Source organism: Aedes aegypti, chromosome 1 (assembly GCF_002204515.2).
Source record: "Aedes aegypti strain LVP_AGWG chromosome 1, AaegL5.0 Primary Assembly, whole genome shotgun sequence".
Classification (NCBI taxonomy): domain Eukaryota; kingdom Metazoa; phylum Arthropoda; class Insecta; order Diptera; family Culicidae; genus Aedes; species Aedes aegypti.
The window spans coordinates 230,588,338-230,660,426 of record NC_035107.1 but is presented as its reverse complement, the minus strand read 5'-3'; the positions used below and the strand labels follow the sequence as shown (position 1 = coordinate 230,660,426).

The following is a 72,089-nucleotide window of genomic DNA, read 5'->3' as shown; positions in this document are numbered from 1 at the left end:
CTATGAAGGATCTGAAAAAATCTTCATTTGAAATTTTAAAAAAAGTTAAATTTAACTTAAATTATTACTTAAAAATTCACCTGCAAGAGGTTTGCTTCTCAATATTTTTGGCTTAAATTTGAAGCACACAAACTTTTGATTTTGAGGGCTTTCGAAAAAATAAGCTGCACCCTACTTAGCACATTCCCTGTTCCGATAATTCTGAGCCTGGACGGAGTCGATGTTTTCCAGAAGACACAAGCCGGAGATAATTTCATCTGCCAACACAAAGTGCGCTGACGAAGGTCAGTTTGCTTTCTTCCGTTCCGAGAGCTCACTTATTTTCGACCCGACTCAGCAGGGGCCAAAATTGGCCAGATTCCATCGTTGGCAGCGTAGCCAAATGGGTCGGTCTTGAGTGAGGGTATGCGATATTTAGAATTTTTTAATTCCTGTATAAGTATAATTTTGAACATTAGATTCATTTCTTACATCTAGGTGTTCTGTGCTAGAGAAAACTATAATCCTAATCATTTTCGACTTCCCTGAGGTAACTCAGGTAAGTCAGATGTGAAAATATTTTTATGCGCATGCTTTCTTCAAATAAATTTGTAAAATTTGAACTTTCTTCAAATAAATTTGTAAAATTTGAACTTTCTTCAAATAAATTTGTAAAAATTAACTCCCCGGAACAAAATAAAACTTCGTTATTAATCAATGCTGAAGATTCCATCTATGATTTTTTTTCGAATCGACATAATAAAAATGCATATCGCATACCCTCAGTTCTTGAGTTCGTGAGGCGTCTTCCAACCAGTGAGGGCCGCACGTCATGCTGATTTGGTTTTTATTTGCTTTGACGAAATTTCATCAAACAGAACGCCTCTATTTTGTTGCGACTGCAAAATGGTACATCCTCTATCCAGGGTCGGGGAGGGGGTGAGGTTTACCGACCTGAAAAGATAGAAACTGTGTGCCGCTGAAGTCGTCAGTTGTTAGATAATTACTTAACTGTTGTTTTCCTAAGAAGATCACCTTGGGTGGGGTCGAAAAAGATGTTCTCGGTTGTCGGCGTTGTAAACGGCATCTGGGTGGCTTGTATTGAGAATTTCGGTTATACTTTACAACAGTTCTATGAAGATGCCAAAGAGAGACATCTTTTGAGCAGTTCCGTGGGTTTGATGAATTGTTATCTTTTAGAACTTTTTCTATTATTTAAAACATGTTAGCTCACCGCTTATAAACTTCGGGAAAAAATCAAGGGAAGTTTGAATCGTAGGTGGGCATTTTAATGAGTTCTTGAATTCCTTCCAAAAAGTGGGATTTAGGACTCTAGCTCAATGTGGCAAAAATGTAAAGGAGGGCGTATCTGAAGAATGTGTGTTTTTTTTCCTTTGGAGAAATGAATAATGGTGGAAATTTAATTAAAATGAGTTATCAGTTCGATGCTTTTCACACATTTTGCATGCACCTCATCGGAATAGTCTCTAGCCCAAGCTTGTCTTTAATTCAAATAAAGAAGCAAAGGTTGCTGCCAATCGTGCACAGTGTTTTCTAAATTGGAGAATTTATATAGGAGATCTGGGAATTTATTAGGGGAATCATGATTTCATCTTAAATCGAAAAGGAAAGAGACTGTCGCGTTTTACTGGAATTCTTAAGGATCGCGAACTTTTTCTCGAACATCGTGAAGAGAAGAGAGACAAACTATTCACTTATAACCACAAAAAAAATGTTCGAGGTCGTTTTGAAAAGTCTCTCAGTAACTTGATGAGATCAAAATGGAATAAATGATTTATTTGAATTTTCCCCATTCATGATGAGAAAGTGAACTTTATCTGACTCTCGTTGGAAGAAGCGATAACATTTATTTAAAAAAAAAAAAAAATGTGTAACAAGGTACCTAGCAATGAAGAAAATTGTATGCATCTATAAGTTAAATTTTTGACAAAGTTGTTTTAACTATAATGAAGGTTCATTTCAACGAGATTCATTTTTTTTTTTTCAATAAACTTCGATATCCGCCATCTGGTTAAATCTCTAGAAGAATCACTAGAGAAATTCTTGCCGCAGTCATAGAAGGAATACGTGAGGAAATCTCTGGATGAATGCCTGAAACCATCACAGGACCAATGTTTAGAGGAACACATGAAGAAAGTTTTCTGGAGAAATCCCTGGAGAAATTCCTGACATTATTGCTGAATAAATCTCAGGAGGATTCCTCGTAGAGATAACCTCAAAGGATCCCCTGGAGGAGTCTCTGGGGCTGTCCACGTGATAATTCATTTAGAATTTCAGACCCCTGGATTTTATTCCAGGATAATTTGAGAAAAAAACTTTAAACACTCTGCACTCTTGAAAATAACAAAAAATACTGCGGACGTAATTCACATCATGACTGAATGACACTGACATCATGACTGAAAAATGTAATATTACATGATGAAGGACATGAAAACGATGCCACTATGATGGACATTTCTCAAATCAGACACAGGACACTTTGAAAAATTCTTTCAAAATCTTCCTTCCTGAAGAACTGAGTAAATTTTTCGTAAAGAATTCCTCCAGGATTTTTCCGGCTTTCCTTCTTCTTCTTCTTCTTTACATTAACGTCCCCACTGAGACAGAGCCTGCTTCTCAGCTTAGTGTTCTTATGAGCACTTCCACAGTTATTAACTGAGAGCTTTCTATGCCATTTTTGCATTCGTATATCGTGTGGCAGATACGATTATACTCTATGCCCAGGGAAGTCAAGGAAATTTCCATTACGAAAAGATCCTGGACCGACCGGGATTTGAACCCAGACACCTTCAGCATGGCTTTGCTCTGTAGCCGGGGCTCTAACCACTCGGCTAAGGAAGGCCCCTTTCCTTCAGGAACCCTTTTATTCAGAAATTTCACTCCAGTGAATTTTTTCTTCAATTCTTTGAGTAATTCATCCAAGTGTTGTTCAGAAGTTCTACCAGACTTTCTCTCTGGTTCATAAAGGATCCTTTCGAGAATTCTTCCAAATAATACCCCTTCCACCCCCGATTTCGTTTGGAAATTGTTTTAGGAATTTAAAAATATCTCTGCATTCCAGTTTGAACAAGCTTCATTTTGTGGAATTTCTTTCAAACATTTCTTCTAGAAAAAATCCAGATGTAGGAACACCTTACTTGTAAAAATCTTTCATAAATCTAATGTTTACGATCGATTAAAAAGCTTCCTTTATTAAATTTAATGGAAAAATAGTGACTCTTGGAAAAGCTATCTTTAGGTAGAATATCGCTACTAAAGGTGCAACGGAGCTTCAATTTCAATCTCATTCAATTACAGTAGTTTCTCGATTTTATCACTGCTCGTTTTAATATCGCTTCATTATATCACTCTCGATTTTAGCACGGTTTTCTGTTCGATTTTATCACGCATCAATAATTGTATGAAGTTCATACATTTTACATTGAAATATAATCCCAAAGAATCCACTTATATCAATTTGACCCACCTCTTGCTTGCTTTTCATGTCAATCGCTCTATTTTTTCAACAGAAAGCTGAATATTATATGGTAGAAAAATACATTTTCATTATATCACGTTTCGGTACATCACACCAAAAAAAATGGATCCGTCATATAATCGAGATATTACTGTATTTCAATATTTGTTGAGGTAGAGAATTGGGTAAACAACAAGCATTTGGCCATGGCAGCTGGATTCGGAACACGCCAAGTCCCCGGACACCCAAGTACCAAGTGGTGGTATGTTTCCGATTGTTTCTACCCAGACTGACATTTCCAATAAGTCCGTAGCAGCAACTGATCCGTACGACCGTAATAATATCGCTTAGTAGGGAATACGCCTACCTCACGCCATGCAAAACACCGTGAATTCGGTACCGAATCTTCCTTCATCGCAACCAACAACGACTAGCACGTATCTCCATCCCACATCGGTGAAAGATCTAGGGAGAATCTAGAGCGAGAAATTCAGGAACGTCAACAATTGGCCAACCTCAAGCGAAATTCATCCATTCAGCGTCATCAATACCCAGTTCCCGCCAGCAGAAACGTTTCGGAGGTCTCTTCAGTGCTAGTGCATACAGTGGGGTCTACTCATCCACATTCCTCGACCCGTATTTCTGTTTGGTTTTCTCAGCTATACCGCCAACTGCCAAGTCAAGCACTTTGGTAACAGGTCGTTGAAGAACTCCATTGACCGTCTGCACATCCACTCTTCCAACTCCGCCATCGTTGCCTCCACCACCTTTCCACGAGTCCAGCTGATTCGCATACCTTCGTCAACCACGAACACTAGGTCACCAACTGTAATGGGTTTGATATCATCGATCTATTTAGTACTAAGACCATCGCAACGGATCTTCTTCGCGAACGATAATCTACGCATCTTCGCGATCCAATATTCGCCAAAATTCATTTTTCATTTTTGCGTCACGAAGAGCATCGCAAAAAGCGAACAGATATGCCGAAGAAGTAAAATGAACACACCGATAAGTTGCTTGCGAAGCCCTTCCATTCGTAGGATTCATTTATCCACGCGCTGTTCATTCTCACGATTCATTGTAAGGTTGCTTCTTCTCGCAAAGTCAAGCAAACACTTTGCTGGTCGCATCGTGTACTGAGTACACGCAGTCCAACAAAGGCACGCTTGAAGTACACAGCACGAGCGTGGCTGGGTGCTGCTGGCTATGGCTTGGAGCACGAACGCTTTTGACGTAATTACGCAACAATAATCTGGCAATGCTTAGGTACTATTGCAACATAATATCGATGGCATGTATACAAATCGCAAAATGTACCAACTTCAACACATATTACAAGTTTAGTTTGCTCTTTCCTAAATGTTGTTGAAAAAACATAAGAGGTCTGGGACATTGCAGGTTTTCTACCATTTAAATAATTTAAATGACAACCACGTTTTTCATAGCGCACTAGCGCGCATGAAGTTGATCGAAGTGAATATTAAATCGTACCGTTCACAGTACCAAGCGATGAAAAATGACTGCTTTTGACGTAGGACTACGTATTTCTTCTCTATACAGGATTGAAATTGGAATTTCAAAACCAAGAGCGTTACGTTGGCATGAAATATTTCAACCGTTTATATCTGTTTGTTGGCTTAACGAAATTCCTTTATTAGCACCTTAATCGAAAGACAAGACATCAAAGACTCATGTCGTTTACTTACTGAACCCCACATACCTGACCAAATAGTTTAAAAACTGTTTTAAAAGAGAACGTTGATTTCAAGCAAATCTATAGATAGGGGTGATAGAGAAAAGTTGACGTCATTTGCTTTTCACTCTCCGTTTGGATCGCATCTCAGCAGGCAACAGGTCAGCTTGCTCTGTCTTGGCGTGCTTCTCAAGCAGACATCGATAGCGAAGGACCTGGCATTGTTGATGTTCCATATTTTATGGCAAATTATCACATGTAACTAAATTGCGACATATTTAGAATGCCTTCGAAAAGACATTCTCATTGAAAAATTGTAATAAAGTTGGCACCCATGGATCAGAAATTGACCCTCATAATGCAGAAAACTATTGATTATCAATAGTGCATATTGAATATTTAGTTGGTTGCAACCCTTCCAACAATTCATGTTCGACCAATTTCTCACGCATTAGCATTATCCGCAATTTTCAAGTAACTCTGAGCCCAACACATTGTTGGCAAATACCCATTTCCCATATTGGTCCATCAGAACGCGAAGAGCACAAAAGGGAGGAGCATCATCTGCTATTCTAAGGTTATAAAACATGCTCCCTTCGTCGGATTAAGTTTCATTCCATTTCCGCTTTCGATTTGGTAAGAGCTCCTCCGAACTTACTTAGCGAGAAGTACCTCGCTGCTAGAAACCTGCTGAGCTGTTAATCTTCAAGCTGCCAATCCAGCATCTGGTTTGTGAAATCGCTCAAGATTTCTAGGTTGGCTGAGACGCACTTCCAGATTTCGACTCGTGATAAACTCAGCATCGGTAGCGCAGTCAAGAAACAAGCCCGCTAGGCACCAATACCAGAGCCATCTGAGTAGCTGCATTTCGAGCGTATGGCTTGTGAAATCACTCAAGATTTCATGATTGAGCTACGTTTCCAGATTTCAACTAAATCCCTGTGATTCGCTACCCTGTTGCTGTTGTGCACCCATGAAATATTCAGCTGGCTAGTCGTATAAACAGAGAACTTACTCACATATACACTTTCATTGGGCTTTCCCTGTTTAACCAAGGCAATCAACTGATAACATCCTGTAGTGCTATTCATCTGTGACAGCATACAAGCTCAATCGGCCCTTTTCAGGGCCAACAAACGTTGTTTATAAGGGTTTATTGAATAATATTTCCTGACTTATTTATCATGATCTAAATCTAGCGGTATTGTACAAAATTTGATTTGGTTCACATAATTTATCCTTCATAATCTCATGAAATTAAAGAATTTACTTGCGGACTCTGCTGCAGCGCCGTCGGACCGTAATCATAGTACTCAGCATTGTTTGACATTCCTAACAGCATTGTTGAATTATCATATAATGAGGGAACACTTCCTAAATTCTCGAGTACGGAAAATTGCAACAGATTTTAAATACTGCTTACTAAACTATTTCTTGACTAGTTGTAATAGGCATCTATAGATCTATCTTAGTTTCAATGAAGAAATCCATTGCAAATGTCATATCATATAGAGCAGAGCATTTATATTAACGCTTGTATTGGGTTTCGAATTCCAAATTCAAAACATTCGTGTTTTTTCATTTATTGTAAACTATTGAAATAATGCTTTATTGTCCGTCCATGATTTTTCAAAGATATGTAAATCCCTAATCAAGTCATCAACTTTATATACCTTATGTCCCAGATTGGTCGATCAAAAGAAGGCGAAGAATACGAAAGTCTGCTATTCAAATTGTGTAAAACATACTACTTTCGACTGATTCGGTTCATTTCATTAAAACTTACAAGCTAGTAAGAGCTCCTCGTGATAATCGCAGCATCGGTACTGTCAAGATACAATCCCGTTAGGCACCACTACAAGAAGCCTCATGATCGGCTGATCCGAAAAGCTGCCAATCTTCGGGTCGGAATCACTTAAGATTGAGCTACGTTTCCAGATTTCGACTTAATCCTTGTGGTTGTCATATAGCCTATTTCTCAGATCAGCAAGCTCTGGGCTTGCTGAATAAAATAGGCTTATTAGGAAATAAGCCATATGAAATTGATGTCTTGGCAAGGGATGTACAAGATGAACATTATGCCGCATCACATTGCATCCTGACGGCACTGCAGCAGCGTCCTCGGAAACATCCTTAAATTATCGTATTGTCTATTATTCGTAAAAAATTAGATATTGTACGAGATGAATTAAGAGAGTATGTGGTAAGCACATTAGGAAATATTACACAAATAACTCTCTAGTACACATTTGTTGGCCCATGTCATTCATATAAAATTGAGTCCACGGTGACTTTGTGGTTTGAGCAAAACTAAGTTCAATGTTATGAAAAATTACGTCAATTGATCCTTTAAATTCGATCGTTTAAATATGTATTTGCTTGAGTTCAGAGGTGCGAGAGAAGAGGGTAAGAGTACAGAGAGGACCCACTTCTCGCACCTCTGAATTAAAGCAAATATTGCAATGAAATATTTGATTTGATGGAAAATTACATAGAACAAACTGCAAGTTAATTGCTTTAGTTCATGTTAATTGCAATAAGCTACAATATTGAAGTCAGCCTCACCTTAACTAGGACAAATGATTCGAAAACTACACTGATGCTCAGTCTAATAACAATGTCTAAGTGCAATAATTGCTGCAACAAACCACTGCCATTAAGCTGTTTCGCAATAAACGCCATACGAAAATTACACGGAGAAAAGTGCCACAATTACTTGTTCGAAACTGTTTTACCCCCGGTGCTGCGTAAAGTTTGCACCAAACATATACGTACTAGTACGAAGCTGCGGCAGCAAACGCAAAACCAAATTCGTCAGAAAGCTCTTTTGAGATTTCATTCTGGCCTTGCGTATTCATAGCTTGGTTTGCTCAGTCGGTCCGCACATATAGTATAAAGTGGATGTTTGCCAACAACTGTAACGAGTGGGAAATTTCTGTTATTACCGAGAATGCCGTTTGTAGCACCATATGCCCCATGATGTCGAAAGCTCAAATAATTTTCAACTTCTACCATCGTGATGCTGCGCTGCGATGCTCCGAAAGACAACTGTGCTGATAGTATCGCTCGCATTGCGTGGCATCAGTGGCTCCTGGAGACTACCGCCTTCATCCAGCGGCTTACGATTGTTGCTAGCGCTAGTCGTTCTCGCTGTCAGTCAGTGGAAAGGGATCTAACCACACATCGAGAAGACAGACGATGCTGGCTATGAATGATGCTACGTCTTTTCCCAGTTATAATGGTGTGCAGATGTATGGCACCACGTTAGCATTGGCATCTCTGTGCTGTCGGACAGTTTGCGCGATGCGATTGATCTAGTCTAGTGCGTATGGGACCGTCGTCGTTTTTAGTGATACTTCTCTGCTCTGCTGGTGGGAAGTAGTTTTTCAGTTGGCTTCGACGTGTGGGGGAAGTTGGTATAAAATACACCATCGAGGTAAAACGCATCATCGCAATGTCGAACTGAACTCGATAACCTCTGAGCACATGCTATCATCATTTTACAGTCTAAACCTTCTTCGGATGTATGATGCAGCCCACAGACGCTCAGACGGTTTGACCAACTTTCCAACTATTTTTGGGAAATAATCGTAGTAAGCAAGAGCAGAACTTTCAAAATTTAAGTACCGGAAAAAATGGCTACTAGTCAGGAATTACAGTTCAAATTCGCACGAAGTATTCCGGTGAAATTCTGAAATTATGAAGGGTTCATGTCGAGAATTATTCTGAACATTCATCGACATTCACCATTCCCATGCGAATTTCTCCAAATATTCCATCTAGATTTTTTTAAGTAGTTTCCTCTAGTGATTCTACATCGAAGTTTTTCCAGGAATCAATGGGTTATACTAGGGAATCCCCCAGAAATTCTTCCTGGGGTTCTACTAGAAATTTTATCAATAATTCCTCTAGAAATTTATCTACAGATTCAACCAGAAATTCCTCCGGGGAAAGTCTCTCAGGCATCCTGGTATTCTTCCAGAGTTTACTTCAGAGATCTTCTACAAAATAATCAGGATTTTCTCCACTGATTTCTTCCACGATCAATCCAAAAAAAATACTCAAATGATTTCTTCAGTGATTCTTCAGGACTTACTCCTAGGCTGCTTCCAAGAATTCCTCAGTAGTTTGTTGTTAACATTTCTTTAATGATTTCTCCAGAAATTCCTCTTGAAGTTAGTTACAAGGATTCCATAACGCTTTACGCAGGAATCACATCACAAATTGTTTGATAAGCTTGTCCAGGGATTTCTCTAGATATTCATCACCAGGAATAATCCCAGGGATTTCATCAGAACTTTCTCTTAAGAACAGCTTTCCCAGGAAGCTCACAAGACTGATTAGAGCAACGATGGACGGTGTGCAAAACTGTCTAAAAATCTCGGGCGAACACTCCTGTTTGTTCGAGTCTCGGCGGGGACTACGACAGGGCGACGGACTTTCGTGCCTGTTGTTCAATATTGCGCTTGAAGGTTTCATGCGGAGAGATGGAATTAACAGTCGAGGCACGATTTTCACGAGATTCACCCCCGCACGATGTACAAAACGCTCATAAAACCGGTAGTCCACTATGGGCATGAGACGTGTACGAGGAGGACTTGCAAGCTCTTGTGGGTTTCGAACGCCGAGTGCTTAGGACGATCTTCGGCGGCATGCAGGAGAACGGCGTGTGGATGCGAAGGATGAACCACGAGCTCGCTCAACTCTACGGCGAACCCAGTATCGTGAAGGTAGCTAAAGCTGGAAGGATACGCTGGGCAGGGTATGTTGCAAGAATGCCGGACAACAACCCTGTAAAGATGGTGTTCGCTACGAACCCGGTTGGAACAAGAAGACGTGGGTGCAACGAGCTAGGTGGATTTACCAGGTGCACCAGGACCTGGATAGCGTGGGTCGCAGTCGAGGATGGAGAGAAGCGGCCTTGAACCGAGTGAATTGGCGAAATGTTGTTGGCGAGGTTTTATCAAGATAATTGATGTAAAACCAAATAAATAAATAATAATTCCTCTGAAGATTCCACCTTAAATTCAAACAGGAGTTGCATCAGATATTCTACCAGGAATTTCTTCAGCGATTCTTACTAGTAATTTTTCTCCAGGTATTTATAAAAACAACTCCCTTAGGGATTTCTTCAGTAATGCTTCCTTAAAAAATCCACCAAAAATTCTCCAAAGATTTATTTCAGAATTTCTCCAGCATAAGTTCATAAATTATTAACACATATTCATTCAGGATTCTTTTATTCAGGATATTATATAAGGAATTCCGCAAAAAATTCTCAAAGAGATTGCTCTCTCTCAAGAGATTCAGGAAATTCAACGGGGATTCAATCAAAAGTTTTACCAGGAATTCATCCTATCAAAAATCTTCCAGTGATCGATTCTTCTAGTGATTTCCCTAGGAATTCCTTCACAAATTCCTCCAGAAAACTCTTCCGCGATTAATTCAAACATTCTTCCAGGAGTTGCTTCGAAGATTCCCACACGATTTTCTCTAGAAGTTCCTACAGAAATACCTGGGGAGAATTAATCCAGAAATTCTACCAAGATTCTACCTAGAATTTCTCCAAGGATTCATCAAGGAATTCCTTCATGAGCTCCACAAAGAAATTACTCAAAGGATAGTACCAGGAAGCCTTCAGCCAGCGATTCCACAAGTAATACTGCAAAAGGATTTACCAAAACTTCCTCCACGGGATTTATCCAGGAATTTCCTCATAGATTCTGCTTGCAATTGTTTGAGAGGTTTGCCCTGGCTATCCTACAGGGATTCTTCTAAGGAATCTTCAATATATTCTTATATAAATTCCTCCAGTGTTTCGTACTAAGATTTTTTCTGGTATCCCTGGCATTCTTCCTGGGATTTTTCAGGAATAACTTCAAGAATCTACCAGAAATTCCTCCGAGGATTCCTAAAAGAGTTTATCCGTTAATTTTTTGCAAGATTTTTAGAATTACCTTTAAGAATTCTTTAGGAACTCCTGCTTTAGAAGTCTTTCTAGAGATATACAAAGGAATTTCTTCAAGGAATCCTCTGGGAATACCTTTAGTGAATTCTTTGATTATTCCTCTGATGATTTCTCATAAAATTGCTCTATGGATTTTGCCAGATATTTTCCAAAACCTCTTCCAAGCTATTTCACGGATACGACATGGAGGAATTCAGAGAAATGCTTCGTTATTTTCCTCATAGTGAAATCAGTGGAATCCCTGGATGAATATATTTTTGGAATTCTGCAGAAGCTTTCTTTTTGAAATACCTAGAGTAAAGAAAGAAAACATTTATAGTTCGCGGAAGTATTGGTATTTTCCCAGAAAAAAAATCTTGTGGGCTCTTGAGATATTTTGTGTTTATTTCCCTGGAGGATTTTCTGATAACCCTGAAAACATTCTAAGAGGAAGAATCATAGTAAAACATTTGTCTGGTAGAACCTGTGACAAAACTCTGGTTGGTAGTCATAATGGCGAAGCTCTGGTGATATACGCAGTGTTAATCCTGCAAGAACTCCTGAGGGAATGAAAAACGGTTCTCTTGATAAAATACTGGTGAAATATTTAAAGAAATTGGTGAAGTCTTTGAAGGAATTACTGGTAGAATCTTTATAAGAAATTCTGTTTGAATCCCTTGAGAAATTCGTTATGGGATCCTTGGAGAACATCTTGGTGGAGTCCTTGGATGTTTTTTTTTTCTTTCGAATGTTTTGGAAGAACTTCTGGAGGATTTTTGAACTCCCGGTAATATCACTGGATAAGTAGTAGTGAAATTTTTAAAAGAATTTCTAGTGGAATCCCTATGAAAATTCAGATGAAATACTTGAAGATCTTCCTAATGAGAGATTTACCCGGGTTAATTCCAGATGAAATCCATGAAAGAACTTCTGGTGAAATCCCTGAATGATTTATGTGGGGGATTTTTAGTTGAAATCCTTAGAGCAAATTCTTGCGCAATTTTTGATGGAATTCCTGGTGGAATTCCTGAAAAAAATTTTTAAGGAATCTCTGTAGGAATTCTTTTTTTGAATCCCACGAGAAACTCCTAGTAGAGTTACTGTGGGAAATGTTGGAAGATTCCCTAATTACTGATGATATCTTTATGAGAAATTTCTGGTGAAATCCCTGGAGGAATTCCTGATAAACCCCAAGAATTCCTAAAGATATTCTGCAAGAATTTTTATGAAAAAATCCTGGAGGAATTCCAGAGTTAAATCCTCAAGAAGTTTTGTGACGAACCATTTAATGAATTTCGCGAAACTCCCATGAAAAATTTCGGAAGAAATCTCTTGAGGATTGCCGATGGTGAAATCCTTATTAAAACTCTGATAAAATCTATAGAGGAATCCTGATAATCCGCAAAATTTCTTGGAGACATTCCGAGAGAAACCCTTTAAGAAGTTCCGAGATCAAATCTTTGAGGAATTTAGGGAGGCATCCCTTGATCAATTCCGGAAAGAATCCCTTGAAGAATTCTGGGAAGACTCTCTTGATAAATTCCTAGAGGAATTTCTTGAAGATTTCCCTAGAAAAACTCCTGGAAGAATATCGTAATAAATTCCGGGTAAAATCTGTAGCAAATAGCCTGATAGAACCCAGAACAACCCTAGAGCAATGCCAATTCAAACTTTTAGAAGAATTTCTAATAGAATTCCTGACAGAAATTCTGATGGAATCCCAAATAATCCCAACAAACGTTTTTACTGAATAAGAGCTGAACAAATCGCTCTTAAGCATATTTCATTTAAAGAAACCATTGTTCAATTACTAATGTTACGTGGGGTGTTTATGTTGGAATTCCAGGAGGATTTCAAAAGGAAATCTTAGAAATATTCCTAATAGAATCCATGAAAGAACTTCTGATGGAATTCCTGTGGAAAATCATAATGAAATTTAAAGAAGAATTTCTGATGAAATCCCTAGAAAAATTTCTGATGAAATCATTTAGAAGCACTTCTGATGTAATTCCTGAATTCTTCATGGAAATCTTAAGGAAACTCTTGGCAGAATTCATGTAGTTATTCTAGGTAGAATCTCTGCAGCAACTTTTTATAGAAACCCTGGAGAAACTCCTGATAAAATCCCTAGAAAAAATCCTCATTGAATCCCTAGAGATACTTGTGCTGTAATCCCTAGAAATTCTTCTGATAAAACCCTTGAAAGAATTCCTGATAGAATCCCTAAGAAAATTCCTTATGATATCCGTAGAAGTAGTTCTGAAGAAATTCTTTGAGGAAATCCTGATGTGATCTCATATTATCCATTGGAATCCCTAGCGGAAATTCTGATGGAAACCCTGAAGAATCTCCTGATGGAATCCTTCCCGGATTTCATGATAGTATATTCAGAAGTACTACTGATAGAATTCTTGAGCGAACTCGTGTTGAAATACCATGAATAACTCATGATCCCTAGAGGAATCCCTGTAGGAATCCATTGAGTAAATTTTGAAGGAATTCCTGGTGGAAACCCCTGATGGAACCCTTGGAAGCACTTTTAAAGGAATCTTTGGAGGATCACCTGATGGAAGGAATTTCTTAATAAATCTTTGCATAACTTTCTAGTTAAATACCTGGACAAAATCTTGAGGTGTCAGTAGTGTTTGATCCGTTGAATCTGTTGCATGCTCCTCTGAGTGTGAGCGGTGGAGTGAAAAAGAGCAACGACGCGTCAGTAGTGTTTGATCCGGTGAATCTGTTGCATGCTCCTTTGAGGGCGAGCAACGGAATTCGGATCGTGTCCGGTTCACATAGTAACCGCACTACCAGTAACAATCATCTGTGTATGTGTTCACGTATTCATTTAAAATTATATCTTTATTGTTTACCAGAACGAATCCTTACCCATATCCAAACTCCCAGTGTTTTCTTATGGAAGTGCAGACGACGATTCTATGACACTACCCCGAACGCCACTACCCCGAATGCCACTACCCCGAACGCCATTACCCCGAAAGCCATTACCCCGAATGGATCATTACCCCGAACGCCACTACCCCGAATGGGTCACTACCCCGAACGCCATTACCCCGAATGGATAACATTTTGAGACATATTCTAGTTAGAGAGTGGGGAGATACTTGTACGATTCCTTTTGAGTATTTAACGAGTTTGGGTCAAAAACGTATTTTTCAAATATTAGAGGATAAAACAGCAGCTAGTTGTTCAGCAAATAATTTTTACACACTAAGTTTTGTCCTCTAATTTTGAGAAGATTCACACAGCCACATTGCAATGCTCTGAAGAACAGCCTATTTCGAAAAGAAGGGTGAATTTATTATGAGAAGGATAGCTATAATATGCACAAAATTAGGATGTAGTAAAGTCTCTTATTGGACGTCGGTAGCCACTTCCTTTACTCATTTTTATAGGTGTCGGGCATTAAGATTAAGATCTTCTTAAAGATTTTGTTACGTAAACGATGGTAATGGAAGTTCACCCTGAGATAGCCGCTGCAAGTGTTGTTCTATGGAACCCGCCTAAAAACCAACCTAATAGACGACCGTTCCGCTATCGCACTTGTACACTTGTACATGTTAGAATAATCGGCGGCCTCTGATTGACGCTACAGTAAGCAACTTTTGTTGATTTGTGGGATCATTAATTTGAATTTCTGCGAGATAACCACAAATAAATTTTTTTTTTTGATTCAAGATAATGAAGAAATTATGATGGCAGAAAAGTGGTAAGTAAATCCATAAGAGACCTGTCTGCTTTAATACAAGAAGATAAAAGAAAGGGAAAATTTCCGATTAGAATTATAGCAGGAATCACTTTAGTGAATGCCTTCAAGATATATTCCTTTATAAAAAGCTATTTTATATGGAAATATTAGTGACTAGCTTATCGAACAAAATCGCGAAAGAACAGCCTATTTAAAAAAGAAGGGCAAATTTCTGCTGAAATGTTTGCAGCTATGACGTGAATGATCACTGTAACAACGTGATGCTATGACACAACCTATATTCATAAGAAAGAAAAATATTTGTTCAAAAACAAAATTGATATATGAACACCACCAACAAGTCCAAATACCAATGATTACGCATCTGTTAAGCAATACCATATTGTGGGTTATGGATTCGAATTCCTTATTTTTATTAAAAGGCTTATTTTATTAAAGCCCATTCACAAATTTCGTAACGCTAAAGGGAGCAAAAAAGTTTGTGGGTGGTTGTCCTCAAAATGTTACAGTCCATTCACAATATGTAGAATTTCCATACAAAAAAAAGTACGAGGGGGTGGATAGGTGTTAAAAATGGCAATTTTTGGCGAATGTGAAATATGTGAATGAACCCTTGAATTGCGAAGGTTCCCACTGAGCTGATAAACAGGCACTGTCTCAGAAAGAATGCCATCAAGATATTTCGAAAGAATAGCTGGCATATAAAAGAAGGGAAAATATATGATGAACATTTCACCGACGAATTTTACGTGCCATTAATTACCAGCCTTCATTAGAGACGCATTTTTGCACGCAAAACAAGATACTGTACTGTATCTCATACTATTCGGGGTAATGGCTCATCCGGGGTAGTGGCGTTCGGGGTAATGACCCATTCGGGGTAATGGCTTTCGGGGTAGTGACCCATTCGGGATAGTGGCGTTCGGGGTAGTGGCGTTCGGGGTAATGGCGTTCGGGGTAATGGGATGGAGCCGCAGACGACTCCTCGGCTTCCATAAAGCAAGTAACACATCAACATTTCCTTCCCATTCCCATATTGACCTGCATTCGGATGCAGCCGGCGCCGGTATTGTTTGTTATAATTATGAGAGCACCAGTACTTACACATTGAAGATGCTACTGATCCTGAGTAGTATCTGTTGGTTCCCTGTGTAAGTAATAACGGAGTAGCAACTGCGGGCGGTCAATCATGCTCATGCTCATGCTCAAATACCTGGACAAAATCTTGATTGAACTTCTGGAGCACCTGGTGAAATCATGAAGGAATAGGGTGATATTCAAAACTGAAAAGGCAGTAGATGGCTCTTTTTCAGTGAAAGTAAAAACGAAATCCTGAAGCAAAGAAAGCACCACGGAAAATTAACTAAACACAAAAAGTTATGTATTCACTTTACACTTGATTTCTAACCACTACTTTTTTGATCCAGTTTCCTAATTGCAAGTAATTTACGTTGTTCATTTTTTCCATAGGTTTTGACAGTTCTCCGACTACCATTCTTCCATGCGTTTGAGAAATTTGAGAAGCGCGATCAGTGGGTGGAATACAAACAACAGTGCCATCGCTCAGCGGCCAGTGAAAGAAACTGAATGTTCCAAAGGTTGTTGCCTGTACTTTTTGCCGCTGGCACCAACTGTTAGCGTTTAAGAACGAAATAAACAGTCGTTACCCTATTACCGTTGAAATTCTGTGAAAATACACACATTTTGACTTGCAACCCATCTGCATTATGCCGACGTAGATGTTTTTGCAACATCCCTACATGCAGCACGATCAGTTCGTCAAACATTCGGCTCCGCTCATCGGTGGTTTGAGCAAACGTTTGATTTTGGCCGATCAACTCGCCAACCGTCAAATCGGTTCTCCAAATGGGTATGTCAAGCAGCTGTCAAACATAGCACCAGCTTGGGGGAGGAGTCAATGTTGGTCAGACAGTCTGAGTCGTCTGTGGGCTGCATGAGAAGTACATATAACGCATACCTACATCGTCGTGTACATGTAGACATCAAAGCGAGAGAGGTATGTTTTCTATGTCGGCTTCGTGACCACAATACCTACCGATCACTTACCGGTCAGGAAATTCAATGCGTGGTCGTCGTCCGACGAGATCGGGTCTCGGTCGATTGATTACGATAGATAGAGAGACCATTGCTCATAATAATTGCATATTTAAATGATCAAGTTCTAGGCTATTCTCGCCTGAGGAAATTTACTGTTATAAGGTTTTGAACAGTTTAACACTTCAGTCGTTGCGCTGTTGTATTTTGTACAACACCGGTGAAAAAAGCTCGCTTTTTACTCACAACAGCAGCGTGGTGGTTCTGAAGGTGGCGAATCGCGCGACGACTGGAAGGTTAATGATGATCAAGTTATAGGCAATTCCCGCCTAGGGAATCTTGCTGTTATAAGGTTGTAACGTTTTGAAATTTGCATGTAGAAACCGTGCTCCAGTGGGGATTGAACCTACAACTCGCTATTCGCGAGATGGGCGGTCCAACCTATAAGCTGCGGAGTCCCTTGAGAGACCCCGACAATCGGCATCGGCATCGTGACCATCGAGAGTTCGCCTCCCAGCGTCGGAATCTCTCAAAGGGCTCCGTAGCTTGTAGGTTGAAGCGCCCATCTAGCGAATAGGGAATTGTGGGTTCAATCCCCACCGAACAAAAAGCGTCACAGGAGATTAATAATTGTCAATTTTAGCGTTACAGTCACCCCACAGTTATGGATCAACTAAAGGTCATTTTTCATATCGAAATATGATTAAAAATCATGTTGACATTGTACAAAATAAATTTAACTCCCTATCACTGAAGAATATAGTTGTTTTCAGGAATACACCTCAAGTTATTCACGTAAAAGTGTCGATTTCGATGAAAATTTCAAATGATGTGGGAAAGAAGGATCCTCATTATGGATCAAATCGGCTCATATTATGGATCAAAACCCTATTACAGCAACTTATCTGCGAGATAAATGAATGGAGTGTTGGTGAAAGCATACGTTTTGGCGTTTCTTTCGGAATCATTCTATCTTTGCTTTGGTATGGTTTTCAATGCCCCCCGTAGAATGCTTCTACGAAAACGGTTGACATTTTATTTCCTAAAGACGGAGAAAATATGCTCAAACATATTATTATTGTTTGCGAAGCTGTATAGATATATTATTCACAAACACAAAATATGTTTTGCATAATTACAACTCTATTTGATGAGATATTCTCGTTTCAATCTATTCCTGATTCATATCTGTGTGCTATCCATAACTGTGGGGTGACTGTACTTAATAAACGGACGCTGCTTTATCTTCTGTGGTCGTTGGAGCAAAGGAGCATGACTTTAAGAATTTAACTTTTTTTTTTTTCAAATTTCTGCTTGCTAAAGTGGTCCAATTTCATATTCGTACAGGAGACTGGTGTTACATGAAGTAAGCAAACAACTATTAAATGATATATTAAGTTTGAAATGCTTTATCTATATTGATGGTCATAGATGTAATCTATAATTTAACAGTTGGGGATTTTTTTTATTATCGGACAATTTGGGCCGGAGGTTTTCCGATTTGCATGAAATTTTCACCAGAGGTAGAGCTCGTGGATACATGACCAAAAGTGAAATTCAAAAAAAATATAGTGGCCTATTTTCCCGGAAAACTCTAGATGAATTTTCACGATTTCTCTATATACCTCAAACTTTGAAAATTCATATCTCCTGAACTATGCATCGTAGAACAAAAGATTTTTAGTGAAATCGAAAGGAAATGTTCTCAGCAATCTATTAAAAATATAAAAAGAAAAACATTTCTCGGAAAATTTTTCACCATGGAGAAAATTGTCGGAAATATAGCGAAAAAACTATCGTCTGTATCATGAAAAATTTTCAAAAAAATATTTTTTGTTTCATCAATCCATACCCTAACTTTCGTCCATAGACGCCAAAGTGGTATCTTTTACCGTTTAAGCGACAGAACTGAAAAACCGATGACCACCCGCACGCTTCCCATAGGAAAATGTGTGCTAATGTGGGCCTCATAACCGTGCGCTAACGGCGGCAGTAATTTAAACGCATTGTAAGTGTAACGCAGTAAACCATCCTTTCCTTTCCAGCCAGAAGAAGCTTTTCGTCAATCGGAGCACTCTCCTTTGGTCTGTTGGTCCTTTTTCGTAACGTTTACTATTGAGACCAACAGTCTTTAATTGAAAACGATCCTAACATTTAATGATATAGGTAATAGGAACTGACCCTCAGCAAGCATGGGAAAATTCACTCACTCACCAGAATTCCACCGATGAAAAATAGCCAACAAATCTGCTGCTATCGAACATTCAGTGATAGCTGAACCGTCCTAGGCGGAGTGTAGCATGAAAGCGTCGAAACCGATTGTGTAAAAGCGACAATCGGAAGGAACGCGAAGAGAAGTGAATACCAATACACTTGTATCTGCGAGGCACGAGTTAATGCACTTAGCATCCATTCACCGAATGCATTGAACTGAATGAGAGAATTCCTACTCACTGAATCATTCCGTGATGTGGACTGCCAGTCAGTGAACGCTCATTAGCACTCAAACCCGAATGCCATCCGAACAGAATCAGAATGTAAACAATCATTCCTGGACAAACATTTCAAAAGAGCACATCGACATTGGTAAACATTGGCTTTGCAAACCGCTGTTGAACCCAATTCAACTCGATCACGCTCACCAATACCACTATCAGGAAGAGCTAACACCAATCTTTCTGATAGTGGGGTTAATTTGCGTGGGCGGGCTCAAAAGGGCTCAACAGCAACGTTTTTGAAAAAAGCTCAAGACCTCTTGGGCCCTTTTCAAATGTTTGTCCTTTGTCCGAATTTTGGTATTGCATTCGACTGATCAGATGCCGTTTTCTGTTCCGATTAGTGCTCGCTGAAGAAGCAGAATGGGCACTGGAAATTGAAACGTTCGGCTTGGTTGAAAAAACGGCTTTCTCGCTCCCGACTGTGCGTAGAAGCGAGCGAGGGAAACACAATAACTGAGTGAGTGTTTCCCATGCTTGACCCTCAGTATCATATAGTTGCAAAGCAAAAAGGATATTTATGCATACATAAAGTGCTATTTGTAATTTTCTTGCCTTTTTCAAATTTTGTTCAATTTATCAAATGATTAGATAATTAACTAAAAACGCGCGAATAAATTTACAGTTTTGTTTTCTATACAAAGTGATATATTTGATATAAATTCTGATTGTTCCTTGGAAGAATATAGTATAGTATTTGCATGTTAATAATATCAATCAACTGTATAACACTCAGGGACGCTATCTATTGTTCCATTGATGGCTGCTGTGGAATATTCCACTGCCAGTCAGCGTGCAGCCTCTACAGTTGGCGCCAATCCAACAGCGCGCCAAACTGTATTGAGAAGCGTACGCGCGTAATGAATAATTATTGTATGTTTTGTCAGGCCGTATCGTGCGCCTATATAAGGCGCACCCATTGAATTAGTAAGAATGTAGTTTCTTTCGTTTCTCCACTGAGTAGGCATGCTGCCTCTCAGTGGTAATAAATCTGTTAAAGTGAAGCCGTTCGCTTGATTTGCTGTCCGTTGTATCGTAAAAGACACAAAGTAGGAAAGACGTCCTGGCCGAAACAACATATTAACAATATATTCATAAGTTTTCAAAGAAAGTGGATCTTGAGGTTTGATCCTTCAAACGTTATCATAATGATTGATTGTAACAAGAACTTCCCGTGCGGCTTTCATAGAGGCTGTTAGCTTTAATACTAAATAACATTGCTGATGAAGGGCACACAAAACACCCAACTGACCAATGGAGAGTGGTCCGATTGACGAAAAGCTTCTTCTGACTGGAAAGGAAAGGATGGTTTACTGTGTTACACATACAATGCGTGTAAATTACTGCCGCCGTTAGCGCACGGTTATGAGGCCCACAATAGCACACATTTTCCTATGGGAAGCGTGCGGGTGGTCATCGGTTTTTCAGTTCTGTTGCCCAAACGGTAAAAGATACCACTTTGGCGTCTATGGACGAAAGTTAGGGTATGGATTGATGAAACAAAAAATATTTTTTTGAAAATTTTTCATGATACAGACGATAGTTTTTTCGCTATTTTTCCGACAATTTTCTCCATGGTGAAAAATTTTCCAAGAAATGTTTTTCTTTTTATATTTTTAATAGATTGCTGAGAAAATTTCCTTTCGATTTCACTAAAAATCTTTTGTTCTACGATGCATAGTTCAGGAGAAATGAATTTTCAAAGTTTGAGGTATATAGAGAAATCGTGAAAATTCATCTAGAGTTTTCCGGGAAAATAGGCCTCTATAATTTTTTTGAATTTCAATTTTGGTCATGTATCCACGAGCTCTACCTCTGGTAAAAATTTCATGCAAATCGGAGAACCTCCGGCCCAAACCTGTCCGATAATTTAAAAAAATGCCCAGTTATAAAATGTTTCCATTTACATTCATCTTTGGATAAATGGAAAAGTATTGAATTTGTGTCTAAAATTCACCCAATCAGGTGTACGAATATGGGATCAAAATTTAAACATACAACATTCAAAACTGAATTATGATGCTCTATGTTATTGCTCAAGTCCTTCATTATGTTCTTCAGACGTGGTAGAATACATTTGAACAATTTATAAATGGACATATATGAAACTTGGGTAAAATTATGGAAAATACCAGTTTTTCAATGATTTTTGCTATAAAATCGAATAATTCTAACAAAAGTGTTCATTTTTTATGTTGGATTCAATCTAAAAAATATATTTGTGAGCACTGAAAGAGTGTTGGTTAAAATGTGTTTAGTTTACAGGAATCATAATAAGTTTTCATCCCTCTTGAGTTAAGAAAATTGTTAGGTCATAACTTATAAACTCTTCGGAAATGTTATTTTCAAACACTAAATTGTCCTTCTAAACAACAGTAAAAGGATAATTTTAAACTTGCCTGTAGAAAGAAATTTAACTACGAACTTCGTTTTACAACAAAGTACCCTACTCTATGCTGTACTGACCTTACCATAATTGTTGTTATCTCAATATTCAATTATTTTTGAATTCATATTCAAATTATACTCAAACAAATTTCACATGCAAAACTGAGTTTTTCCTTAGGTTGTGCATATTACCCCGTCTTCCCTTTCAAACTAACTGAATAGATCTCATTACCAAAGAGCGGACGGAGTCATGCTTTCGGTAATTGGAACAACTGTATCGCGCTGTGATGCGGCAAGCACGTATCCATGAAACAATGTGCGGGATTATGAGCTATGATACAAATTTTCTGAACGATATCAAAATGTGTGATCTGTGTTTTGATGATGAGTTGGAGATTTTCATTTCCAAGCTTAAGGTGAAGATGAATCGAAGCCAAAGTTCAAATTTTCAAGAGCACGGATCTGGAGAACCAAACATCCGTTTAAGCTGAAAACCTAATCGATTGATCACCAGCTGGTGGTGACCAAACGATTAGGTTTTCAGCTCAAACGGATGTTTGGTTCTCCAGATCCGTGCTCTTGAAAATTTGAACTTTGGCTTCGATTCATCTTCACCTTAAAAGTATGCCACAGATGGTTACGCGGTGGAATGCCATCGCCATATAGATGTTTAATGATTAGTTTTGGGTTGAGTACTGTGTATTTTATGATTCTTTTTCTTCGTCCTCTTGTATCTAGCGTTACGTCTTAACTGGGACAGAGCCTGCTTCTCAGCTTAGTGTTCTTATAAGCACTTCCACAGTTCTTTACTGGGAGCTTTCTTTGCCAATTGACAATTTTTTCATGTGTATAACGTGAGGTAGGTACAAATATACTCTTTGTCCAGGGATGCCAAGAAAATTTCATTTACGAAAAGATTCCCGGTGGGACTCGAACCCATGATCCTCAGCTTAGTCTTGCTGAATAGCTGCGCGTTTACCGCTACAGCTTTCTGGGATTTTGCATGGCGAACTCAAATTGAGAAAGTGGGGTTAGTATCTCTGAAAACATTGTCTATGTATATCCTTACAATAACTAGTGTTTCCTTTGATTTGCGTATTTAGAACGGTCTCAAAATTTCTGGGTATGAGCAACCCTCTACTCTTACGACATTGCCTGGAACAAGGAAACAAGGTCCTTAATCAACTGAGCAGTTTGCTATCTTTGTGATAATGTAGTATATTCCTATCTTCAGCTCGGTCTTAAATATTGCGCTTGAAGTTTATGTTTTTCAATTATAAAAATCACAGTACCATAAGTAATACCGCACACAAGCTCTCGCTCGCCGGAGACAACCAAAATCGAGCTCAACAATTGTGCGAACCTCAATGAGATATGAAGCAAAAATGAACTGCTCTTTCATTGCTGCACTGAACTGAACTGAACTGAACAAAACATACACACACAATAACCGAAGCGCTGCAAAAAGACACGAATTAATCAAGCTCGACTACGGTGGAACCCACTATATTTAATGGGACAGGATCAGAGGAAAATAAAAGTCTGCGAAGCAAAGGCCCCCTTCCGCGCGCGCCAAATTCGCTACTGTCGACACGGTGTCTATTAGAGGAAACATTATCTAAAAAAAAGTATCTTCGAGATACTGATTGGATTGAGAATCGCCTCATGAAATATTTGGAATGTAACAGGGACATGATGAAAATCAACGTCCGCGTGAGTAATCAGTTGGCTACAAAGGTGACTAGAGTCGGTTAAGACCAAATCAATCATAGAAGGGTGCTTAGAAGAGGAAAAACAAGTATGGCTATCATCAGTATTGATAAATATCCTGAAAAGCACTCATCAAATAATATTCTGCCGCTAGAATTTCTTTGCGAATTATTCCACGAGTGATGTTTGGCATTAAAGTCAACAATGACAAAATTTTTTTGACTTGTTACGAGTCAATTTCCGCATGTCATTTTGAAGCAAGTCAATTTGCTTCCCAGTGCATTAAAAAGGCAAATAGACAGTTATGGAAGCTGTGTTTCAACAGAAACACCCAAAGTTCCAAATGCTTTGGTTTCAAACGGCGAAAACGTTCCTTCTTCCATTTTTGCCACGTTTAGTAATAACTTTGAAACCTACTTTTTTGGATGGATGGAAGTTGTTAATCCATCATTGTATCATTTCATGAATTTGTAATACTTTTTTGTGATTTTTACACCTATCCAGCTATAATATATTACTGTTTTTCGATAATATACTTCTACCAAGGACACCGCGTCGAACATAGTTGCCACTATTTTCCCGGTTTGTTTTTCCCGAACCGACTACCGACTGAACAACTCAATGATGACAATTTCATATTGTCGGTTTTGTGTGGGAGAAAAATGTTAATGTGCATGGGGTGGTTGGCATTTTTTTTTCCTTTTTCCATAGAGAAGACACACAAACAAGTGCTCACAAGTTATTGCTGCTGACATTGTTGCGCGCGAATTGTTTTGTAGTTTTCGATACAATATACCAACTACCACAAGGCAACGAATCGCGGGAGCGTAATGGCAAACGATATCATTTTAATGTCAGCAGCAATAATTTCCTGTTCTTGGTGGTTCCGACTTGCAGCCATGGTTGAAGTTTGCGAGCGAGCGCCATCTCCGGGGATAAATCATCTGGATGTGATTGGTTTCGGATCATTACGCATAAGTAGGTGGCAACAATGTTGAGAATGTGCTGGATTTATGATATGGGGGTCGCACTTTGAAAGACTTTTCCAATTGGTTATAAGGTACAGGAAGGTACACTTGTCACAACCACATGTGATATATTATAAATAAAAACAAGTTTTGGCAATTATGGACAATTATTGTCCAAATCCACGCTTGAAAACACCATGACAAATTTTATTACTTTTGCAATACGTATTTGAAAAGTGGTAGACATTCGATTAGCCGAACACGATATTTTTTGGCTTTCTCATGCATCAAGGTTGTATGATGATAGTAACGACACGTACTCTTGGGATTATCAGAACTCCAAGACTGAAAGGCTTCCTGTAAGATCATTTGCAGTTGTCGATACCGAACAATGCTTTTGAACTTCAAGTAAATTTTCAGGCCAGCCATGTTGTATGCTGTACCAATATGGTCTAGCTGTAGTAATACCAGAAAGAAAGCTCTGCACAGAATCTATATAAATAAAAATGGAGTGGTGTTTGTATGTCACGAAATGGCTTCCGAACGGGTCAACTGATCTGAATGATTATTTTTCCGTTTTGTTCGTCAAGCGTTCCGACGTGTTTGTGTGTTTAAAAATCCCAGGATATTACCCGGGAAAGTCTGGAAAACGGAAGTGAACGGAACTGTCATTTTGTACGGGATGTTTCATGGCATTTTTCAACAGCCTACTTGATGGCAAGACGAAGTTTGCCGGGCCCACTAGTTCAGAATAAAATTTTGAAAACGATTCTGAAGCTCCTTCCCTAGTATATATTTAATGAGTTACATAGAATATACAATGATGGCCAAACCCAAAAGGACCTCACATCTTAAGGCATCCAGTCGTTCTGGCGCATAGCCATGCCATGCATATTAGGCATGAAGAATAAAACAACCACTCGTGGCTCGCGTGTAGCTTGAGATTTGAAAACGCTCGCTGGCACATCATCACAGAATGCACCTGGCGATGGCCCACAATCTGCGCGAGACAAACATAAATTAAACTCGATTCTCGGCTTGCACCGGCTGCTCGCTGGCCACTCCACTTATCAACTCTCGTATGTTTTGCTCTTCTTTAAATACACAATCTCTCATCGCCCGAAAGCAAAACAACCAGCAGCACCTGCCCGATGAACGCGAAACGCAAGGAAAGAGTTCAGCTCAAAGATAATGAAATCCTGTCGGTGGCAGCGCATCTTCTAGTAGCAGCCAGAGTTCCAAACCAAAGGAATTGACTCATTAAATTATACGAAATTAATCAACTTCGAATGCAGGTACACATGTTTATTATGATCATCAACTTCTAATGCTGCCTGGCAGCTGCCTTGAAAGTGAAACAAACTAAGCAGTAAGGGTATGTGACGCTTCGAATTAATCCGTAAAATTCGAAACGGAACTTCATGGAAGATAATGGAATATAGTAATGAGCATTTCTTGATTCTATCACATTTCTCCAAATCGCCTCAATTCATTCGCTTGAATGTAACATAAAACCTAACATTGACTCCGTCCCCAAGTTTGTCAAACCGATTTATGGTGATCCAACCGTTTGACCGACCGTCAAAGTTCGTTGCAGCAACACGATATTGTTTCGCATGTTTTTAATGATCTCGACAAGTCTTGTGAATATGTGATTGTTATTTTTTAAAGTGTCCATCCCGGGGCATCCATGGACAAAAAATCCCGGGATTTCCCACTTCTCGGGATATTGGTCTTGACATCCCGGGAATCCCGGAATTCCCGAGATGTACGTAGCATTCGATGAAAACCACTAAATTTAAATGAAAAATAATGAAATTTTTCCTCACTAGCAAGCTTTTCATGATAAAATAGAAAAACATAATGAAAAGTAGAATAAAAGAGTAATTATTTTCATGAAAAGAGCAATTTATCGAGCAAGAAACACCTTTTTTATTTATCAAATTGCAAAGTTTTGATGCTTTTCTCTTTAATATTAGCCGTTTTCGTAAGCCTTGACTGAGATAGCAAATTCATAAATACATCTAAACTTTAGTCAATAATTTTTATAATTTAACTTTCAGCATGAAATTCTACAATACCTTCAATAATTTTTAATATTTTCATTTATTCTAAAGTTCTGATAACTTCTCAAATGTCTGGAGCAAGGTATTTTTTCACCGCACTTCAATTCATAAGTGTTATAAAAAATTTGTAAAAAAAAAAACCAGCATACCCTTAATTAGTCAAGCTAAGTCTCGATTTTTGTTAACTTACTTCAGCAGTATAAGACAGTAAAACATAAAATGTGATTTGTTATAATTAACATTATACCTTGGAAAGTTACACCATCTTTTTATTTCCTTGAAAAAACATTGTATTGTTAATTTTCTAGTTTTATTGGAAATTTGAGAAATCCCGGCATCCCGGGATTTCCCAGGACAAGCTCTGATTTTTTCCCAAATCCCGGGACGAGCAAAATGGCACACTCTTTTATTTTTACGAATTCTGTGGCTGTGGAGAGAAACTTGGGCAACAATCCCTTACAATGATGAGCAAAATTTTAAAATTTTATGTACCGGTAGAAATGGATATTCATGAGGAATTCCAGTTGTAATTCGCATTCTGGAAAAACTCTAAAATTCTGTCGGGGAAAATTCTGAGCAGTCATCGATATGGGAATTGCTATGGCATTTTTTGTTATCAAACATTCCATTCAGAATCTTTTAGTGGTGGCCTCCAGTTATTCTACTTCGAAGTTTTTCCAGGAATCCATTGGTTATGCTGGGGATTCCACCAAAAATTCTTCCAGGGATTTTACCAGGAATTTTATCAATAATTCTACTAGAAATTTATCCACAGATCCAACCAGATATTCCACCGGGAAAAATTCTTCAGGCATACCTTGAGGTGGCATTCTCTCAGAGATTCCTTCAACGGCGCCTCTACAAAATATTGAGGATTTTCTCCACTGATTCCGTCATAGATCGATCCAAAAAATTGTTCAAGAAATTTCTTCAGTAATTCTGCAGGGCTAACTCCAAGGCTGCCTTCAAGAATTCCTCCAGAGATTAATACAACAATTTATTCAAAGATAACATCAGGAAGTTAGTTCCAAGGATTCCATCATGCATTACTCAGGAATCACACCACGATATCTTTCAAAAACTTCTCAAGGAATTCTTCATGAAATTCATCACCAGAAATTCTCTCAAGGATTTCACCAGAACTTTTTTACATGGTGCCTCCTAGAATTTCTCCTGAAATTCAACAATGAGTTGCTTCGGAAATTCCTACAAGAGTTCAGCAATTCTTTCTAGTATTTTTTCTACGGATTCATCCAGGGAATTATACAAAATTTTCCCAAGGAATTTCTTCAGTGATTCATCCAATCTTCTTCTTCTTCTTTTCTGGCGTTACATCCCAACTGGGACAAAGCCTGCTTCTCAGCTTAGTGTTCTCATGAGCACTTCCACAGTTATTAGCTGACAGCTTTCTATGCCAATTGACCATTTTTGCATGTGTGGCAGGTACGAAGATACTCTATGCCCTGGGAAGTCGAGAAAATTTCCAACCCGAAAAGATCCTCGACCGGTGAGATTCAAACCCACGACCCTCAGCTTGGTCTTGCTGAATAGCTGCGCGTTTAACGCTACGGCTATCTGGGCCCCTTGCTTCTTTCAAATATTCTACAAGAAAATCCTCCAAAGATATTTTTAAGAATTCCTCCAAAGAAACTTCAGAGTTTTCTAAACAAATTCTGCCAGGAATTTCTCTAGTTTTTTTTGGGAGAATGTTCAAGAAATCAATTCCAAGAAAAAAATACAGGAATTCCATCAAGAATCTCACCAAGAGTTTCTACCAGGAATTGCTCCTTTGTGTTAAAAATCTCCCAGTGATTCTTCTAGTGATTTCCATAGTAATTCCTCCAGAAAATCCTTCGCCGATTCTCTCTAGAAATTTCTTCAAAAATTCATGTAGAAAGACTTGCAGAGATTCCTCCAGGAACTCTTACAATGATTCTACCCAGAATTTCTCCAATGGTTCATCAAGGAGTTCCTCCAGGGATTCCACTAAGGATTCCACGAGAAATACTGCAAAAAAAATCATCCATACTTCCTTCACGAGATATGACCAGGAGTTTCTTTAGAAATCGCTTGCAATTTTTTGAGAGGTTCCCTCAGGTTAGCCTCCGGTGTTCTACTATGGAATCTTCAATAAATTCTTTGGTAAATTCCACCAGTGGTTCCTCACAAACTCTTCCTTGTATCTCAGAAGGGACCCTACAAGGCATTCGTCCTGGGGTTTTCTGCAGGATTTTTTTCAATAATCTACCATAAATTTATCCAAGGATTCCTAAAGAAATTCGTTAATCAATTCCTTCCAGTATTTCTGGAAGGATTTTTTTCAACGAATCCACCAGGAATTACTTTGAGAATTCTTTAGCAACTTCTTCAGGGATTGCTTTAAAAGTTCTTTCAGAAATATATTAAGGAATTTCCCCTTGGAATTTATCCAGTGATTGGAAATTTATCCAGCGTTGGTGATTGCTCCAAGGATTTCTCAAGAAATTGCTCCATGGTATTTTTTCAGAATTTTCTTAAACTGAACGCATTTGTTTGTTTACTCCTCTGAGTAAATATAATTCAATTCACAGGAGGAATTCCTGATAATTCTGAAAGGAAATCCTAGTAAAACCTTCAAAATATTTTATGGTATTTTAACTTCTGGCGAAACTCTGGTAGATTTTTTTTTGCTGGAAAACTCTGGTGACATTCCCAGTGTTAACCCTGGAAGAACTCCTGGAGGAATTCCTTAAAAAACTTCTCTCACGAAAAATTACTAGTGGAACAATTAGAGAAAATACTGTTAAAGTCCCTGAAGTTACTTACTGGTGGAAATTTAATAGTAAATTGTGGTGAAATCCCATAGGAAATTCGTTGTGGGATCATTGGAGTTCATTTTGGCGGAATCCACGGTGGAACGTCTGGTGGAATTCTCAGAGGAATCCCTGAAAGAATTCCTGTTTTGAATGCCAGGAGGAATTCCCCATAGAATCACTGGATCATATACTGGTGGATTCTCAAATTACTGGTGAAATCCTTATAAGTAATTTCTGGTAAAATCGCTGGAGGAACTCCTGATAACCCTCGAGAATTATTGAAGATATTCCGGGAGTAATTTCTTAAGTAATAACCCCTTTGAAAAATCCGCGAGGACTCCCTTGAAGAGCTCCTGGATGGATCTCTTGAAGAAGTCCATAGAGAAACCCATGGAAGAAAATTCGGGAGGAATCCCTCAATAAATTCCGGGAGATATCCGTAATAGATAGCCTGATTGAACACAGAATACCTCTGGAGGGATTCCTGGAAAAACCTTTTAAAGAATTCTTGAAGGAATCCCTTATAGAACTTGTGATAGAACCCCAGAAGGTGTGCATGATGTAATCCCAGAAGGATTTAAAATGATATCTTAGATTTTTTTTCTAATGGATTCCATGGAAGAACTCCTGATGAAATCTCTAGAGACACTTCTGATGGAATCCTTGTAAGAACTTATGATGTAATCCCTGGAGTAATTCCCGATGGAATAATAAGAGAAACTCTTGATTAAATTCCTGTAGAAATCCCTAGTAGAGGAACTCTCAATAGAAATCCTGGAGAAACTCCTCATAAAATCCCTAGAAGAACTCCTGATGGAATCCCTGGAGGAACTCCTACTGTAGATTTTCTTATGTAATTCCTAGAGGAACTCCTAATGGAATCTCTGAATGAACTACTGACGGTATTTCTATAGGAACTCATGATAAAATCCCCTGAGGGATTCCTGATAATATGCCTGGTGACACTCCTTATAAAATCCCAAAAAGAATTCCTGATGGAATTCCTTGAGGAATCCCTGATATAATATCTAGAGGAATTCCAGGTGCAATCTTTGAAAAAACTCTTGATGGAATCCCTAGAGAATCTTCTGAAAGAATCCCTGTAGGAATTCCAGGTGGAATCTCTTTATAAAATCCTGATCGAATCTCCGAAGGAACTTTTGTTGTAATCCCTAGAAGAACTTCTGTTGTAATCCTTTTGTGAATTCCTAATTGAATCCTTATAAACACTCCTGATGAAATCTCACCACGAATTCTTGTTGAAAGACTCCTAATAAATTTCACACAGAAACTTTTTGTAGAATCCCTGGATGAGATCCAGGTAGAATATCTAAATAAAATACTACTGAAGTCCCTGAAGGAACTCCTGATGTAATCCCCAGAATAACTCCTGATGGTATTCCTAGAAGAACTTCTGATGTAATCCCTGGAGGAGGTCCGAGTGGAATCTCTGAAAACAGTTCTGTTATAATCGATAGAGGAACTGTTGATTTAATCTCTAAAGGAACTCTTGATGGAATCTCTAGAGGAACCCTATAGGAACGCGATGAAATCCCTGGAGGAATTCCTGATAAGATTTCTGATAGAACTCTTGATATAATCTCTAGAGGAACTGCTTATGATATCCCTGATGGGATTCCTCGAGTAACTCCTAACATAATCTCTGGAAGTCCTGATGGAATCTCTGGAGGAAAGCCAGGCAGAACCTCTGAAAAAACTATTAATGGAATCCCTTGAGGAACTCCTGAAATCTCCAGAAAAACTCTGATGGAAGTCCTAAAGGTACTCCTGATAGAATCTGTATAGGAATCCCTGCAGGAACTCCTGATGGAATCCTTGAAGGAATTCCTAAAGATATTCTTGAAAGAACTCCTGATGGAATCATTGGTAGACTCCTGATGGAATGCCTTCAGGTAGTCCTGATGAAATCCCTGGAGGAATTCCTGAACTTCTTATGGTATTTCTAAAAAAAATATTGAAGGAATTCCTCGAGGATCTTCTGATATAATCTCTAGAGGAACTCCAGGTGTTGGACCTGATGTAATACGTGGAGGAACTCCTGATGAAATCCTTGGAGAAATTCCTAAGGAACTCCTGATGGAATCATTGAAGGAACTCCTGATGGAATCCTGAGAAGAACTCGTGATGGAATCCCTAGAAGAACTCCTGAAAGAATCCATGGAGGAATGGAACCACTGAAATAACAACTGACGGAATTCCTGGAGAAACTTCTGATTGAATTGCTAGAGGAACTCTTGATGAAATCCTTAGATGAACTCCTGATGGAATCCCTTTAGGAGCTCCTGATGAATTCCCTGGAGAACTTCCTGATGGAATCCTTAGAGGAACTCCTTATAATATTCCAAAAATAAATATTGATGTAATTCCTCGAGAAACTTCTGATATAATGTATAGAGGAACTCCTGATATCTTGAGGAATTCCAGGTGGAATTTCAGAAGGAACTCCTGATGAAATCCTTGGAGGAAATCCAAAAGGTATTCTTGTAGGAACTCCAGATGGAATCATTGGAGGAACTCCTGGTGAAATCCTGAGAAGAACTACTAGAAAATCTCCTAATAAAATACATGGAGGAACTCCAGGTGTAATCTCTGAAATACACATGATGGTATCTTTGGAGAAACTTCTGATGGAATTGCTAGAAGAACTCCTGATAGAATCCCTAGATGAGTTCCTGGTGCAATACCTGAAGGAACTCCTGATAAAAACCCTGAAGGAACAAATCTTTCGTAGAATTCATGATTGAATCTATAGAAATTCTCCTGATGGAATCCCTGGAGTAATTTCCGATGGAATCCCTGGAGTAATTTCCGATGGAATCCCTAGAGTAAATACCGATGGAATTTATGAAGGAACTTTCGATGGAATCCCTAGAAGGACTCCTGATAAAAACCATGAAAAAAGTCTAGAACGAACCCATCGTCAAACTCATGATTAAATATTTAGAAGTAGTCCTGATGGAACTACTGAATCCTTGGAGGAAATTTTGATGGAGTTCCTGGTGGAATATTTGAAGGAATTCCTGGTGGAATCATCGCAATAGTTTTTGATGGAAACTTATGAAGTTCTCCTTATGGAATCCCTGGAAAGAATTTCGGCAGAATCCATAAATTCCTGGTGCTTTGCCTAGAGCAATTCCAGTTGAAATTCCTGATACATTCCTTGTAGAAATTACTGGTACAACCCCTGAAAGAATTTCTATTTAACTTTTGATGGAATCACAGGTAGAACTGCCGTTGAGGAAAAATAAAACAATCCATATCGCATACCCTCAGTCAGTAAGATATCTAGCCCCAGAGCTACCGGAGTGTAGAAGTGGTATAAACAAGCAATCCTTTACCAACCAGCAGTCAGTCATTGTATCAAATCGCATTTCGGAAACCTGCTTCCAAGCAAATAATATACGAGAAACAAAACGCTAGAAACACATGGGAGTTGAGTTGAGTTGAGCATCTCATCTTTTGGCTGCAGGCAGTTATAGATCGGACCCCGAAGATGGAGAGGTTGGCTTGGCAGGCGGCGAAGGTTGATTGGGTTCAAGGAAGGAGGCTGAAACTGAGAGTGGGAAAATAGAAATTGCATAAGTTTCTCACGCTTCACGTTTACCCACTCGGCTTTTAGCTATATCTAAGGTGGATTGTGATCGATCATCTTTGTATCGTTTTACGATGATGTGGGATATATGTGGGTGTTGTGCAATTTTGTTCAGTGTTTTTTTATTATTATTATTTGCTATTTTGGGATGATTTGGAACGGTGAAGGCTCAATCAGGATTGACTTAAGGCTAAGTAGCCCGTCATTCGTTTTGGCAACAATGATGACTTTTCAGCTTGCATTTCAAAATGATAAAACTTAGTCTTGATAGTTTATATTGACTTGAAAAAGTATCATTGTATGCGCCAACATACATAAAGTATGCTGATACTATTTCAGCTGTGTGAGTGCAAAACCAACTGATTTTCTTGGATTTGAAATCTAGAGATGAATAACCAACAACATCAACGACGCGTACAAATTTCAATGACGGCCTACTTCGCCTTAAATGGATGAGGTTTTTATATATTTACCCGATGAGGATCAATGGAAACCAATGATGTATGGCAAAAAAAGCTTAAAAATAACCCAAAAACAATTAAATGTTTAAAAAGATAATTTTGCCTTATACAGAATTCTGAACTATAAGTAATGGTGGTAATGAATTAAACGATACTAATAAAGGAGTTAAAATAAGAGTCAATTTTGTAGTTAAATTTTAACAAAATTTCATATTTTTTAATTCGTTTGCCCCTTATTTTAATGATACAGAACGAATACAACACAAGAAACCAAAACATGCTTCAAAAAAAAAAGAAAGAATCATGTTCAAACACATGATTTTTGGCACCTGTTGTTCCTTTATATCATCATATTCGCAGAGAAGATCATATTATTAAAAACAATCCCGCGTGGAATAAATAACATCTTGTTGGTTGGTGCGAGAGCAAGAAGATTCAAAACACCTTGCCTTCGTCGTGCTTGGTTCATATAAAGAGAAGGTTTGTCTTCAAGTTTCCTCTTTCGTGCATTTGTTTTGGTCCACAGTTCGTGGGATGCTGAGCTGACGGCCAAGTGGTGTTCATTCATTTGCAAACGACAAACAAAAAATATCAGAAACTTAGAATAGGAGGTTTGTTATTCCTCTGTCAAGATTCACTTTCTCGACCTCGACAAAGACGGTCGTCAGTTGTTGCCTTACGGACCCCACGCTTGTCCAGTATAAGCTTGGAGGTCTGAGAGCCCTCCACCTGCTCACAGCATCATTGCTAGCGTTCTTTTGGAGCGGGTATCCAAAAATTTTAGCAGCTGTTACAGTCTCTCGGGTTGTCATTGAACGGTGACACCATAATGATGCCTAGATTCGGTGGAGCATTTCATCAAATTCCGAACTTGAATACCAACGTTGTACAGTGGTTGAGATTTATCAAAATTATGACAAAAACTGTGCATTATTAATGTTTTACTATTTTTGTTAATAAGCAAACAACATTTTTGTTTTCATCTAACTATTTTAACATTTTATATTTATAAACAACTTAAGTTTTTTTTTTCTTTCAAACTAGTCATTGTTCATGACTTTATACCGTATTTTGTTTCCTGAAAGTTTTTAACATATTTAAACAAATGTTTTTCCCGTTTTTTTTTATTCAGCTGATATGAAGTAACATTGATTACCCAAGTAAACAAAGATCGGTTATATTGAAAATATCGTTAACTACTTCACGGTTTTCATTACTATTTAATATAATGTTTGACTTTGTTTCCCAACTCAAAACCTTATTAGAAAATCAGGTTTTTGCCAGCTTTTTAATGAAACTGGACCTCTGTGCGCTGTGAGCCGCCTCCAAACGAGTGGGTAAGCGTGGTGAGTGATGAGACTGCCAAAAGGTACTTCAAGGTATAAGTGTTCGCGGCAGTGCCCCACACCTTATTATTCATCGTTTGAGATGCTGCAATGGCATTTGCCCTTCAAAGGATTTTTTATTTTTGAGAAGAAGCAAATGTCAATCAACATCAACAATGATACAAAAGGTGTTAAAATCATTGAATGATTGAATGAATGGAAAGACATTTTTTTTTCTGAGGAACGGTCATCGACAAATTATAGATTGAACTGTTCGACGATTCAGTAAGAGATGAATTCCAGCTACAGGGTACACTGATAAACATTTCTAATTATCTCCTTAAATTCCACCTTTCCCCATCCCACATCAAATCCTCAAATCTAGCACAAACTCTCATTAGCAAACCAAAATCCCATCCTCCCCGAAATAGATTTAGTTCACACAGGTTTCCAATTTCTTCTGCCGCATTCAGTCCGCCTCTTCGTCTGACGGGTTTGTTTCCATTTAAATTTCGCTATACCAACTTGTCACGACAGCGAAATCAATTTGCATCCGACACCTTCTTATGTAGGTACCCGGGCGAACGAGCTCAGCTCACACAGTTTATAATTCATTTACTAGAAGTTTGACTTACGTTTTGAGCGATTTTATGTCAGTGCCACAAAAGGGGTGCAGCACGTGGTAGGATAGCATTTGAAGAGCTGACTTAGCTGACTTGGATTTGCATCCTCCGGAAATTCCTTCAAATTTACTATGGGAATTCTTTATTGGAGTTCCTCCGGAAATTCCTTCGTATTTCGTCCTGAACATTTTTCAGAAATTCTCTAGGAATTATTCAGAGTTCCTCTAGTAATTCCTCAAAAATCCTCCAGGATTCCATCTGGGATTCTTCTGGAGTTACTTCGAAAAATTCCCTAGATTTCCAGCAGGAATGCCTCCAGAGTTCCTTAGGAAATTTCTCAAGAGTTTCTCCAGGAATTCAACTAGACTTCCTCCGAGAATTCTTCCATAAATCTTTCCGGTTTTTTTTTAAACTTCCTGAATTTTTTCCGAATTTCCTTCGGCAAATTCCTCTGGATTTCATCCAGAAATTCTTCGGAACTACCTCCGCATTTTCACCGAGAATTCTTACAAAACTTTCTCTAGGGTTCCTCTTGCAATTCATGCAGTAATTCCTGGAAAGTTAAACCGTAACAGCATTGAATTTCCTCCATTATTTCTCCAGGAATTTCTCCGGAGTTCCTCAAGAAATAACCTCGGATTTCCTCCAAAAACGCCTCTGGAGTTTCTCCATGAACGCATCTAAAGTTTCTCCAGGAGGATCTCTAAATTTCCATGAATTGCTCCCAAAGGAGTTCCTCCATGAATTTCTTTAAGATTTAATCCAGAGTTCCTCCAGGAGTTCATGCGGAGATTCCTTCAGAGCTACTACGGGAATTCTTTCAGAGCTTCACCGGTAATTCCTCCCGATTTCCTAGAGAAATTTCTGCTGAATTCCTCCAGAAATTCCTCCAGCGTTCTGTCAGCAAATCTTCTGGATTTTATTCAGCATTTTATCCAAAGTTTCTTCAGCGTTCCTTCAGGTTTCTTTTTCGGATCTCCCCTATGAATTCTTTCGCTGTTACTCCAGAATTTTTTTCTGAATTCCTTAAGCAATTTTTCCAGAGTTCCTTCAGGAATTCTTTAAGAGTTTCTCCAGGAATTCGTTCAGAATTCCTCCGGGAATGCTTTCAGAGTTGCTCTAGCCATTGTGGCATTTCAGCGAAAAAAATTTCAGAATTTATCCATGATTTGCTTCAGTTTTTCTTCAGGAATTACTCCTGAGTTCCTCCAGGAATTCTTTCGGAGTTTCTCCAGGACTTCTCAAGAAATTTGACTCTTCCAGAAATTCTTAAAAAAAAATCTGGGAATTCCTTCGGAGCTTCACCGGGAATTATTTTGTAGTTCCTCCAGAAATTGTTCAAAGTTTCTCAATAAATTCCTCGAAGTCCCTCGAGGAATTCTTCTGGAGATCCTCCAAAAAATCTTCTGGATTTTATTCAACATTTCATCCGAAGTTCCTCCAGAGTTCCACCTGAAATTCTTTCATAATTCCTTTTGAAATTTTTGACATAGTTCTTCCAGAAGTGTCTCCAGCGTTCCTCTAGGATTATTTTCGAATTTCTACAGACATTCTTCCAGAGTTTCTTAAGCAATTTCTCCAGAGTTCCTTCAGAGTTGCTCTGGGCATTTATCCAAGATTTTTTTCTGAGTTTCTCAAGGAGTCCTCAAGGAAATCCTCCAGAGCTCCGCCGGGAAGGCTTACAGAGTTCCTGTGGCATTTCTGCAAGAATTTCTTCAGGATTCCTCCAGTATTTGCTTCGGAGTTTCTTCAATAATTTCTTTTGAGTTTCTCCAGAAATTCTTTCGGAGTTTCTCCAGGACATTTTTTGAAGTTTCTCTGGAAATTCCTCCAGAAATTCTTTCATTTTTTTTTTCAAGTGGCTCCTTTGGAGCTCCACTGGGAATTCCTTTGGAGTTCCTCCAGAAATTGCTCAAAGTTTCTCCAGAAATTTCTCGAAGTTCCTCAAGGAATTATTTTGGAGATCCTCCAAAACAAATCCACAATTCCTTTGGAGTTCCCTCCATAGTTCCTTCAGGAATTAATCTGGAGTTTCTCTAGTAAATATTCCGCAGCTCATCTAGCAAATTTTTCGGAGTACCTCTAGAAATTCCTTTACAGGTACTCCAAGATTTTTTTTTCAGATTGTTTATGGATTTTCTATGGAGTTTCTCCAGGAATTGAAGCTTCACTGGAAATTTCTTCGGATTACCGCCATAGTAACTCCAAGAATTTTAGTTTATCCAAGAATTCTTCAGAGTTCCTTCAGTAATTTTTCGGAAATCCTCCGGACTTCTAATCTGATTTCTTTTAGTTACTCCGAGAATTCCCCTACATTTCTTACGAGAAATTCTACATAGTTCTTCTGAGAAATCTACCAGATTTCCTTTTGGAATTTATCAAGAGTTTGTCCTAGAATTCCGCAGAATCTCCTTTATGAGCCGTCCTGGAATCCCTCCGAAGTTCCTCCAGGAATTCCTTTCTTCCAGAAATTCTTACGGAATTTTTCCAGCAATTCATCTGGTTTTCATTCAGCAGTTCCTTGCTGGAAGTTTCTCCAGAGTTCCACCGGGAATTGCTCTGAAATTTTTAAATAAATTCTTCCAAAGTTCCTCCAGCAATTCCTCGGTAGCTTCTTTGGAACTCCATTGGGAATATATTTCCTTCATAGTTTTTCCAAGAAATTTTCCGGAGATCCTTAATAAATTACCTTAGAGTTCTTACAGGAACGTGTCCGATCATCAGATTCTTTCTCCGGATAATCCTTCAGGCGTTTCTGCAGATATATGTCCAATCATTCCACCACGAATTTTACGAATTTGCAGTCTACGGGAACACATCTGAAAATTCATCAACGAAGTCCTCCTACAGAAATCTTCAGGAGCTCTTCCAGGTATTCTACCGAAGTTCCTCCGATATATGTTACAAAATTTCCACCAGGAATTTCTCTGATGTTCCTTTCAGGCGTTCCTTCGGGGATTTCCTCCAGGATACCCTATGAGTATTTTCATCAGGAATCTCAACGTGGATGGTCATCCAGTATCGTCAATCCTCTACGCATTTGTAGTGTCCGGAGGGAGAAACCGGCAAATACAAAGTTAATGGCTCAATCAGCCGAATTGCAACAGGAGCAATTCCAGCGCAACTTCATCGCTCGAAACACTTTACAAGACTAACGTGTCATTCGTCTCTTCCCGTTTGCTTAGGTTTTCCTTGTTACTCACACTATATGCCCTTCTGCTTAGATTACATCTTCTCTAGTACTCCTCTCAATCCCTAAATTCTCCTCTTGATCTACTCTTATAATAATAAGATTGTTTCTTCTATTATCTGTCAATGAAAAAATAAATTCATATTATCTTGCATTCATCTCTTGCTTTCCTTGATTTTTTTTCATACTGAAGATAACATACATATTTTCCAAAAATGTTAGAACATTTTGTTTCAACATCATCATTATCATCTTCCACTTAATTATTGCTCATTCCTCATTACTCGCTTCTCACTCCTAATTCTTTATTCCTCATTCCTCATTCCTCTCTACACACCTTACTCTTCATTTCTCATTTTTCACTCTTCTCTCCTCATTTCTCATTCTTCACTCCTCATCCCTCATCTTTCATTCCTCATTTCTTACTCCTCATTCCTCAATCTTTAGTCTTCATGCCTCATTTCTCACCTCTCACTCTTCATACCTCATTCTTCTTTCTTCATTCCTCATTCCTCACTCCTCATTTCTCATTCCTCACTCTTCATTCTTCATCCCTCATTCCTCATTTCTTACTCATCATACCTCATTCTTCACTCCTCTTTCCTCATTCCTAACTTCTCATTTATCATTCCTCATTCCTCATTCCTCATCCCTCACCCTTATTCTTACTTCTTCACTCCTCATTCCTCAATCCCAACTCCTTATTTTTCATTCCTAACTTCTCACTCTTCATTCCTCATTCCTCGATCTTCACTGCTCACTCCTCGATATTCCTTGCTCCTTATTCCTCACACCTCACCCCTCATTCTTCACTCCTCATTTCTTACTTCTGATCCCTCACTCCTAATTCCGCACTGCTCATTCCATAGTTGTCAATCCTCATTCTTCACTCCTCACTTCTCATTTCTCATTCCTCACATCTCATTCCTCATTCCCTACTCCTTATTCCTCACTGTTCATTCCTCATTTTTCACTCCTCACTTCTCACCCAAGTAACATTTTTAGTTTTTTCATTTACTATTAGCTGTTGTTACCACCATATCGTTAAAACTCATTTTAGAACACATGTTTTTAATTATGAATCGTGGTTTACGGCTAACCAGCCGAGTGGAAGTTTAACAACTACCGAAAAGCTAAACATTACATATAATTTTCAATTGGATTAGATGGACAAATTGATGTGAAGATTTGCGAAAAAGTTACACGTCTTCTCAGTGAGAATCGAACTCACGACTCCCCGATCTCTAGTTGGGGCGCGTTACCACTACGCCATGAGAGGACTCATGAACGCAGAAGTTAACCTGAATTCGATTTCAGCTCAATAATCACGTGGTCCTTTTTCGGAAGAATTAGATGCCCATCCATCGCTGCCAATGTTGTGAAACGATCTTGCTGGGTTGGAATGGGTAAGAATCGGTCCGGCTAACCACATAAAACGCCACAAAATGCAATATTAGTGTGCAAACATTTTATTTACTTTTCCTTAACCTGTCTCATGCTCCTACTCTTCTGGACCCTAACATTCTAGCTCTTCTTTCACTCTATGCCACTTTCTTCATAGTACTCACGGTCACCGCTTCATTGCTGCTTGTGGGCGAGCGCGTCCGCTTCGGCCAACATGCTTCTTTCGTGTAATGACGCTGGCCAGTGGCCCATCTAGCACCGTAATCCCCGGCATCCACGATCACCCGCCTCTCCGTGCCAAATCCCGGCCCTGTTTGGGATCTACGCTGTCGATGAACCTCGATCGTGTGACAGCTCGTACCTTGCTGATGGATTGGTCGCGGTCCAGTGTCCTCCGCCGAATGAGTCTGAAGGCCAATCGAAGCTGTAGAAAAAAAAGGCCTTGTTGGACAACGCATATTAGTTTCTATATGCAATCCCGTCCTGTATATGCAACCTACTTGTAAGGCTCTCTTGTTTCGCTGGTCGGGTTGTTCCAACAGGTCTATTCGGCACTTCAGCACGTCCTTCGTACGCCCTAGTGTTCTGTAAGGCAAACAAATTAGGATTCTGCCATTTTGACGCTCGTTGCATCGCTTACCGAGTCCCTTTCCTGATCCTATTACCGGATGATCGACGTCAGTGGACCTACGGATCCAACGAAGGGGATGCTTGCTGCTAAATCTCGTGACACAGTTTGCTTGGGCGACGAGTACGTCCCGAAGAATCTCAAGGTGCTTTTCACAATGCCCGATTGTCCTGCAAGGCAATGGTGTCAGTGTTGTCATCGTAAAATTCCATGATTTTCCTTACCAGGTAATCTGAATTGTTTTCCTAAGCTGAATGGCTCTCCAAAGAAATGCCGGCTCCCTTCGGCGAAGGCTGTGCGGACCAGTTAATCACTCGTGGCCAGGGATTGAATCCTGAGAAAATTGAGAGAATCGCTCACGTATCGCTCTCTGTAACTATCATAACATGCTGCACATTATGAGAGACTGTTTATCGTATACTGCTACAACTTTGATCAGATTGGGGGGATAATAATGTATGATAAAACCCCTCTAAACATGCTCCAAGCCTGGGGGACACTATTGCTATTGGAAGTTCGTGGATTTTTTATCGTGCCAGTAAAGAAAAACACCTATCCCCAACGGTAAACAATCGAGTAAAATGGGTTTTATCATAGCTCTCTGTTTGGGGCTCTCGCTCGCTGCTTCCATTTATCAGACTTGTTACACCTTGCAATACAATGACGATCGTGGACCGCAACAGATGGAATGTTTTTCTTTGCTTGCTTTGATCGTGCTTCTTACTCAAATGAGAGCGAATTCTGCAAAGCCTGCTCGTGGCTGGTTTTTTCCGGGACACCGAGGATGGTCCCTCGTGTGGATGAGTTTCCGAGTGGTGGCTAATTTTTACTTCGATTCCGACGGTTTATTTTAATCACCGACCGATGTTTCCGATTATCAATCCGAAACAGCGACAATAAAAATGGATTCCATACAGTTAAATCTTGCTGGTCTTGTCTGGGATGGTTTAAGATCAATTGGTGACTATTCCGTACAATTTAATCATTCATGAGAGCTTTTAATCTTATGAACCCTTTCGCAAAACCCTCACTGGCTAAAATATTCCTAAATCAGAATATTTGTTCGGCACTAAGACAAATTGGTTTTTAGGAAGCCTTGACTTAAACTTAATGCACTCAGGAAAGCTAGTGCTGTCAAAAAGGTAAATAAATCGGAAGATACAATTTTGTGATGTAATTCATTTCATTAAATTTGTGCCGTTATGTATCTTACTGTTTTATTGGAATGAATTGCTATAATAAAGCCCGTCGTGCTTGATCGGTTGTATTGATGCAGAAAACGGTAAGTGATAAGTGCCTGAAAAATGAAACCTTTTTTCGTGTAGCTCAGCTATTGTGTGCAGCATAGTTGTCCCAGTAGAACGGGAAGTTCAGGCAAGTATGGGAAAAATATGCGATATTCTGTTAATTCTTCGAGAGGAATATTTGTCATTTCTATGTTTGCGTTCTGATTAAGCCATAATTCACTACGTGATTATCATTATCAACATAATGATATTCATAACCACACGCAGATTGCTTTCCAATAACATGCATCAGACAGTTGAGGTTTAAGAAGGCTTTAACATGACTTAGCGTAGTCTTAGAAGTTTTACTTATGCCTTGACAAGACAAGCAAGATGAGGTTTTAAGTATAGGTTTTAATAGACACTACACAGCTCCTTCAAAATACAATTTATTATCAAAAAATGTGGCCAGCAAATAAGTTTTAACAGGAGCTCTTGTAGATATCTACAAAGCATTTTAAAGTGGGTTTTACCGAAAAGAACGTTTGGCACTGTGGAATGCTTTATTAAATCTGTTTGGAATGGATACATCTCTAATAAAACCTTCATAAAAAACATCTAAGATCAAAAAGCACTGAAATTGTTACTTGGGCATTACTCACTCCTCATTCCTTATTCCTCGCTCCATACTCTTCACACCTCACTACTCACTCCTCATTCCTCAGTCCATATTTCGCATCTCTCAGTTCTCAGTCCTCATTCTTCACTTTTTTTTCTCATTTCTCACTTCTTATTCCTCATACCTCATTTCTCATCTCTCATTTTTCATTTCTTGCTCCTCATTCCATATTCGTCACTCCTCATAGATTTACCCTCTCGGAGGAATTACTTTACCCTCTAGGTGGAACTACTTTACCCTCTCAGGAGAGTTCATACATTGCCTTGACGTATTTCATCACATACCATACCATTAAGCATAACACAATAAACTCGGCTTTTTTTGAAGAATTCTCACAATACTGTTTTCCGATTGTGTTTCTAGTTAGTTATCTACGTTACGCTGTGTCGTTCATGAACATAAAATATAGTAATATCTTATCCAACATTTAAATTCACTACAAGAAACAAAACAAATTTTAAAATACATTTCTCGTAACCTCCGAACTCCATCACAGCAATTAACACTATATGTCCTTCGTCTAGTGTCGAAAATATGACAATTCACCTCGAACAAAAAAACAGCAATCAGCAGTCCCACGAAGGCATCACAGTTTGCGGATTATCGCCATCGCTTTGGATTACAGGATGATCCCACAAACTTCTAATCACAACCAATCATTGCGTAGCACAGTGGAATACATCCTTTCTGCGTACAAAAATAATGCTGAATTCATAACGCCAATACAGGCGATCACCTATTTCAATATCGCTAACGTTGAAACCATTCGGATTAACTCCAAGCCTGTAGCCTATGAAACATTCAAATATACTCCCCGATCGTACCGACACATGTTTTAGCGGTGGTGGAGCTTCATTCAAATTGAACTAAAGCCCAACTACAGTATCCCAGGTACGAATCCTTTTTATGTATGCAAACTGTTAATTAGTTTATGAATTAATACTGCTGGAACTGCGTTGGTATCGTACCTCTGCGGTCTAGTGTGGTTTTGAATCATAAGGTGTACACTAGGGCGGTTCAAAATTCAAAATAGCTTGATTATTCCATCTCCCAAATCTTTCTTACCATCCTTACAATAAAACTTAACAATTAACTTTTAATAATGATATCTTATATTCTAGAAATGTGCACTATGGTTTTAAGAACATAGATTTTCCCTGGGACACCCCAATGTTGATGCAGAATGGTGGCGACGAGCGGCGGTTTGCTGCATGTTACGGAAAATTTCCGACTTTAAACCAAGGTAACTATTTCTAAAATAAAAAAAACGGCGTAGTGACGGCAGAGTTCCAATTCAGAGTGTAATTCACGGGACGAGAGGTATTCGGACAGGGCAGGTGGAAATTGCGAAAGCCAAACATCGGCAGTGCGGATTTTATCCTAATCAAGCGCATAACCCTGGCGGTGGTAACGAGGTTGATGATGTTGATTATAATGGCAATGATGATGATATGGAAAAATGCAATCCTCTCGGTCGAGTATAGTCTGCCTGCTGGTCGTCCCGTGGATACGCGATATAAATGCGTTGGAAATAAAAAGATACCGATGCAGTCACACTATTGTGTGCCCGGCTGGATCACCGTGATTAGGGGAGCCTAGGGTGATGTGCACTTTTAGGGCATAACGCTACTTAGCTAATACTGACTACACATATCAATGGTTTCTATTCCGTGATTGGCCGAAGTCAGTGAAGATGTACAAAGAACTTTTAGTAGATTCTTCTCGGCTGGGATTGACCATAATCTTCTTCAGTGTGCATAATTCAGTGCCTCTATTTGCACAGGATCAATAGTGGCATCGGCCACGTCCTTGCAGTCAGGTGAGATTTGGGGAAGGAATGTTAGTGTGTAACTTTTACTATTTGGAGACCGTGTTTACCTCTGCAACTCCACACAGGTTACTGAAAAGGATGTTCGTTGATGGGGAGGATCGTTGGGTCACAGAATTTATTTTGATAAGACCATGATAAACAATTATTTGTGAGATACAAACATGCTTATATATGATATTTTTTGTAAACATGAAAACAATTTAAGTGGAAGAAAATCAAAGCCGACACTTGATGTGACGAACCACTCAAAGTTTGTTGAACAAAACCGTAAACGCAACATTTCTACCGTTGTTAGGACGAAAGTATGTGTTATGATATTTTAATCATTTGAAAAGAGAACAAAAAAAGAAACCAATTGATTGCACCATCGTAAAACACTAGAAACTAGCTTTGAATCTATGACAAAAGGTCGAAAGACAAAAGATCGAAAGTACAGAAGGTCGAAGGACAAAAGATCGATAGAACAAAAGGTCGAAAAACAAAAAAGAAGGGACAAAAGGACGAAAATCTGTTTTCAAAGAAGGAAAAATTTGTCACCAAAGATTTTCGACCTTTTGTCCTTCGACTTTTTGTCCTTCGACATTTTGTACTTTCGACGTTTTGTCTTTCGACCTTTTGTGCATAAACCCCAAATTTCAATCTTCATTGTGGCACATCTTCCTCAACTGGTGTATCGTACCCCAGGTTCCCCTCCCTGGATTCGCGTTATTTAGCGGTAGCTGCAGGCTTTCGCGGTATCATTACGGTCCAAGTGCCGCCTGTGGCTTAGTTCTGACGGCTCCGCGGTGGGTTATCCATTTGGCACGAAACCATTCCGCAATGGGACTAATTAATCAATCATCTCGTAACTAGGTCGTCGTCGTCGTCATTCAGGGTCCGGCTCATTTTAACAAGTCACTTTACTAGTGCGCCCATTATCTATCTGTATCTGGAGTGCACCGCGCGCGCTAATGCATCCTTTTCAAAAAGTCATCGATGGCCAATGGATGGAGACTCGAAGTGTAGTACATATTGGAACGTTACTTTATCCGCATTGTGGCACATGGTAACGAGACCGACAGTGACGAGGTACAATGTTATTGCTACTGATTATAATTATATGCCATTCATGTAAAGTATCTGCATAAGTGCTCTTGTTAGAGACTTTGAAATATGATTTGTTGAGCAACGATAAAAATTCCTCAGTGACTATGTTTAAAAACATATAATGCAAAGTATCTTGAAAAGCGTTATAAAACAGTCTTATAGGTTGTAAAATTAATATTATTCATCACGAGAAGTGTCCAGCAACCAGGAACCTTCCTTAGCCGAGTGGTTAGAGTCTGCGGCTAGAAAGCAAAGCCATGCTGAAGGTGACTGGGTTCGGTCTAGGGTTCCGGTCGGTCCCGGATCTTTTTGTAATGAAAATTTCCTTCACTTCCCAGGACATAGTGTATCATCGTACCTGCCACACGATATACGAATGTTAAAATGGCAATTTTGGCAAAGAAAGTTCTAAGTAATTAACTGTGGATGTGCACATAAGAACTCTTAACTGAGAAGCAGGCTTTCTCTAAGTGAGGACGTATTGTCAAGAAGAAGACTGTTGAAATCTCCAGAAAAGTTGATTCTTCCAAACTATTCGTCTAGCTGCTGACGGTACTCCAAAACAAAAATTATATCTGGTGACAAAATTAAGAATTAACTGGCTCGACCATAGTCTAATGCACACACATTTTTACAGTTGTAGGGAAAATCAATCTTATCGACCGCCATCTAATAAGAACTTTATGCCACCTACGGTAGCGCCAGACTCCCGTTATGCCCAATTATCCACGAGCACGTGTGAAGCTTTCCCCGAGAGTCCATCTGCTGGCTGAAATCTGTCTACCCTGTTCCAATCATCCGAAACTCGACGGAACACGTCCACTAAATCACCTTTTACGACCCGAAATTGGACATCGACAAGCTGCGTGGTTTTAAAGTCGTAAAAATTCAATACGATTGACCTTGCTTGCTGGATGCAGAGTGCTACGATAAACGCTACTCGAGGGCGATGAATGTGGTGATGCTGCAACCAATTCGTTCTTGTGATGACTCTGAGAAGCACACCGAGATGCAAGCAACTCGCGAGGTTGACTTTTACGATCGACTAATTAACGACCGATGGGTATCTGCATCGATAGTCAGTGGTTTTAAGGAAAGCTGATCGCTAGACTTGAGGCGTTGAGGTTAGATCACACCTTCCTGTCCTGCGAGTGGCAACCAACGGTGAATTAGGCAAGAGTCAAATGTGATTTGTTTTGTGACCAATTTTATAGCCATCCGGGATCGTGTCGTTTCTAATTACGTAAGAAAATGTTTCTAATTCGATTTGGATCGGTTGTAATTTGTTTTTTGGACATCTGGATTGGGGGAAGAACGATGGGATGTCAAAAGCTACCACAGACAACTCAAATGTACGCATAACAGAATCATCTTTTGCAGTATACGATGCTTACATGTGCAAGGTTTTGCGTATAAGATGTCACGAAAAGGCCTTGTACGTACAAACTTGGAGGCGATATGCGTGCATATTTTATATGATGAAAAATGACATGCGAGAGCAAAAATTTTCTTGCGAACCAATATGTAATCTTATGCGATTTCATTTATGACAACAAATGTTGATGTGACAGATGCTACGGATTGATTCGACTTACTTTGTACGAGTATACGGGACGAAACCAAAATGTACAAGCGAACTCTGAAAGTTGCATTATATGCCCGGAGACACAATAATCGAACGATTTCATCGACCGCGTAGTACGGATGTGATGAAATTTGTATGAATAAACAAGTCATTACGTAAACTCTAATGTGATTTCTGGTTGTCTAAGACAGTGGCGAAAGGTCATTCAGTCATTAGTCTAACATTCAATACATGTGTATTCCTCAAGTTTTATTTATTGAAGGTGGATGTAGCCAAATTGCAAATATTCAATTTGATTGCTACACGAATTGTAAATTGTAGCCCAATTAGCAAGCTCTATTCCAATTGGAACGTAACATCAGAGAGAAGAAAAAGAAGAGCATTTGCATTAAGCAATTTGAAAAACGCTGTACCCAAAAACTTTAAAGCGGGAGCCGATATTTACCCTTCATGCCTGTACTTACTTTATGGGGCCCGATGCGCAGCTTTTCAGCAAGCTGAGGGTCGTGGGTTCGAATCCCACCGGTCGAGGGTCATTTTACAAATTTTCTCAACTTCCTAGGGCATAGAGTATCTTCGTACCTGCCACATGATATACACATGCAAAAATGGTCATTGGCATAGTAAGCTCTCAGTTAATAACTGTGGAAGTGCTCATAAGAACACTAAGCTGAGAAGCAGGCTCTGTCCCAGTAGGGACGTAACGCCAGAAAGAAGAAGAAGAAGCCTGTACTTTTCAGCTCATAACTGCAAATTTGTAACATTCGACAAAAGTAGACATTGAGTAAATGGAATTCCAAAAGTGCATTTTATGGGGGGTGACCCATTTCGCATAAAGACATTTCGCATAAGGACGTTTCGCATACGGACGTTTGGCATAATGGACGTTTCGCATAAAGCAGTTTCATACAAGAACAGGTAGCATTTTAAAGAAGGCATATTATTATGATTATGCCAAATGTCCATTATGCCAAACGTCCGTATGCGAAACGTCCTTATGCGAAACGTCTTTATGCGAAATGTCCCACCCCCCATTTTATGGCAGTATGGGAAGACTCAATTTCTTGGGGTTTATGCTAACGAAAGAACCTCGACACCACTCGAAACCAGACACCACTCGGGGCCCAGATAGTCGTAGCGGTAAACGCGCAGCTATTCAGCATGACCAAGCTGAGGGTCGTGGGTTCGAATCCCACCGGTCGAGGATCTTTTCGGGTTGGAAATTTTCTCGACTTCCCAGGGCATAAAGTATCATCGTACCTGCCACACGATATACGCATGCAAAAATGGTCATTGGCATAGTAAGCTCTCAGTTAATAACTGTGGAAGTGCTTATAAGAAGAGCTGAGAAGCAGGCTCGAAACCGGTCGACTAAAAAGGTAATTTTAACCCCTTTTAATCGTTGTAAGAACAATAAGTGTTGTGTCCTGTCTCACGTCGCGTCTTATGAGTAGTATAGGAAGAAACTCAAATTTCTTAAAATTGTCAAGAACTTAGAAGGACTTACTTGAGACTGAAATTTTGTACAGCTTACATTACATATTGGGTGAATAGTCAAAATTTGACTATGATAGAAATTTCATTGCAACTACATTGCTCATTGGTCCATGGAACGAGATTAAGTGGAATAAATTAATAACTTGAAAACTATAAGAGATAGGGTTTTGATGTTTTCTGAACATTTGTTTTTCTTGTCAAGGCACATTATATGCAAAATTGTCCTAAGCGCCAAATTTCATACCTTTCGAAATTCGCTCTCAAACTTTTTTATTTGGAACTTTATGGTAAAATATCAATTTTCAGGCCTACTATGTTCTGAAGAGTGCACATTTACTATGAAGACGTCACACCTCTAAAATTTTCATATGAAAAGATATAAGCGTTTTTGTAGTTTTTTTATCCACTTTTTCAAGCGTAATATTTCAAAGTGGTGTAAGTGAAATCCAAAACTTTTCCCACACAGTTCGAACGGAACGTGTAAATTTCTGAGACTTATAATGCACATAATTAGAGCGTGGAATATTTATGGATATATACATGATATGTCATGTTAATTTCAATTAAATGTCATGTAATCCAGCAGGATCCTGAGTGGTTACATGACATATAACACATTTTTACATTATTTCGGTCATAAATTTACATGATTTCGGGTTTACATGGCATAAATGAAGTTTACATGACGTGTAATCTTCATTATTTTTAACTGTGCACTACTTGAATAAGCGTATCTTAAAGTGTATTTTAAGAAACTTTGGTGATAAAATACCGTCAGAAGAAGGAAAACTCGACGCATATAAACGAGATATTTAAATGGAGTGCTGTCAATTATATTAGAAGCTTTCACTAGATCGGATAATACAAAGGCAATTACATTTCCTTTTCTTATAAGTTTGTTTAAGTGTTTTTTGAAGTAAAAAATACTTAACTACGTCAATTAAATGCACTTGGCCTCCGTTTGAAGAGAACGTTAAAAAATAAATCAAAAAATCATCAAAATCTCAAAATTATTAAAACTTACTTATTTTCGATACCATTTTTTGTTTATATATAACCTTTACTAAGCCCTCATTTAATCGAGGTACATATGTTTATTCTCAGTAGCTTTGAACTCATATTTATTATCAAGCTATTCAACCAAAAAAGTTGAAGATGTTTTTAATTGAAATCATAATGATTCAACTAGAATATTTTTTAATTTGAAGTTTATAGGCAGCGGCACGATACTTACGATTCAGTAATTTATTGATGAATGATCGAGGTTGCACAATTCGTTGCGCACCTTCCCGTCGTATGGTGGACGGTCACGCAAATTGCAGTGTGCTAAAACTGCTCGTTCGCATCCGATCATTCCGATTCATTTGCTGCACTTGTTCTTTGAATTGCAAGGAATAAGTGCACCGAATATACCATCAGGATTAGATGACACAAACGGTATGCTATCACACTTTGAAGAAGAGTGCATATGCAATTTGTATAATTTGAACCGTATTTGCAGCGTTATCTACCATGAAACTTAATGTTATAACGTCAAACAATTCTAGAATAAAAAGTCAAGGTACCGTAATTCGGGGTGTAGTTGATCAGTTGGGAGAAGTTGATCATTCACGTACCCACATGTATAAACTGTCAAGAGATCTTTGATTCGGTTTCAATTAGCATAATTTTTGTGACGTCGTATTACCTGATGGCTGCTCTTGATGTTCCTAAGTTCGGTTTGACATTCAAGATAATTATACAATGGGAAAACATATTTTTCATGGAATGTTTGATGAACTGTGGAAGGGTTCTTCTCCAAACAATCGACTATTGACAAGGCTATATAAATACTACATTTAAATAAACTGTTTCTTACATTGCAGATATGTTCTTTAAATCCAGTTTTGAATTTGCATTGTGGATAAACCATCATTTTCTGAGTAAAAAATGTACTTTTTTGTGCGCGAGTTGCTAATTTCAAAGAAAATTACATACATTTAGGCGTTAAATGTGGTGTGTTCTGTAATTTCCAACATTCAAACTAAAAATTGACCGATCTATCATTAAGTTGTAAGCTTTTTGAGGATTGATCCAGATTCAGTGACCCCAAATTTAGTGAATAGCATATCTATTTATTTTAGGAAACTTATCGCAATAATTGATCAACTTCACCCCGGAATCAAAAACTTCACTTTCTGATTTAAAATAAATGATTTTGTTATTAAGTGAACATTTCGTCGAAATTTCGTTTGTGTAATTTGATAGATATCCAACCAGTACATGTGTTAAAAATATTTGGATAATAATACATGCATTCTACTAGGAGCTACAGAACAGAATCGCTCGAAAGTGATCAACTTCACCCCATTTTACGTTAATTAAAAGGCTGAACTTTTCTGTAAAGTTAAATTATTACCGATATTAATAAAAAGTGGCATGATTAACATCTACAATCTTCTTGTTCACGCTAAGATCAATTCATTCTCTATGAATATATTATAAAATATTCGACTGTAGTTGAAAAAGTATCTCAAGACGTCGGAAAACTTGTTTTTTTTAAGTAAATATGAGGCATAATTCAAAATGCATTTATTAGAGAATATCAAAAAATACTATCACCAAAGTTTCTCAAAATACACTTTGAGATATCTTTATTTAAGTATCGGTAAAAGTTTTTGATTTCACTTGCGCCATTTTGAAATGTGGCGCTTGGAAAAGTTGATGAAAAAATTACAAAAACGCTTATATCTCTTCATATGAAAATTTTAGAGGTATGACGTCTTCAGAGAAAATGTGTATTTTTCTCATAGCTAAAACTGCAGGCCTGTAAGATTGATATTTTCGTTAGTATTGAGGAAAAATCGATTTCTGACCATAAACTTTAAAAGTGACCTAACTCCCAAACTATTAGATATAGAAAAAAATGATGTTCTACAAAGTTTTCATATTTTCAACAAGATTCAATATTGTAGAACATAGCGCAACAATATCTTTTGAAATAAAAAGTTTGAGAGCGAATTCCGCGTTTAGGACATTTTTGCATATAACGCGCCATGACCATAAAAACAAATGTTCAGAAAACACCAAAACCCTTTCTGTTATATTTTTCAAGTTATTAATTTATTCCACTTAATTTCATCAGTAAGAACATCATAGAATCTTACAGATTGCAGTAAGTTGATCGAAAGTATGTATTATTAGATGGCTCTTCACGGTATTAACTCGAAATTATCAAAAAATGTCGAATGTGTCAAATATGCTGGCATGCCTAGCAGTATCAGTGTCAATTAAATGTTCGTTACAGTGTTTCCCCTACCTTTCGATCTTCTTAATCTCATTTTGTCCCAGAAATCACAGTTGTTTCATCTCTGTTTACCATATCCCACAAACCCACTACTTTTTTCCGTGACAATTGTGGAGTTGCAGCGCTATTTTCGGTCTCTAATAACAATGATCAATCAACTTACATTCCCACCCTTCTCCGATGTCCATTTGGACGTGGCCGATGCCGCTATCGATTTTTAAATTTGAGCTTTCGATTTGTGCACTTTGAATAATAAGCTAATCCCACAAGCACCATTCATTGAAACTCTGTGCACCTGCGATTGCTCTGGTAAATCACGGAGTGCAACTATGACGCGGTCATTTATGTTCATTAGGGTGCGGCTTATTCGTCTACAGTTCTTAAAACCAAACATTAAGGTACTGTTTTAATTTAACATCACATAAAATTGGAAACCTCAAAGTTTGAGCCGAAAATATTCAGATTTTGAGGTGGCGCAAGCGACTTTAATGTGCATTTTCAAGTTTTAATGTATGACTTTCAGTGAAGTCTTCATTAGTTTGTTATTTTCCAACCAATTCTTAAACGTTATGCATCAATCTCTTCAAAATTAATATATGGAAAACTTGTAGAACATCAAGTCTGCATGCTTTTTGAATAATTTAAGTTGTTTTTGAATTGTGTATACAACATACAAAATTAAAAATTTGTTTTGACTTAGCTATTCACCAAAAAATTCTCGAAAACATGATTTTTGGTGGAAAAATAAATTTCTTATGATTTGTTAAACTTTTATTGGCAGCAATTACATATCTACTATTTTATTGAAGTTTGTGCAGCATCCCACAGCGAGTAAGCATCTTTCGATAATACACACATATTTCATTAAATGCAAAAATTTGTTTGTTATAAACCTAATCAAAATTGTTTCTAAGACCATTTGAAAGATTCAAAACGCGAGAAAAACGTGTTGCAGCTATTGTATTAACATTTATTCAGCGGGAAATGAACAAATTACGCATTTTTTTGTTAATATTCTATATTTTCGGGCAATTTCTGTCGAATAACTAAGTCAAAACGATTTTTTATCTATATGCGTTTTTCTAATTGTTGAAAAACGACCAACATTGGAAGCCTTTAAAAATATTTTAAATCGATTTTGTATTCATGAAGTTATGGCCAAACAAAGTTTATTTTTTGGTTTCAAAGAAACTGGTGTTGGAAGTTTCAAAGTTTATTGAAAGATATCAAAGTTATTTAAACTTCACTGAAGGTTTATTACATAAAATTTTATCTTCCAGTCGCGTAAGCCACTTCTAAATTTTAGTATGTTTAACTCTAAATTTCAGGTTTCACTTTTCATGAAATTTATATTTAGCACACGAATTTTTGGTTTTTTAGAATTTACGAAATACAAGGCGCACCCTAGAGCTCATGCTTATGCCCCTTATATTTCTATTTTTTTCAAAAGTTCTCAAACTCAAAATTTCATATAATATAAAAAAAGTCATATCTCAAAATTTGAGCCGAAAACATTGAGGTGGTGCATAGAGGAATGAAATAAAAAGTAGAACATATGTGTTCGTGCTGCAACTATTGGGTTTAGCGTTTCGACATGTTTCACAAAGTTTGATTATTTTTTGAGTATTTAATTTGGACACTGAAAAAAGGTTCAAAATTGAAAACTGTTAAACAAAACATTGTAGGCGACATCATTTCATAAGACTTTCTCAAAGACGGATAAGTATTATTTCTTATACTTATAAACTTAGGGGGTAAAAATGATAAATATCAAAGCTCAATTTTTCTGTATAACTTTTGAATTTGAATGTACACATTTTTTCCACGTTCCACACTGTCTAAGCTGCTGTAAGAATTCACTTTTTTGCCGAAGGCACCAATGCGCTTTCCCTTCATTTCAAAGATTTACGAACGCTTTTCTCATTTTTTCACATCAAATTTAAGTGTGCATATATTGTAGAGTTGTAAGTAGTAGCATCATGCTATTTTGTACCCTATTCCCTTTTCATATTTGCAGAAATAATTGCGGGATTAAGAGGGATCCATTGCAGTTTGTTTAATTGGTAATAATGCTTTCTTTAAGGTAAATTATGTTTTTCAATTATATTTTTTTATCTGTTACATTTTTTCTTTTGTATTGATATTTTACTTCTTGACCATTTCAAACGAAAGTGATTTTTTATAATTTTTACTGTTCTAGTTTGAATTTGACATTACTTCTGAGGGAAAGATGCATTTTCCGTGCAATTCACTGGATTTTTTTTATAGTCTATTGAATTCTGTCAGGCTTATTATTTCTTAATTATATACCCACCGCGGTAGTATTGAAGGACTCAATTTCGATCTTAAACTAAATACTGTTTTACTCTTTTTGAAATTTTTCAAACCTAGGAAATCAACATGATAGACTTCGCTACGTATCTAAGCGGAGCCATTGATAGCTATCAAATCTTTCAAAGCTTTTATAGTCGTTCAGGCACTAAACCGAGTAGCATCTTCCCCATTTTTACCAGCGCTATCGTTACTGTACGCTACTTCCGATATGAGGAGTAGCCAATTTATTATCAACTTATTACAGTCGAATATTATGGCATTAGAAATAAAGTTCAAAATTTATATAGAAAACATGATTTTTGAAGGGTTACTTATCCTTTAGTTCATCAATATAAGAGATAGCACTTTTCGGTTTTCGAGAAAGTCTCGTGAAATGATTTTGCTTCCAATGGTTTTTTAGACTGATTTCGAATACATGTGAAAAAAAGATGCACCCTAATGCTCATGCTGATTATATTAGAGATGGTGGGGTCTCGGGTTTTCAAACCCGAAACCAGAATCGAACCCAAAAAATAACCGATTTGGAGCAACAAGTTCTTTTTACCATATAAATTTCGGTGAATGGTAAATTTACCTTAAAGCGATAATTTTTTATGAACAGTGTGTATAAAACACTTTCAGAACATTCAATTTTGAACATTTTTGCTGCAGACACTAAAGGGCTATCCCGATTATTTTTCAAGTTATGGATGATTTTCGTTTAAAACCATATTATTTTCAAAATTTCGTAAATATATTTAAACAAAAACCGTCTTTACAGTTTTTTCACCATAAACAGAAAAAAAATCTTTCTAATGGCGACAAAAGATTTAGAATCCGTTTGCGCCTTTCAGAGATATCGGCATTTGAGAGCAACCATTTCAACAAAATCTCTGATAACTCTGTAACCATAAGAGACAGAACTGTAGCTTCTTCAGCAAAAAGCTCGGAACAAAGTTTTTGCGAGAAATTATTGTATAAAAAGTTATCAAGAAAAAAACTGATTTTTCAGTATCACCCTAACTAGTTTGTATTAATAAAATCATAACTCGCGAACCTTAAGGGATAGAAATTTGGGTTCTTGGGGAAAGTGGCTCCAAATTGGTTGTTCTAAAACATTGTAGACTATTGTGTAGGCCTAAACGGCCACCTTTATTTCACATCACTGAAAAAAATGTCTGAAAAATATGAAAAAACTTTGCCGAAAATACCATGTACAGTTAACTCTCCCTTACTCGATATTCCGTATCTCGATATCGAGTTAGAGAACCATAGTAAAAGTTGGTTTTCATGGCTAACTCGATGGTCCCTTGGATCGCAGTTGCACTGGTTTTGTGTTCTGTAACTCGATACCTCCCTAACTCGATGGTCCCTTCAATATCGAGTAAGGGAGAGATGACTGTATTTAAAATTGACGGTTCAGACGCAATCATTTTTGTCTAACTAGATATGGCTTTGGGACCAATGTGCAGTATTGTCAAGAATAACGGCCAAAATTATTCCGGATACTTCACCAAAACATGTCATTTCAAGATTGTGCAACTATATCTTGACCATCCAAACAAATTTATTAAGAAGCTGATTTATGACTCCGTCATTTTAATAAAAAAAGTAACGATCAAATTCTATCTTTTCAGTTAAACATGAATAACCTTATAATTATATTAGCAGCTTTGCAAATTACCAAACGTACAGTAATGGGCCTTCCTTAGCCGAGCGGTTAGAGTCCACGGCTACAAATCAAAGCCATGCTGAAGATGTCTGGGTTCAATTCCCGGTCGGTCCAGGATCTTTTTGTAATGGAAATTTCCTTGACTTCCCTGGGCATAGAGTATAATCGTACCTGCCACACGATATACGAATGCGAAAATGGCAACTTTGGCAAAGAAAGCTCTCAGTTAATAACTGTGGAAGTGCTCATAAGAACACTAAGCTGAGAAGCTGGCTATGTCCTAGTGAGGACGTTAATGCCAAGAAGAAGAAGAACAGTAATGCGTTGAGGCCCAACAATCTGTAGCATAGAGGATTTTCGTTTGGCAACGATATGCACATGAACAGATGGTCAATTGACAAAGCTCTCAGTTATTAACTGTGGAAGTACTCGTAAGAACACCAAACGGAACCAAGGCTCTGTTCCAGTGGGACCGATATGCCAGACAGAAACAAAAGCAGAAGACAAAAATTGATTTCACGGCAAATAAATATGGAACATTTAACATACTGTTAAGTTCAAAACTTCGTTAATTTATTGACGCATATGATAACTTTTCGAACTCAATATTTTCCAGCAAGTACTTGCTCTCCTGAACTACCTTTGTGGCATCGCCTTCAGACGCTTCCTCCAATAGTGCCCTGAAAATATGATATCAAATTTTTATCATTTCGAAAAAAAATTAAGCGCTTAATTTTTTATTCACTCTTACCAAACACTCTGCCGCACGAAAATCACCGGCTTTGGTGGAGAAAACCCATTAAACCTGCACGCGTGCACCCTAGAGTACGCGCCTTGGTTTTCAAACACCACGAAATCCGCCACATTCAGTTCGGGCATCTCAATGTCCTTCGCAAAAAAGTCAATTCCATCACAGGTTGGACCGTACAAAGTTGTCTTCCTTGTCGGTCCACATTCGTTGAGCTGTTTCCAAACGATGGGCTTCACCGCTTTTCCTCTGTACTTGGCACTGTAGAACGTTGCGTAGATGCCATCGTTGAAGTAGTAGAACACTTTCTCAATGTCGTTTGGATTGTCTTTGCTTCGAATGAATCGCTTTCCATGAATCGGAACTACAGCCGTCACTGCTGCCGCACTATAGTACCGCCCTGGCTCAGCTACTATCATATAACCCAGTTCTGCTGGGAAGAACTCGTCCAAGCCTTTGTTGATTTGCTCTGCGTATTGTTCAATTGAGACATCTTTGTCTCCTGAAAATCCTCCACCCAAATCGATCAGGTTGAATTTGAATCCTAATGATTCGGCATAATCCGTCAAAGCTTTTCCTTTCTTGATCCCGGTATAGAAATTCTTCGGATTGATACACGCATGACCCAAATTGAAACACCACCCAATGACGTTTATGCCCAGCTCCTTCGCCAAGTCCAGCAGCTCCCTGGCCTCCACATCCACCTCGCATCCAAATTTAATTCCTAAATTCAGTGAATCCTCCGCCGTTTCAAGCCGAAATCTTATCACTACATTCGCTTCCGGATAGTACTGATGAATCTTCCTCAGTTCATCCTCGGTATCAAAAACTGTTCGGAGCTTCATCTTCTTCGCAAGCTCCAGGGATTCAATCGTCTTCATGGGCTGTCCGAACATGATTCGTTCCGGTTCCACCCGGAATCCCAGAATCCGTTTCAGCTCTCCGGTGGAAGCACAATCATAACCACAGCCAAGCAGAATGGTCGTCTCCACAATCGATGGTTCATCGTTGCTTTTGATGGCATAGAACGGACGGACTCTTGGCAGATGCTTCAGCCATTGGTAGTGCCGTTTGACGAGGGTGTCCAGCTCGGTCAGGTGAAGCGATTCCTCCAGTGGACCTCGGGCCACCAGACGATCAACAAGTTCCTTCGATGTGACGGAATCGTCTACGATTTCCAACCGGCTTTTGAGCACACTGAGAATATCCATGATGCGAGCTGAGCGGCGACAGGGTGGCGACTGATTTTTGATGAGCGTTCTAATTTTGGCAAAACGAAAGCGTCAGCTGATGCGTAGAGTAATATCGGCTCGGGTCGCGAGCTCTTCCTGTATGGCAATGTGCGTGCGATAAGATAAGACGCTGCGAGGCGTGCGATGTTCGTAGGTATGCTATGACGCGTGCTAAATATTGATGGGGGTTTGGTCTATGCTGACACTGGATGAGTAAATTGAAAGATAATTGAATTTATCAACAGGTTGTTGACTTTTATTGTTGGTCAGTTGAAAACCAGATCAAATCGAGTGCCATCCCAAGAATATTGAATATTCTTATATTATCTGTGAAATGCACAGTTATATATTCAAGGTCATCGAGTCATTGAAGCTACAAATCAACATACTATTCACATACGCAGAAATTTTAAATTTTTATAAGTGATTTCAAATTTTTGAGTTTAGTAATGTTTGATTTTGGTTTAACATTTGTTTTAGGAACTGCCAATATTTGCGTTGTACTGATTTTGTCCATTTTATCACTACGAAATATGCCGTTATAACGAAATTCAGTTATAATATCTAGTCGAGTCTAGTACACGACACTGAAGACGGCCTTACAGTTGAGGTCGAAATACGCGTATCTGTCAAAGGATACAAACTCTAGTGGAATTAAATGGTATAGTACTAAATTCGTTTTTTTCATCTACTTATAGGTATTCTACTAAACAGCTCGAAGATTTATTATTATAAGATCTTACTTATGTAAGGGACCCTGGTGAGAATCCGGGTAGGTGGGACTTTCCGTCGAAATTCGAAGATATAATGAAACGGAATGTAATTAGTACAAAAAATATTATTTTCATAACCATTTGCTGCATGCGATCGTATTTTATGATTGATCTCTTATGAACATCAAATATGTACTCAATATTAAAAATCTATGAATCATCAATCCTATTATTTCAATGGTTGACATACTAATGTGGACTAACACATGAAACTGGATGAATCCCACTTGCTCCGTTTAGCGAGGTAACTGCGTCAAATGACTCTTTTCAGAACTTTTTTCTAAGGTTTTCGTTATATTGAAATTATTCAATCAAATTCATGCACACACCAGCAAATGTGTTGCCAAAGTATGACTGTGCTGTTGGATTTTCAAAATATTGACATTTGAAAATTATATTGGACAAATTGTTTGCACTTTCCTTTTTTAGGTTTTACTTGCCCCGGGGTACCTTATTCTTTATTATCTTCAAAAAAATAATCGCATTACATTGCTACAACATTTTCATTTGATGATTCATTTTGACCCGATGGCAGTAGTGCCAAACATTATATTCTTCTGCTTTACAGGTCATGGGCTCAATCCCAGACTGGTCTGTTTCCTTTTACTTTGTAGTTGTAGTTGCTTCATTATATTCGTTCTTACAACTCGCTAGAACAAGAAACCCTTTCTCTTACACCTTTTATCTTTAAATTGACAATTCGAGTGACAACTCCAACTTGTAGCGAACTGGGCTATTGAAATTCATAATTCTGTGTTTTTAAGAAACGATAATTGCGATCAATATTATCAATAAGGCCGGAACAAATTGTAGCTTCAATGATCCTCTTTATTCATTTTTTTCTTTAATCAATTACTAATCCACTTTATCCTCTTCTGTCGCGTTTTGTATGAAACGCTAGCCAAGGACATTGCCTTTCGATCTCAATTATGGTTTTTTCATCATTTGTTTTATTGAGTTTTATTTTAACTTGAAGACTTAATTTTATGATTTTGTTAATATTGACATCCATTTTCTATGTACAGTAATTCAAGGTAACATTGATCAGTTTCGTTCAAATTCCAAAATTTCGGTCTCTAGTTAATTGTAAAGACGTGGCCAATGTCATATTTGACTTTATGCATCCAATATTGCTAGTATAGACGTGTTTAGTCTGATTGAAATAAATGAAAAATTTAAGGCTGACAAAATCGGGCAAAAAAGTATGCTAAAATTGGGGGTAGATAAAATCAGGGATAGACAAAATCAGGTCATTACTGTATATTGTTACTTGGGCATTTTACAACTATATTCCGCTCACAACATAATTGGGTTCGATCGATGAGAACGCCAAGAAACCCATTTCGAGTAACAACGAAAAAAACAACATGTAGCGAATTCAACTTACTGCTTTTAGCTTGGTGAGATGATCGAGAGGTATCGCAACTCACATTTGCTAGACCATGATTCAAATCCTAGTCAAACTTTAACATCTTTTTATTAGTTTTAAGAACTTGATCTACCGATTGCTAAACTCTGATTTTCATCTGTTGCCGGCTGCGTCATACAATTGAAGCATACAATTTTACGTCACATGGGACTGATGTGCAGCTAAAATGAGGCGAAAGTACAGTTTACTTTTTTCTGAGTGGATTGAAGAAGTTTTGAGGAATCATTATTTTTAAGGCTTAGTAGCCCGTCATTCGTTTTGACAACAATGATGACTTTTCTGCTTGCATTTCAAAGTGATAAAACTCAGTCTTGATAGTTTATATTGACTTGAAAAAGTATCAGTGTACGCGCTAACATGCATAAAGTATGCTGATACTTTTTAAGCTGTGTCAGTGCAAAACCAACTGATTTTCTTTGATTCGAAATCGTGAGATGAATTAGCAACAATCATCAACGACGCGTACAAATTTCAATGACAGTCTACTTCGCCTTAAAGTGAAGATGCATCGTAGCCAAACCTTAAATTTTCAAGAGGATAAATCTAGAGAACCAGACAGCGGTTTGGGTTGAAAAATTAATCAATTGGTCATACGCTGGATTAGTGCTCCTGAAAATTTAAGGTTTTGTTTCGATGCATCTTTACCTTAGGTACTGTTTATCATATAAAGTATACAGCTTGATTATTCTATATTTTAAAATATAAGATCTTACAAAATGCTTATGGTTGAAGAACTAAATTGTTTTTACCAAAACCTCCAATAGAAAATTTAAACACTATTTTTCGCATAACCCTTATTTTTTATGAACCGATTGTATGTTGATATCCTTTACTTTTCTAATTATGATAAAGTTTTAAAACCACAAGTAATAATCCATTAATCTCTGGCACTATATCACTCTAACGATTTATCAATATTAATTGTTATTCGGTAAATAAAATTTACACAAATATGTTGAATAGTCGATTCAGTTGGCTAAGTGCTTAATCGAACGTTTCGTCACATATTGCATAGTCACACACATTTTTTAAACTGTTAAATATGTATGCAGGGGCCTTCCTTAGATGAGTGGTTAGAGTACGCGGCTACAAAGCAAAGCAATGCTGAAGGTACCTGGATTCTATTCCCGGTTGGTCCTGGATCTTTTATTAATGAAAATTACCTTGACTTCCCCGAGCATAGAGTATCATCGCACTTGCCACAAGATCAGGGCTGGATTTACAAATATGGGGACTACGGAGCCAGTAATTCATGGGGGCCTTTTTAAGAATTATTCTAACGGACTAGAGAAAATTTTCTAAGAAGATGTTGTAGTAGTCACAAATTAGTTTCAAACTGCATTGAAACCTTAATTAATATTACTTGGGTTCAGAAGTAAAACAAGACTTAATGATATTATTAGGTAAAGAAATGTCAAAACTTGAGAAGTAGCGGAGTTTAATTTTAGGTAAAGATTTAGGTTGTGCATAATATTTTAAATTGTGGAAGATTTTACATTACTGGGCAGAATGAAATACGCATTGCAGTTTGCCCTTCTGCAAAATTGTGGAGTTCTATAAGGCACTTAAGTAATTAGAAGAATGTTTTTCAGTAATACTGAATGTTGTGATGGCGATTGATGTTTGAAACTGGCAACACAGTCATATAGAATCAAAGAGAAGATTGGTTAGTATAAACAGTTGAAGTTCAATATGAGTTAGTCGTTCTGTGGAAGATGTAACCTTCAAAAATCCATTGACTCGTTCACTGAAATGTAACCAATTGTTATTTAAGTTAAGATTATTATTAAAATAAACGTTACTGTGACAGCATTGAAGCTGCTTAAACGAAGCTGCTAACAATACGTGTTGATTCATTTCGAAGGAAACATTTTCAACACAGATTACGTTAAAACTATTTACCAAAAAATAAAATTTACGCTAATTTCGCAAAATGGAAGATTTTTAATAGTTTAAAATCTTGTGCAATACATATTGTGATAAAATTCAGGAGATTTCGGCAGCGTTTTGAATTTTCTATCACTTTTATCTCGGTTTCGCGTTATTTTCAATTCGGCTGGTATTAAACATAATCGGCTGATGGTGCTATGCCACTTGCCGATATCCTATGGATTTTTTTTTTCAACGTGATTAGAGTGTTTTTCTTCGCAGAATTTTAATATTTAAGATAACTTGTGTCGTTCTGTGCGAAAATTTTTTAGGTGGCTCTGGTTGTTCGTGAGCGTTTTCTCGCATGAGTAAAAGGGGATGGAGGCGCAGTAGATGGAAGCTTACATGGCGATGTGCTCCACCGTGGTCTTCGATAAACTCAGTAAGATTGTTCTGATTTGTACAATTATTATTATTTAAAGTTTTATTTACATATCATAACAAATATGGGCAAGTGGTCCAAAATGCCACTTTGAGAATTTGTGGCATTTTTGCGTGTGTTCGCTATAGTTCACTAACATACACAACATAGGTATTTTTCTTTTCGTTTCAGAGAGCGAGTAAGGGCGCTTAAGCCTAGGCTTTAGAGCCAGGATACATGCGCGAGAAATACCTGTGTACCACCCTAGCAAAAGGACAGACAACAATGGAGTGCGCATTAACTTTCTTAGCAACGCCACTCCCAACGATTTTGCCTATCTCCCTAAATGGAACGATTGGTTCGGTTGTCCCCGTTTCTTCCCGCACAATATTTTCATTTTATTTTTTATCTATCATGTTATTCATTCGTGAACAATCTGATCGCTAGTAGTTTTTGAATTACCTTAAAACCCCAAGAACATACTGGAAGAAATTTCAGTATTTCCAGGATGCTTTTCAATATTGGCTGTCAAGCACTTAGAATAGAATAGAATAGAAATATTTAGATAAAATTCCAAAATTTGGGTAATAAATATTGTAAAATACATGTTTTTTTCTGAGCTGCAGTGAAAATATCTGATCAATCGGACCACTAGAAGCCGAAATCCAGACAAACTTGACCATTACAAAACTATTATAGAACGTTACGAAGCGAATGTGATTTTGTAAACAAAAAATCAAATGAATTTGGCTACGTTATGCCCAATGGCGTTTGAGGCTGAGAAAAAGATGATTAAGTAGAAAAAATAGACCATTTTGCATGAAAAACGATCAATGCATACTTTATTAGGGAGTTCAAAAATCGTTTTTGCTTCACATCGCTCATTCTGTTCTAGACATTATTCTGAGTGTCCTCTAAAAAAATTGAGCTCATGAAAGCTGAGTCTGCACAAGGGAGGACACTTAGAATTTGGTGCAGAACCGAATGAGCGGTGTGGAGCAAAAACGATTTTTGAACCATCTTAGAACTTTATTCTGTCCAGTACTGAACATGTTTCACAGATTTGTGAATTTGATGATTTCATATTCTATACAGTGGCGATTTCAAAGGCAAATATTGATATTTTTACAACTTCTAAATGTAAAGGACTTGAATCATAGAAAGAATAATCAACCTGTGGAAAAAATGTGATTGGTTTTCTTGCAAAATCGCTGTAAAAAGGCGAGTGTTCGGAGTATGAGTCATGTTCCGAATTGGAGACAAAACGGTACTATTATTTGACTTGAAGAAGCCTTGTGCTTCGCTGTTAATTTATTAATGTTTACGGTATAAATGTTTTGTGTTTAAGCCATATCTTAATATACAAATCTTCCTTATCTATCTGCAGATGTATAAAACCATGCTTGATTGTATTAAAAACATTATAGTTGGTGAAGTCAGGGGAAATTACATGGCCATAGCTCATAAGTACATTCAAAATTAATGGAACCTCTTCGAATTTCTTATATCGTTTGATTTGATTTTAACAAGTTGGTGTCGTCTTATTGGTTCCAAGTTATTTTTCAAAAGTATATATTTTTAGCAGTGAAGTTATATTTGTGGGAGCCATGCCCCCTCGGCCTCCCCACAAATGCGGCCCTGCATACAATATGCGAATGCAAAAATGGCAACTTTGGCGAAGAAAGCTCTCAGTTAATAACTGGGGAAGTGCTCATTAAGCTGAGAAGCAGGCTCTGTTCCAGGCAGGACGTAATGTGAAGAAGAAGAAGAAAAAGTATTAAGAGATGCCGAAGCTTTATTTTTTTTCACTTCAAAGGGTAGATGAATCGATTAATGCATTGTGAAAGCCTCTCTATTTGTTAATATTTCAGGGCCATCTTCTTCAGTTTCGCTAACGTTGTGCCAATTCAATTATACTTTCACCAAAACATCATACAAAACCGTCTCCAAAGTGACACCGCATCAGTCGCTTCCAATTTGCTTATTAATCAGTTAAATCAAACAAATTTGCTAATGGCGGCATTTTCTTTTGCACCAAACGTGTCGGTATTCCGAACTAAAAGCTTTTATCATGAATTTGTACTGAACGAGATGCGCAAAGATCCCGAGGAAACCATTGTTGAACTATTTCTCATCTGTCTTTGGCCTCACTCGCCTCTCCTCCCATTCCATTGACCGCACAATGCAAACCACAGGGCAGGCAGCGTGGTTCCCTGCTTTCTAGAAATAATAGTTTGCTCCATTCGATTATCATAAATCACCTTTCCGTCACTGACTGATGGGCCAACAACAGGGCGCAACGAAGCCGTTTCGGGCGGTCACGGCTTTTATTGATGATGGATCAATCTCGAGATAAAATCGAATCTCGGGCTCGATGCGAGATAGCCTTCGCTCTAGTCGGTAGACAAGAAGAATCGCAGCATGGTATTCTTACGTTTCGAATTTGAGCCCACGGTTGATCCTTGACCGTTGTTATCAGGAAAAAATCTCATCCAAATTTGATTTTCTTTGGTCAAAAATACATGGCTGGCCTGAAAATTTGTTTGAAAATCAAATGCTTGTTTTTCGCTCCAAATGCTCCAAATAGCAAAGTTTCGATTTTCTGTTAGTAAGTAGATACAAGCATTTTATATATTTCTGACATTTGACTTGAATGCCCTCAATATGATTTTTGAAAGTTAAATTCTTATCTAGCATGAGCCCAAGATACTTAACTTCATCTGACAAATTTATTGGAACCCCTCTCATCGTGACAACATGTCTACTTGAAGGTTTCATTAATGTGCTTTTGGTTTATGTGGGAAAATTATTAGTTGAGTTTTGGAAGCATAAGGAGAAATGTGTCATTTTTGCAAGTATGAAGAAAACATCCAATTTACAATCTACTACAGATGACACGCAAGCTACGTCCTTTGGACTGTGTCATCCGCAAACAAAGAATTTTGACATGCCTGAGGAAACTTGAGTAAGTCAGATGGAAAAAAAATATTGTATAATATTGGTCCCTGATTTTTTCTTAAACTAACGATCTGGGAAGCACCTTAAGGCCCGCATTCGCCTTTTGAATGCTCTGATTTTAGCTCCTCTGCTGGAGTCCAACTTTGCGCATAGCGCAGCCCAAATCGGACCGTGTGAGCTCCAGTCCAGTCTCCCTGGCAGTTGGCACTCTCATCCATCTGGGTGTCAATTACAGTCGATTAGCGAGAGAGAAACACTGCACACAGATTTGACGGTTCACGGTCACAAGCATCGAGCGGCTTTGTCTTGGGAATTATGGCTAGCGATAGGTACCGATGCCAAAGCACTTCCATAGCTCAAAGTGTGTGACTTGCCGTTTTCTTGGGATGCAAATGAGCTGTGAAATGTGATTGAGCAACAAGCGCACGGTGCAATGGTGACACGACCAACTGGGTACCGTAAAACTGGGCAATAATGGTCATCGAAACGATTCCATTGACAGCAATCCTCAAAATAAACTTTTACCCGACTCTGCCCTTTATCAGATATATTAAAATATCTTTAAACGTGCTTAAAACTTGCAGAAAACAAAAACATCAGATGAGTACAACTACTTTTTTAAAAAAATTACGCCCTGCTACATTTGCATTTTCAAATAACATTTAAAATCCAAACAAAGTTCAACGCTACTCCTGCTTACGGTGCTTGTCTCCGTAACGAACGGATTAAGCGGCGAACCATTTTGAAGCTAGGTGTCTATGCATAACAGTTGAAGCATTGACTAGAAGGAGGCTCGGTCGGTGATGCATTATTAGCGCACTGGTGTAATTTGCTAGGAAACAGGTGGATAACTGTCGTTGGGAAATGGTGTGAAAAATGGGAACACCAATTGGAATTCACGTCCCGGGTGTCGAGTGCTCGCAAATTTAAAACCCCGTTGCTGGTCAACGGGAATTCGTCGGAGCGAGAAGGAAGTAATTTACGCGGAAATGCATTACTGTAAGCTATGGTTGGGTTTGTGACCAAAGCATAATGTTTAGTTTGATGTGATTTGATCCAATTGTGACGATTTGTGTTGTGATCTATGCTATTACTTATTTGGCTTTGTAAAGTTGACAACCGTTATCATTGTATGCATTGGCATAGCTAAGTTATTTTTAGGGAGCAAATTCTTGTTTTACTAAAGTTATTACGGTCGCAATAATCACGATGTTCACAAATGTCGTAGTTTGCATAGATTTGTATTCTTGGAGATAAAATAAACTGACTATGATTATTCCACGAATTTCTCAGATATTCAATCATAAAAGATTTCTCCGACAATTTGCACTGGGATTTCTGTATGAATTCTTTTTGTACTATTTTAGTGCTTTCTCTGATAACGCCTTCACCATTTATTACTGAACTCTTCCCGAAAAAAATAACAGAAATTTCTCGAAGTATTTTGATCAAATTGCTTAAAATTCTCTTGCAGAATTTTGCCAGGGAATGCTTTAGATATTCTATTAAACATTTCTCCAGAGACTTATACAGGGGGTTGTCAAAATAACTGGGACAGGCAAAAATTGGGCCAACTTTGGAATGCTGTAACTTTGACAAAAATTGACCGATTTCAATTCTTTAAGAAGTAATGAACGGGTCAACTAATCTAGTTTTAAGGTGCATCCACGGAGATGAACCATGACCACCGGATACCGGTGACAATCCGGATTTCCGGAAGCATGTCTTATGCAGTAAAATTATAACGTGTTTTTAGCAAAGATCTCGGTTAAAAAATATAAATTTTACTACACATGAAGACAGAAGATCAAATTCTGAAGCGATTGGTGCGCCAAGTATTAAGATCGGTCCAGAAACAATCAAGATATGGCCATTTCCCCGGAATCGGTGCCGGTAGTGGATCCGAATCGGGATCAAACAATTTATTCACTTAAAATATTTCGCGCAATATTGTTTTCTCCCTAGCTTATCATAAAATACCCTATTATAAGTTGAAAATGAGTCTTGTACAGATTTGGCCACTCATGGCGCCGCCAAGTGCCCCGGGGGAACCTTGCATAGGGGACATTTAGATTTTTACACCAAAGCATATCATGCGACTACAGTGCAGTGTTGTGAAAAACTCAATTTCTCACAACTCACGCTTGATATTTTTCATGCGTGAGTTGTCAATCATGCAACTCAGCAGTCAAAAAATCATGAATGAGTTGACTCACTTTTTTGACTCATTCTCTCGTATTTCCACAGTTCACTCACACACGACAATAATTTCTTGTTAGTCCGGTAAAATTATAGTAATCCTTTCTAACGTAAACAACAACATTCGGATTTCACGAGTTTTTGCCGGGTTTTGCGACTGAATCATTTTTTACGGTTTGAGTTGATTGAGTTGATTTTGCATCAAAATCTCAAACGTGAGATTTGCGAAGCGGATCTCTAATGAGTTTGCTCTCACGGGAGAGCGTATTGATTGAGATTTTGAGTGTGAGTCTATCAACACTGCTACAGTGACCATCGGATGTCCCCGAGGGAACCTGTAATAAGGGACAATTGAAATTGAACTCCAATACATATCGTGTGACGGTTCATTATTCATGTTTCGTGCCAAATAGGGCTATTGTAGACCTAAAATGGATATTTGACTACAGATATTTTTTGACGTTCATACATAATTATCCCCAATCACAGCCTCCCTCAAGGATATCCAGTGGTCACAAAAGTGGCCTACTTTAAGTCGATGGTGATGAACTGTAGGGTCCTAAGATATGACGTCCAAATCATGGGTAACTGTGGTTTTCATAGAGTGTATTCGTGTTGGCAACCCTATGAGTTTTTGTGATATACTTTTTTATTATTTCTCAATGAAAATCAATTCCTACATGAAAATGATGCATGAACGATATGTTCGTTACACTTAGATGAAATATATAGTTAAATTGGATACAAAATATAATAAGATGTTTATCGGAATGTATATGGTAAACTTGAAATATATATGGCTTTTTTAGAGATTTTTGGGCTAATTACGTTAAAAGCATAATGAAGAAGCGGTCAAAACACTTTTGTGTCTTCGGCAAAGTGATAGGTCATTGTGTTAGCAAAAGGATAGTGGTATTTTCGAATCATTTCCAATTATATTTTTATGTTCAGGAACGCATTTAGGAAAACCACAAAATCGATTTATACACCTTTAAAACTTTCCCGAATTGGCTCATTTTTGGACAGATAACTTGTTTTGATAAATTAGTTCGGATTTTGATGTGGCAAAGGTAACTTAGAAAAAGTGAACAGGTCTACTGGTATATACACAGCTGTTCTTGCAATAACGGAGGTAGTAGTGTAAAGATTCCTCCTTATATTCGCAAGATTTTCATTATCAGAACTCAATTGGAAACTTATTCATAGCGATTCCTTAGGGAAGTTTTCCACAGATCTATCTGCTTTTGAGCATGAGTATAAGCTCATTGAGCATAGATGACCGTTCAATTCATAGTTGCTACTCCATGATTGAACAGAACAATTGTAGTTGCATAGAGGTTTAATAAATGGGGCTTGGGATTAGCTAACCATTCTCAATGTGCAAAAATCGAGAGCTCAAATTTTAAAAGTCAATAACGGAGCTAGCCACATTTTTACAGTCATCGGAGAAGGGGAGGAATGTTAGTTAGACAACCGTTGCTACTAGAGACCGAGAATAGCTCTACATATTCACAATTGTCATGTAGAGGATATTGAATTAAAGGGATAAGATAGAGATCTGAGAGTTAACAATGTTTGGTGATGCGATCCATGATATAATCACATCTTATCGGATTCGCGATATTATTCGATAATCATTGCTGAACAAGTGTTCGTCACTCACCCACGCAAGAGCAAGTGACGTGATCAATAGATGAAACACTACTAACGATCCGCGGCGCTTTTTCATTTCACTACGAGAACAACGCGCGACATGTTTGATCCTGCCCTCATCGCCCGCCACTGCAGGAGCAAGCGTCAAGGTCGAAGAATCAAACACAACTCTTCTCCACAAATCTATCTGATTTTTCACAAAAACTCCATCTGATTTTTTTCACAGAAAATTCTCAATGTTTTTATGATTTTTCTAAAGCTCAATTTAATGTTGCTCCCTGCAATCCTTCAAAAATCTCTTGAAAATAATATATGAAACTTTATTTAAGAATGCCTGCTTAAGAAAAAAACAAACATTTCTATAAAGTTTCTGGCGTAACACATTCAACTGTTTTTCCAAAGACACTGTTTGTTTCAATTAGTTCAGGAATTTCTTTGGAAAATTATTATATGGTTTCCTTTGGAATGTCGCCCTAGAATTATTTCAAAAAAATCACCAGAGATTCATCCAAGTATTTTCCAGAGATTTTTTTCTTTAAACAGTGCTAACGATTTTCGTGGGGATCAATTTTTTAATAGATTTACTAACGGACTTTTCAAATCATTGTTGAAAATCTCAAACAAATTATCTCAAAATTCCATTAGGTATTCTCTAAGTTCCAAATGTGAATCCCGGGATTCTTCCACAAATTACTTCTAGAAATCTATCCACTCTCCATTTTTGGTGCAAAAACTTCTCCAGGAATACTTAAATAAATTTTTGGGGATTTCTTTTCAAATTACTTTACCAATTACTCCATATCCGCATCAGATTTCTAAAGTAACACATGCAAAAAAAGTTTTGGAAGAACTTCTACAGAAATTTGTTGAATAATTAAAGCAGGGCATCCAGCCCGCGACTTCATTTTGTGCGGCTCTCGAAAATTTTGAAGATTCTTCTCATAACTGGCCCGTTGAATATTCCACTTATATTAAGGTGGAATATACCAAGGATCATCAATTAAATTATTGATTGCATTTCAAGCTACTGAAATGCGGGTTTTAATTTAAAATCATCTAAATTTACTTGATTTCGTAAATGATTCCCAATAAACCTAGAAGTTCTTGAAAATTTTGAAACTGGAAAATTTAGTTGCACTCTTCTTTGAAGTAAATAAGCGTTAAAAATATGCTGCACATAATAACAATTTGAGGTTTATTATGAGAAACCATACTTTTGTAATAAGTAGATAGAATGATTCGAATTATTATGCGTAGTGCGAAAAATTCTCGCGCCACGACTTTTTATGGTCGTTGCAGTTACATCAAATCGTTTTGGTGGCGTCTAAGCGAGATAATGCCTTGGGGAACGAGCAATGATCGCGCTGAAGACTCCAAAACTATTTGAAGTAGCTGCAACGATCTACAAGTATTTTTTTAAAAGAAGATATTAAATCGCCGTCACGATAATTATTCACGCAATGCACAGTATTACGATCACATCAATCTGCCATGACTTTAAGAAAAAACTAAACGTCAATCAAGCTTAAATTTAACATGATTGTAAGAAGCTAAATGAGTCAAACAGAGTATCACTGCAAAGGATTGATTTTCACAAAATCCTGTACACAAATTTTAATCGAAACTTGGGAAATTATCACAAAATTCTAGATAAGGTTTCCAAAGAATCTTAGGTGGTTTTCTTACTGAATTCTAAATAGAATTCATATACAACTTTGGATAAATATTTCACAGATTTTACATTGACGATTACGAAGATATCCTAGAAACAATTCTTTCAGAAACCTGCATTGCATTTTCGCAGGATGTCAACCAGGATTTTCAGGATAACCCTAAGCAGGATTTTCAAATAATGGAGGGTGGGTTTGTGATTAAATTCTAAGTAGAATTTCAAATTACTTTAACTAAATTTTGACGAAATTTGAACACAACTCTTTCGTCAGATCAATAGAGAATACTGAGAAGGGTTATTACTGAACCTTACAGAATTTTCCAGAATATTTTTATTGTTTGCTTATTCGATCCAACAAAAAAGATGAAAATGCTTTGGCCCGTTACGCAATATTATTTATAAGTACTGGCCGCCGGTTCAAAAAGGTTGGGCAGGCCTGAATTAAAGCTTAAATTAAATTAGGAAAAATTGTGAATAAAAAGTAGATATAGAAGGAACATTTGTCCTCCAAGAGGAATTCACGATAAAAGTTGAACAAATCTTACTATATTTTTGACTAATTTCCATATGATTTGTTTGACAATAGTTCTGAAGCCACCCTATGATATTCTTTGAGGAATAGATTATGCTAAAATTCGTCAAGGATTTTCAAAGGGTGACTGCAAAATTTTTTAGGTATTTATTAAGAATTTAACATATGATGAATTTTCTTCAGAAAATGTACTCTAGAGTTTAGGTAATATTTTTCTTCATACAAAATTACTTAAGAAAAATTGAAGCGAAATCATAAAACGAATTTGTTCTTGGAATCACTATGATCGATTTTGGTGGACTTTTACATATCAGTTTCAATTTCTACAATTCATCTGGAGAATATTTCAATGGTTGAAATACCCTGCTACGATTTAAGTCCTATTTTGTCAAAAATCCTCGCTATCTATTGCCTAAGCATTTTTTTTAATAATATTATTAATTGTTTTTTCAATAATTTTGTCGGGACATTTGTAAGGAAAGTCATCAAACCCGGACACTTTTAGCTGGACATCCTCCAAAAACATGTGAAAAAATGTAGTGAATATACTGCTTTATGGTAAAACATTTAAAACAACATTGTTTTCATTACTAAATAATCCGAATTTTGGGAACCGATTTTCCAAAATTGCCTTTATTGCACATTCTAGTGGTATCAAATACATCCTAGTGTTTTGTCGCAAATTCAACCCGGAACCTCAAGAGCAATTCCACGATCAGTGATTCGTCCTGCAATACCTCCAAAAAAATTTCAGAAGTTTCACCGGTGATATCTCTCAAATTGTTCTTTTTTACAATTATTGATTTCTGCAATAAACAATACACCACTTTAACGTTGTAATAAAGCTAGATTATTTAGATCTTCGGGCATCCCTTTC

General features: G+C 37.9%; 1 protein-coding gene and 1 long non-coding RNA gene across 2 annotated transcripts; both read right to left on the bottom strand.

Annotated features, from left to right (window-relative positions):
- Positions 1-40,373: 40,373 nt before the first annotated feature.
- LOC110674629 lies at positions 40,374-40,866 on the bottom strand. The gene is made up of 3 exons (XR_002499051.1): positions 40,776-40,866; positions 40,564-40,721; positions 40,374-40,508 (listed from the first exon to the last, which is right to left on the bottom strand). It is a non-coding gene; the product is annotated as an uncharacterized LOC110674629 (long non-coding RNA).
- Positions 40,867-56,272: 15,406 nt separating this feature from the next.
- On the bottom strand, positions 56,273-57,735 carry LOC5565823 (ornithine decarboxylase 1). Its single transcript, XM_021837257.1, has 2 exons — positions 56,478-57,735; positions 56,273-56,406 (listed from the first exon to the last, which is right to left on the bottom strand). Exons 1-2 carry the CDS (start codon positions 57,683-57,685, stop codon positions 56,295-56,297), a joined length of 1,320 nt encoding a protein of 439 aa, XP_021692949.1. The 5' UTR covers positions 57,686-57,735; the 3' UTR covers positions 56,273-56,294.
- Positions 57,736-72,089: the final 14,354 nt, after the last annotated feature.

Excerpts from the sequence above, each read along its gene's own strand:
- LOC5565823 (XM_021837257.1), bottom strand. The coding sequence starts at position 57,685 with ATGGATATTCTCAGTGTGCTCAAAAGCCGGTTGGAAATCGTAGACGAT. Across the intron at positions 56,407-56,477 it reads TTCGTGCGGCAGAGTGTTTG|GGCACTATTGGAGGAAGCGT; the intron begins GTAAGAGTGAAT and ends TCATATTTTCAG.